At 36.8% G+C, this 72089-nt stretch overlaps 2 long non-coding RNA genes across 4 annotated transcripts; both read left to right on the top strand.

Moving 5' to 3' along the window:
* Positions 1–5121: 5121 nt before the first annotated feature.
* Positions 5122–12287, top strand: LOC140697824 (uncharacterized). 2 transcript variants are annotated; one of them, XR_012075180.1, is made up of 3 exons: positions 5122–5404; positions 6068–6257; positions 12120–12287. It is a non-coding gene; the product is annotated as an uncharacterized lncRNA (long non-coding RNA). The 2 variants fall into 2 exon arrangements; XR_012075179.1 differs by lacking the exon at positions 12120–12287 and having other exon boundaries at positions 6068–6292.
* Positions 12288–34276: 21989 nt separating this feature from the next.
* On the top strand, positions 34277–69282 carry LOC140697826 (uncharacterized). 2 transcript variants are annotated; one of them, XR_012075183.1, is made up of 3 exons: positions 34277–34458; positions 53331–53409; positions 69036–69282. It is a non-coding gene; the product is annotated as an uncharacterized lncRNA (long non-coding RNA). The 2 variants fall into 2 exon arrangements; XR_012075184.1 differs by lacking the exon at positions 34277–34458 and adding an exon at positions 53088–53174.
* Positions 69283–72089: the final 2807 nt, after the last annotated feature.

The raw sequence follows: 72089 nt of genomic DNA, 5'->3' as shown, positions 1-72089 counted from the left end.
GAAAGTGCCGAATCATTGACCCGGTTTGGAGCGGAGAAGTTGCAACAAAGGGATAGATGCTTGCATGTGGTTTAACTTTGGGACTGGTTAATTGGGAATAATGTTTTAAAAAGCAAGAAGAATAATTTCAGATTTTAAATTATCAGGCCATCATTTGTCTACTTTCACCTATGCTTCTGAGGATGGAATCAGTCCATCAGTGCACCTTCTTTCTGACTTGTGTGAGCTCATCTAGGTGATGTTCAGTTGAGTCCTTTTTCACTGACACACACTTCAAGGAGACATTTTTCTCCTCTCGCTAATTCCAATAAATATTTTCTTATAATTGGCAGATTTTTACTGTAAAAATTAAATAAAGCAAAAAGTTATTGTAAAACAAACGTTTTAAATTTACTTTATTTGTGGTTTCACATGGTGAACATGAATCCTCTCTTCGTTTGTCCTTTCTGCCTTTTGAAATTTGGATACAATTTGTTTCCAACAAAAAGAAAAACATGTTTTCCCTAATTGTGTCACCCAACCCCTCAACCATGGTATCACATTGATTAAATCCCTGGAGCACAGACATTCCTGACTTTATTTTTGAAGCAACAGGCATCAGCAGGACCATCATTGCTCTAAGGAGATGAGCCTGGGGCATAAGCCTCAGGCGTAGTCACTGGTTTCCTGGAGACTCATCACCTGCTGGCTCAGAACTGAATGTGCTCTTTCTTTTTTGGTCTAATAAGATCCTGGGTAGGCTTTTATTATCACACTGGCAGTATTTTTACTTTTTTTTCACACTTGTTTGAATGTGTGTCTTTCTCTACTATGCTATTAACTTTCCAAGCAAAAGAACACAGAGCCAGCACCTGGCACACAGCCTAGCACACGGGATTCCATACCTGTTGCACTCAAGAGTGCACAAACACTTCAAGGAAGAAAACCCCAATTTTTTTTTTTAATTTTGTTTATTTGTTTGTTTTGGAGGTGATTAGATTTATTATTTATTAATTAATTTATTTTAATGGAGGTACTGGGGATTGAACCCTGGACCTCCTGCATGCTAAACACACACTCTACCACTGAGCTATCCCCTCCTGCCAGATATTTTTTCTTCATTGCTCTTCCCAGGTATCACTTCCATTGGACTTCATTTAATATATTTTCAGGCTTTTGATTAAGGTCATCTGGCTAAACACAATTCTACTTAAGTATTAATTATTATTATTATTATTATTAATTATTTCATAGTCTATTCAGTATCCCATTCTTAATCTAATGATTTTATTACTATTTCGAGGAAAATAAATAAATGGGCATCTGGGCCAGAAAAATACAAAATATTAATAAAAAAAAGAAGGTGCTTTTTATTTACTTTTTAATACATAAAAAATTGAAACTGATCACTAAGAAGTTTTGAGTGAAAATGTTTATAAAACAATATTTTTTTACCCAGAGATTATGTTTTTTATTTTTAATTTTTGAAAAGAAGGATAAGCATTTTCATATATATAAGGATTAAGAAAGGTGGACCTAAGTTGAAAATATTTCTCAAAGATGTACTGAACATGAAAGTCACTTAATTATGGAATTAAAACTAAGTAATTTCTGTGAATATAATTATAAAATTATTCAAATGTTTTTAAAAATTGTGAGTAGACATAAATTGCAAAATTCAATAATTTAATTAAAAACTTCATTTCAAATATGAGATTACATTAACAAGAACAGGAAAAACAGATGAGAAATACAAGGACGATAACATCCTCAAATTATAAATGAAATAAAAATCCGATAAGTGAAAGATTAGTGCAGTATTTTTTTCAAACATTTAAGGGTAGCAAAGAGTAGAAACAAAACATTTATTTCATTTACGTTACTAACGGGAAACTTTAAAAGAGAAAGAAAGAAAAACCCAGCTCATAAAAGACACAAAACACAGGGAACACAAAAGAAGTACAGAAATCATGCATAAGTTGATTTCAGGAAAAACTGATTAATCTTTTAACACAATGTATACAGATCTTTTAATCCCTCTATCAAAAGATAAGGACTCTTAAAATGAGCACCACCCCTCCGCCCCCAGAGAAAAATCTAACCATATGTTTTTTAAAACAGACAACCTAAAATAAGTCCCTTGGAAAGTTTAAAAGTAAAAGATTATGAAAATACATATGACAAACATACACAATCAAATAAAACAGAAATCTCAAAAGGAATAGCTGGTAAAGTAGGATTCAGATGAAATAGGGAAAGGTGAGATTTTTTAATATTATTTTATATAAAATCTACAAACACATCTACATGAGTGATCAACTTTTATGGATAATATAGCATTAAAATTGAACAAAAAACAAAATGTTTTAGAAATACAAGAAATACCAATAAAAATGAAATAGCAATACACAGAAGAAGTAGGTAAAAATAAATTAGAATATAGAAGACTAGCTTCTCGAAAAATTAAATTTTAAAGAATAAGGAAATTGTGCATAAAGAACTTTTGGAGGAAATAAGAAATTATGCAGCAATTATAGGATTTTTAGATTTAGAACAGAATATATGGTCAAAGATTTTTCTTAAAATCAAATTCATAACCTTAAATGTTTTGTTATTAAAAATGCTAGGAGATAGATAATATATAAAAGCTAGATAATGTATCTAAGGTGTGTATATATATACACACACACATTTTATATATACACACACATATATATATATACACCAATAATAGAAAGTGTAAGGAAGAGAAGTAATAAATAGAAGGAATTGGGAAATCATTTTCCAAATAATGCATTTTGCTTAATATAGAAGTATGATCTATTAGATTTTAGAATGTCGTGTATACAAGGCAGCTCTCTCATATGCAGCCTTACCTTAATTCACCTCTCTTACTACCCTGCCCAACTTGTAAATACAAAATTTCACAGCTCTAGTAAATTTAATTATGCTGCCCAAAGCACAACTGTTCCCTTTTTACTCCTCTTCTCTTTAATTAAATTCTATTTATAGTTAAAGACATAGAAAATGAGAGCTGGAAGAGGCTTCAGAATCATTCTTATAATGTTTTATTATCATTAATCATCCCTAAACGAAAACTATGTAGTAAAACTTAATAAAGACAGGAAATAGAAATTGAATTATGCATTTTTTAAAAAAATTGAATAAAATCTTTGAAATACTTGATAACGCTGCTTTCATTTCCAAACATAAGCATGATTAACTTTTCCAGAGCGTTCTCTCAGTTTACCAGATCATGCAGCACACTGAATAAGATCTGTGATACATTGAAATGCCTATTCAACTATGAGAAAATCTGGACTCTGGAAGTTTTGTATCCAGTATTTTACCACTAGCTAGCCGACCCACGGAGATGGAATACAGAGCATAAGAAATGTGATCAATAAAGTGTGTTAACTTTGTATGGGGACAGATGGTTACTGTTACTGTTATGGTGAACATTTCATAATATATGTAAATGTTGAGGCGCTGTGTCGTACAACTCAAACTAACATAATATTGTATGTCAACTATATTTCAATGAAAATAAATAAATGCATTTTGTTCTAACCCTCTTTAAAACATCTGCCTTTGAGTTTTAATTTCTAAATTTTAATTTCATGAATGAAGAAATTGAACATCTGAATGCAGATATCCACGGATTCTTACCCTTTCCATGTTTTCCATCTATGAGGCTTTTAAGTTTCTCCAGGTTCCATAAGTAATATATAATATGTGAAGGAAGTATGCAGAAGCCAAACCTCTGTCTGCAGAGACAACTTTTTCAGGAGATGGAAATAGAAACAGAGCTTGTTCAAAGGTTTCCAGGCTTGAAAATCCAAGGAGTTGGGTTGAAATCTGACCTCTGTAGAACTGAAATGGGGCAATATTTAAAAGTGAAATGTGGGCTTTAAATAAGATTTCACATGCTGACTATAGAAAATGGAAACAACTTCTGGGTGTCCAGGACATCTGAAGTCTTTAACCAACAGTAACTCACAAATCAAGTCAGAGACGGGACCAAGAATAAAAATACAACGACACTGCATTGTTGTGGGGGAAGGGTGAGCTTTTCTTACGTCTTCAATCTCTTGGAATTCTGTTTATTTTCTTCAGTTTTGTAAACATACATACTATAAGCTTGGCATATTATTCAAGGTATTTTCTTTTCCTCCAAAGTGAGGTCTTTTTATGTTTCAAGGACATAAATAAGGGATTTCTTTTTAAAAAATCTTTTAAAACTCATGTTCCAACTAAGTACATCTTGCTGAATACAGAAATAAAGAACCATCAAGTTTTAGGGTGTGCTGTACACAAGGCCATACTCTTATATTCAGCCTTGCTTTAACTCGCCTCCCCCTTCACTCTGCCTCACTTGTAAAGACAGAATTTCACAGCTCTAGTAAATTTAATTATGCTGCCAGAAGTCCAACTGTTACCTTTTTATTTCACTCCTCTTCTCTTCTAGTAAATTCTATTTGTATTTAAAGATACAGAAAATTAGAGTCAAAATCAGCCTTAAAATCATCCCCAAAAATGTTTCTCATCCATCATCTGAAGTGCTACTAGCAGATGAACAATAGAGCAAGAGAAAAATATAATGAGTTGATTAAAAAGTGGATCAAAAATAACACTGATTTTCCTTTTGCTTTGCTCACTGGTGCTGCACATTTGTTGCAGAGTTGCTGAATCTCTGGCTCAAAGTGGGGAAGTTGAATGCAGAGTCTCAGAACTACAGTCTGCCTCCACCTTCCTGTTTGACATCTTGACTCACTGGTCATTGCCCCAAAGCAACCAATCTCAAGATTGTATGGGGCTAGCCCTGTTGGAGAAGCTGCTGCAGCCATCCTTACTGCCGTCTGCAAGACAGATGCTGCAGCTTCACCCTGAACTCTTGGCTTCCCACCAGACTTCCTCAGTGATCTGGTTTTTCTTTGTCTTAATTACAACCCTCGGGCCCTGGGACTCAGACTTATCTTAAGGAAGTGATCATGAAATGTTATGGACTGAATGCTTGTGTTCCCCTCAAATGCATGTGTTGAAGACCTAACACCCATTGTGATGACATTTGGAAATCTGGCCATTGGGAGGGAACTGGGTTAGATGAGGTCATGGGGTGGGGCTCCAAAGATGGGATTAGTGCCCTTACAAGAAGAGGAAGAGAGACCAGAGATATCCCCCCTCTCTCCATCTCTTTCCACTCTCTCTCTCTCTCCCCTCACCATAAAGGGCACTGCAAGAAGGGGCCATTTGTAAGGCAGAAAGAGAGCTCTCACCAGGAGTGGAATCCGCCAGCACCTTGATCTTGGACTTCTCAGCCTCCATAACTGTAAGAAACACATGTCTGTTGTTTGAGCCACTCAGTTTATTATATTTTCACGGCGGCCTGAACTAAGACAGAACACTCAAGCTTCCCCAGTGCCAGGTGAGAGCACTTTCCCTTAGCCAGCTTGGGCACCTTAAATGCCTCTTTCAGTCAATGCCTTGAATACTCAGGGATGACCCTCATTCCGCTGAGGACTATTAGGTGGGGCCTGGTGGTTACTCTCCACATGTCCAGTCCACCGTTGTTCTTCCTAACCAAACCCCTCTAACCAGAGATGATACACACAAGTGTATACATGATACACAAACCAAGAAAGTGAGTAAAAATCTTAAGCTGCTACTTTTATCAGCATGGAATATAACAGAATTGCGAAGCTGTAAAGCTGAGCTGTAGCTTGGAGATCCCCTCTGTTGCAACACCTTTTTTCCATCGCCAAAGAAAGTAAATCTCAGAAAGTTTGATGGCTTACCTAAATTCACATAATCAGGGTAGAAACAGGCACAGGAATAACACTCCATCAATCTGTTTTGCTCAGCTCATTTTAGGCTTTAAACAATAACTTTTACTGTAGAAAATATCAATAAAAAGGCTTAGTTCAATGTTTTGGATTGCACACCCATGCATATGCCCTCATCTGTCTTTTAAGGCTTTGGAAAAGTTGATATCACCATGTATGCTTAATATTTTGCCACACGCTACGATTATAGCATGACAAATCAAAGCCATAATAGTAACCCTAGCTTCTTGTTCTTCCAATTTCAGCTGTCATCTCCTAAACCAAAAGTCTTCCACATCAATAGAAGCAAAAATCAGACAGACATGCTTATTATGCATTTGGGGCTGGAGAGATAAACAAGACAAGTCATGCCTTCAGCAAAATACAGCCCATCTGGAGAGACTGACAGCTGTGCAAAGTCTGTCAGCAGGAAATAACGCTGGGATCATCTCTAAGGTGCTATAATCAGAAACCAAAGTCTTGCAATTGAACCAAGGATGTTGGATCATTTCTTTGGGGAAGAATGAAGGGAGATTTGATGCCAGAGGTCTCAGATGGTGATTAGAATCTAGGCAAAAAGAAACAGAGGAAGACGTGATAAAATAAGTGCTCTAAGATAGTCTCAGAGGTGGACAGTGACTGGACTTTTCCAGTGAGCAGTGGCTAGGTCAATGTCGTGAAAGGTAACAGAGAACAGTGGTAGTCAAACAAAGAATTTGGAAGGCAGTTCAGAGCCAGCCAGATCACGTAGGGCTTATGATGACATGCTAAGAATTTCATTTTAATTTTGTAGCCTGCAGAGCTAAGAAAAGTGATCCTTAGCAGAGAAATGTCTCTTAATTACAAAATTACAACAACAGAAACAAACAAGTAATAATAACAATATGTGACTTGCAGATTGTCTCCTTCCTCTGCATTTCAACATCCTGGATGTGAGTAATCCAGTGTGTCCCAAGTTGTTGGGGAAACCTTATCACCAGAGTGATCCTCTCACGGTGATCTGTTTAATCTTTTCAAAATCTGCTGATGGTTTCACTTGCTGGCTGCCAAGGTTCTGGCTCCGGCTTCAGTCCTCACTTAACAGCTCCTTGGCTGCCCTGCTCCATTCATCCATCACATGCTTAAAGTCCATCCAAAATTCTGCGGCACATCTCACTTTTTCCATTTCTTGTAGTGCTCATGTTACGCTGGCCTTTTGTACACCTGAAAATTAGATTCAAGTAATTTCTGGTTTTGATGTTTCAAGCACTTCATGCCTTTGTGCTTACAGAGTACCCTTCAAGGCTCTGGTTGCACTCTTGTTGAGACTGGATTCAGAGTTTTCCCTGTTAAGGTTCAGCCTGATCAAGAAGAACAAGGATCATCCTGGACTTATCTGCCTAGCTGAGCTAAAGACTATCAGGGTGTTGATTAATCTGCTGTATTATTCCTAAAACTGACCTCTGTATATCACCTGCCTTCTGTCCCCAGAAACATTTTTCATAAATTTTAAGCCACCTTCTCTGATTATTTAGTGTTCTGATGGTAGCTTCTGAAAATAGTAAAATGTTTTTAATTTCACGAAGAAAAAATCATTTAAGTGAAAAGTGCCAATCCCTGTTTTGATGGAGAAATTCCTTTTGAAACTCATCCGTTACTTCTCTCTTTTTCTCTCTCTCTTTCTGTCTTTGTCTCTCTCTACCCATTTACTTCCCTTCCTTAATTTTTATCTCTAAGAATTTATCCCAAATTGCTCCCTTAGCAATTCTACATTCAATAGTTTTAAAGATCAGAAGACATTCCTTAGAGAAATATGCCCATTATAGAGATGAAAATACTGAGACACAGGTAAGATGCCTTTTAGGTCTGTTTGTGAAGGTAGTTACAAACCTACTATAGAAACTCAAAGCTCTCAGTCCTTAGTCCACTGAAAAAGTAATAGCTCTGATATATAAATTAGTTTGAACGAGATCATGAGTCTTTCTCCTGACTTGGAAGTAATCTTGGCTTCTGGCTAAGAAATCAATTACATCATATCAATTAACTCAGGGACAGAAAAGCCTAAGACTTGGCTGGCCCAGAACTTAGAAAAAAATCCAGCTTTGGCTCAAGGAATCTCTTATGGAAATGAACTGGCCTCAGTGGCCACTGAAGAATCTTATCATTTGCTTAAATCATCTTGCTCTAAATTCTTGATTTAGTAAATGCTACTTTAGACATGACATTTATTAGTTTTCTGTACTGAGAGAAAGATTCTCATTCAGCTTAGAAAGTAATAGAATTCTATTACATGTAAATTAATTTTTCCTCTGTAATTTATCTTCATTTTTACCTAGATTTTTTCAGTACTTTTTCTTATAAATTTTGCTTTAATTTCTAAACATTACAAAAATAACTCTCAAGAATATTGTTACATCTGCATTAAAATCATCTCAGTCATTCCTTTTTATGGAAATTGCCATTTTTTTGGCATTACCTTTACTGATAAAAATTGTGTGAATAGTCATGCACAAGAATAATAAAAATATTTATTATTTATCAAGTAAACTGGAGATAAGTTGTTTTATGGAAAGAGGGCTGACTTTGGAACAAGACAGACTGAAGCCTGGCCATCTGTTATTTCTAGGGTTTAAGCAAGTTACTTCACATTTCTTTATGTGTAACATGGGCTACTGATTACGGCAATGTTGTAAGAACATAATGTTCTGGGTGTAACAGAACAGCTCAGGGGTGGTTCACATTACGTGCTCAAAAGTATTAGTCCTCTATCTTCTTTCCCAGAAGGTAAGAATGTTGCACCATTGTAGTGATGCTTTTCATTTGAGCCTTATGATTTTACTAGATGCGACCATCCTTAGTTTCCATCATTAAAAAAGGTGTTAACAAATTAATGATGGAAGAATGAGTTCATTTACTTCTTTCTAATTGCAAGAGCATTTTGCTAACAAGAGGTTTAAAAAAGAGAAATATTTTAAATTATATTATATTTTCTTCAGCCAACTAGTGCAGCATTTTATGAGGATGTTATCCTCAACATTTTACTTTACTTAAAACAAAAACTCCGGGTTGTTTTTCTCATTAAGCCAGAAGAAGCTGTTGCCTGGCTACGTGTCCAGCATGTATTTGAATGAACATTAATGAACTCATCTTTTTTTGATGTGTTTTATGTCATGTTTCAAATCTATCTCACAGACTCATCAAAAAGGAAGATTTAATGTTAAACCTAAAGCCAAACATCAAGGTAACTTAACTAAAGAAAGACAAATTACAAAGGAGGTGAAAAGGGGGAAATAAGAGAGAAAAACAGACTGGGGAGATCAAGGGAAAAGTGAAATGAGTCAGAGGAAAATTAGTTAAATATTGAATGTCTAACTATCTTACAAAATTAGAGGCAGAGGTTGATCCAAGTTCTGAATATACTAATGTAAATATACCTATGACAGCACTCCAGGCTGATTCAGAATGCCATTTTAAGAACTTAATATAAACCTATAAAAGAAAGCCACACGAACAAGAAAAATCTGTGGGTTTTTTTAATTTTTCATATTCAGACATATCTTGAGATAAATTCTAAACATCAAGGAACTCCTTTACCTAAAAATCACTCAAAGCAATAGAAGATTCAGTGGAGACAGGAAGGTCTAACATATTGAGAATGTATTAGATATGTTCTTTAAAAAATACATACCTGCAACATGTAATCAGATCTAAATTTTGGATGTAAATTCCAAGTCAGTTGCTTATGACCTCAACACATTTTATCCCAGTTCTGTGAAACTGTTTCCTCATGACAGTAATTCCTCCCCACGTACCTGTTAACCAGAGCACTAGATGGACGTTGTACAAGTGGTAGAGATGAAATCATTGAGTAGAAGCTACACAGAGGTGGTTCAGGGTTCAATAAAATTAGAAAAATGTGTCTAATCATTAAAGCTCACCATGATGAAAATGAGACCAGTGTTATGGGCTGAATTCTGTCCTCCCAAAATTCATATGTTGAAGTTCTTACCCCAATACCTCAGAATGTGACTATATTTAGAGATCGGCTCTTTAAAGAAATAACATGAGGTCATTAGGGTGAGCCCTAATCCAATAGGACTGGTGTCCTTATGAAAAGAGGAGATGAAGAGACAAACAGGTGGAAAGGGGAGAACATGCGAAGACACTGGAGGAAGAGGGCCATCCGAAAATCATGGAGAGAAGCCTTGGAAGAAAACCAGCCATGCTGACGCCTCAACCTCAGCTTTCTAGCCTCTAGAATAGTGAAAAAACAACTTTTTGTTGGATCAGCCACCCATCCTGTGGCACTTTGCATCCCTAGCAAGCTAAAACAACTCGATATTCCTTTGGTAAGGATGCTTTATGAGATCAGAAAATTTAAAGGATAAGATAGCTAAGTTCCCCTCCAACTCTCGGATCTTATGATCTGTTAAAAAAGAAATGGTAGGAGGTGGAAATTTGTTTCTATGCCTGTTAATGTCTCTTTCAACCCTAATCTTCTGGGACCCTGTTGACTCTCTCTCATTTCCCATTTTTTTCTATTTCCCCCAACGTTCCCCTACTTATTCTAATTTCTTGTACCCCATACGATCCTACTGTCCTCTACTCTTGGTTGATTCCCAAAATGCTATTTAGACCATACCTAAAGTAGATAAATCTCAATCTCATTTTCCAGTCAATCTACAAACTATGTCCTGTGTTATTATCTATATATAAAATTTTACTTTCTCACTAGACTGCCAACTCTTTGAGACAGAGGTCATCATATTTATTTTGCTTTTTCTGGAGAACTGACTACAGTACTTAGCATAAACTAGCTAGTTCATTTATCATTAATTAGGGAGCCAAAATTAATGTCCACTATGATCACCGTGTCATTCTCTTCTTGCAATAGCTAGAATCAGCACACTCAGAAATAACAACACGAGTGCGCCAGACAGAAAGATATTTAAGGAATACTTACTGTAGTTGTTTCATTTACAAAAGAAGAAGCCATAAACACAAATATAGAAAGTTGTAAATCTTCCAGGTAGCTAATAATCAGATGCACATTTTACTACTGAGGCCCCCTCACTCACTTTTTTACTCCACTTAGCTTTCATTTTTCTCTTCCCTTCTTCATTTGTCCATGCAGTTCCTACTTTCATACTTTTTATTTCATTATCCTTTCCTGATTTAAAGGAATAAAGACTGGAAAAAATTGGAGGAAAATAAAGCAAATAGACATGTTTTAATGCTACATTGGCTAGTATTTATACAAGCATAAAAATAAGTTTTGCTATAAACACAGAGGTTTTGTAGGTACTTTTATAATTATTCAGTGGAATTAATATGTACTTAGTCTGGACTTTGTGCAAATCAGACTTCCATTTGCAAAGCAGTGTATTACGAGCACTTTCAATGGAGTAAAGATTGAAGAAGGGAGGGCAAAATCCACTAGATGAGCCATTAAAAAAAAAAACTTGAATCCATTTCCTTAACAAACTTGCAAAAGGTTAGTTTTGCCATGACTTTGGCTATATAACAAAGTAAAAAAATGATTTGTCTCTCTGTTTACCAACGTTTGGTCTTGAACTTAAAAAAATATTCCTATTTATAAATTTACTTTCAAAATTATTACTTAGTTGTTTAGAAAATCTTGAAAATGTTGGGTGGACCAGAGGAAAGGTGAAATCAGATGCGTGTTGGACTAAAGAGCTTAAAATGTTTCCCAAACATTTTTGGTTCTATAAAATCTAAATTTATTTTCTCAGAAATCATCAAATGCTTGTTTGATGGAAAATCAAGCCATTTTCCAATCTCTTTCATTTAATTCATACTGCTTTTTAAGAACTGCTTGTTATGCCGAAAGACTGAGTTTCTTTACTGGAACTAATAAGTTGTGTTTTTTTTTTTAACACAGTAAGAAGAAATTTGAAAACCTAGTAGGTATAGGTGGTTCTTAATGTTAATTTTTACTTGATTTGAAATCTATGACATTGTTTTTTTGAAAAACAGTAGAAATCTATATAATTTCCCGAAGATCCCCTATGCCCCAAGCAAAAAGTAATTCTGGGTAAAAGTGTTATTTAAATGAATGCATCTCAAAAATGTAATGAAGAAAAAGGTACCGTTATGTAATGGCAAATGTAACATCTTCTAACGTGTTAGGTCAGTTTTATCTGTAACCAAAAGGAATCAATTTAGAGGGGAAAACAAAAGTCTTCTATACACATAAACACCTTACACTCAGAAAATTCAAGTGCAGATAGTAAAGCTAAAAATGGTTTTATGGCAATTATAAATGTTCTTTATACATATAAGAATGAATTGTAATTTATAATTACTTTATTCTTCCAGGAAATATTTATTGAAAAAGTTCTACGTGTCAAGCATCATTCTGGGCTCCAGAATCATAGTGTTGACAAGAAAGAGAGGGTTTCTGCTCTTGTGGAGTTGGCATTACAGTGGGAGAGAGCAGATCATAAATAAGGTAATTCCGGAAGAAAATAAAGTAGTTGATGGAGTAAATGATGATGGAGGGAGGAAGTACATTTAGATAAGGCAGTCAGAAAAGCTTTTCTATAACGAGGAGGTGATGGCCGAGCTGAGATTTGAAGAAATCAGCCATGGAAAATTTGGGAGGTGGAATTCCTGAAGGAAGGTGAAAGTGTGAAAGGCACCAACAGGAATGATCCTGGAGTACTCTGGTGATGAATTAAAGAAGCTGGCAAATTCTTAGATACTTTTCTACTGCAAGGTGACATCTATTTTCCTGCCCCTTGAATTCGGGCAGGCTTCCAACTGCTTTGACCAAAAAAGTGTTAGAAGTGAGGTTTTACCCATTCCAGGCTAGTCTCTCAGGCAGCTTCCACCTGGTCTCTTGGAGCCCATAGCAGACAGATAGCTCTATTAACCCTTCTGGAGAGAACAGGGAGAGGACCTGAGACTACAGACAGAGGCAGAGACCTCCAGACATGTGACACAGGCTAATTCTGACCTCCCCAGGCAAGGGGCCATTTGAATACACCATGAAGAGCAGAAGCGTCACCCAACCAGGCTCTACTGGAATCTCTAACTCACATACTTCTGAGAAATGATAAGATGGTTGCTGTTTTGTTGTTTTAAGCCACTGAAGTTTGGAGACGTCTGTTATGTAGTAAAGGGTAACTGGAACATTTCTTAGTGCAGAAAAAGACCAGTATGAAAAGTGCGTGACGAGTCAAGAAGACTGATCTGGAATGGGGCCAGACTTTTCATTCTAAGTTCCCTTGAAGGGTAAGATTGGAGAGGAAGTGTGATTTTTACCTAACATACACTTTTAAAAGTACATCTCTGCTACTTTTCAGAAAAACAGATTTTAGAGATTTAAGGGTATACGCAGGAAGAACAGTTTTCAAAAAAGTATTGTAGTCACGTGACTATCCCACTTAATTCTCCAAACTCTTGAGCTACCAACTTGTATTATCTTTATTTTACAAATGAGTAAACAGGAAAATAAAGGTCAAATAACTTGCACAGTGCTGCACAGATAATAAAATGTGGGAAGTATAACTGAAAGCCAGGCTGATTCCTCTAACCCTTGTGCTCGGTTGCCTGGCCTTAGTTATGCTGGCTGTGCGCCTTTGCAAAAGAACGCTGTCTCTAGCCTGAAATATACAGGAGAGCCCATTTTCAAGGCTCTGACCTTTAAAGGTATGAATTTTTCCATTCACATAGAGGTTTTTAAAAATTGCAGAGCAGGAAATAACAATAGTCTAGCTGGAGATTTATAGGACCATTGTGACCAGACCTACGTGGACAGCTGCAAGACTAAAGGATTCCTGTGCCAAGCCGTTTGCAACAACCACTACACCCCCTCTCTTTTTGGTATTTAAGAAGCCTGTATTCTAACTCAGGTAAGATGGTTCTTTGGAACACTAGTCCACCATCTTCTCAGTCTGCTGGCTTTCCCAATAAAGTGGATATTGGCCTGTCATGCAGTGAGCAGTATGAGCTTGGACTCAGTAACAGTACAATTTAAGTTAAGCTGGATGACTAGGGGGAGTCACCAGAGACTCAGACCCTGAAACCGAGATTTTGGAGTTTACATAGTCACTACTGATGCAGAGTTACAGGAAAGACCATGGGAGTGAGTCACTGAGGGGGGGTTGGAAAAAAAGACACCACTGGAGTGAGGAAGTTAAGTGTGGAAAGTACAAAATATCAAGCAGATCATAAAGGAGGAAGCCAACAGCAAGAATGATGACATGAGCAGTGACAGAAAGAAAATCAGAGTGCCTAGTGATAGTGTGTGTGTGTTTGTATAAATATAAAACAGATGTTTTATTTTTCCTTCTAAAATGCAAGGTTCTTGTAGGTAAGGGCCATGGTTAATTTCGGTCTTGCCTGTTGTGAAAAGTCTACAGTTTTATATTATGATATAAATAAATGTATAAATGTATAAGTACCCTGAATATCCCTCTAATGTGATTTGGATAAATGAATCCATTTCTAGAAATTTAAGAAAACTAGCCAGCAAGAAAAAGATTTAAAAGTAAATATTTATTTGAAAGCTGATGGGCATAAGAAACCACTAATTTCCTACAAACATAATTATTACATCAATCTTGTAAGAAACAACTCTGTAATTTTTTCATTTGTTCTGCCTATGACTATGCTGAAGAATCACACAAAAACACAGACACAAAAAAGCAAAATGTTAAAGAACTGCTTTTAAGAATTGCCATAGTTCCCAAAACTTGCAATAAGGTCAGGTTTCTGTAAGTTCCGTTATTTTTAGGGTAACCAAACATGTCGGTTTTTCTAATTTGTGTTTATTGCCCTGAAGTCCTATCTGATTAAGAATTTGTCCCAGATTTTTTTTTTTTTAACCAGGTATGATGTTAACAATTACATGAAAATAAGCGTTCATGGGCTTGATGCTACTCCACATGGTAGTTCTAACTTCTGCCAAGGTCTCTCTGAGTGGGAGTCACACATGTGGTACACAGAGATTTTAAAGACTATCGGAGTCTACAGTCTTTCTTTTCTCAATTATTCCCTGATGTGAGGAACTAACACCTCACCTTCCAGGACAGCTTGCAGGTGTTTACTGACAAAATCCTAGTGCTAAGGACTACTCACTCCTCATCTCAGGTAACGATGGGAGGAAAATCGAACTTGGCATGCTAGCCAGGTGTGCTGTGATTTGTCCCACAGCCTTCAAGGTGCATGAATTCCTCAGGATACCAGTTGGTAGATCAATCGGAAACCTATAGGGTAACTAGAAGGTGGATACACATAAAATCTATGCAGTGAATAAAGGCTAAGTTCTACCATAAGACACAGAATAACCTGAACACTTCCATTGTGCTGTTTGTCATTCACTGTATGATGCATTACTGTATGATGAAAATCTAAAACAAGTAATTGCTTTTATATGATTGGAAACAATTTTATTCTTGAATACACTTTTCAACAACAATGAAGTTAGCAAAAGGAAAATGCATGTTAAATGAAAGATTAAATATAGCGTTCGTTCTTCTCTAGAGGGTTTATGATGAACACGTGACATGTAAAATATTTGTTGACAGTTACTATCCTCAGTGAAGACCATGTCTATATTACTTCAGCAAACCCAAAGGTACACATATACTGAAAACTCATGAATATCTTTTTTTAAACATTAATTCCTTCTTAAAGTCCAAAAGACAATTTAATATGCACAGTTGTAAATGTTTATGTCTTTCTCTAGAAGCATGGTTTTTTCATTCAGATCAAGTGGATTATTCTTCTGAATTAATTTTGCACATTTTAGATTTCAAGCGTTTTTTATTTTACACACAGAAAAATGAAACAATTGCTATTAATGCCTCATCTCCATTAGCAGAGGGAAACCCTTCACAGACAAATAAACCATAAAAGATTTTTTTAAAAAATCAGTGTCATCACGGAGCAAAATCAATGTGTTTGGAAATTCACCTTCTGAAAGTAAAATATCTGATATTATTATTAAAAGTGCTGTGGTAAATTCATTTAAAAAGTTTCCACAGAAGATAGAATTATTTGTTTTTGCAGTAATAATACAAATATTAATTTTGTTGGTACAGAGCAAATGGTACAAATGTTCTTCTATTAAGAAGAAAAAAGAGCAGAAAGATACCTAGAATTGATTGCAGCACAAACATAATTCACAATTGTGCTCAAATAATATTCCATCAATCTAAATGGAAACTAGAGTTGTCAAAATTTACATTTCTATATATTTTTACAGAGCAACTAAACCTCAAAATTTTATTACAAAGCAGGTGTTGAATACAAAAAAAAAATTGTTCACCATGACAAAAAGCACTTTTACTTTCTGCTACTTGTCACCAATCAGCTTTTTAAATGTTTGGAACTTTGAAGAATTTTTCTGTAAGTCAACATATCCTATAATTCATATGAAACATTTTATACAGAAGTCTTTTATATTTCTATTGTATTGTGTTCAGAATTAGCGGGAAATCTCTAATCAAATTATTCAACAAATAGAGTACCAAAAAAATAGTCAAGATGTTAGTGAATTGCTTTTATTGGAAATCAAGTTTGCAATTGAGAAGACATCAGAATTTATCCCTAGAAAAGCACAGGAGGAATTGAATCGATTAAATGGTGACAGTTCAAAAGTGTACAAAATTTAATTTTGAAATTTTATCATTTTTCTTTGGAGTATCAACATGGGAGAAATCTTTTGATACAGTTTACATGTTCCCCAGGATATATTTATCTGTTTATGATTTTTGCAGCATCTAAATTTGGCAAAAAAGTCAAAAGGATTATAAAGAGACATTACGTTGATTTTCTTATAAAAATATTTGTTGAGGTACTTAAATAAAAGTAAAATAAAAATAGTATCTGTATTTGGACTGAAATAGTTTACCATATTTCAATTAAAACTTAGAAATGAGATTATCCTTTATTTGGTAAGAATTTGCTCTAAACTTTCCAGGTAACTTAGCATCTGTATAGAAAATATTTTCTCAATCAAGAAGATTATGCAGAGAAAAGTCTAAGATAAAAAAGCTTTTCAGATTTATTAACCACAAAATGTAACTTTGAGTGAGATTATATATAATTTCATGAAAAATAAATAATAAGCCTATGTTGCAATAAAAAATACCAGTGACATGGTATTAGAGATAGATATGGATTTAAAAAAAAAAACTGAAGTTCTTTAATAGACCAAGATAACTATTCTAGTTATGCTATTTTTAAAATTAAGATAAACAATATGAAAAATTGTTTTACATTGCTTTTATGTATAAAATTTTATTTTTAAAATGAATTTGGTTTTAAACATAGTTTTTGAAAAGAATATTTTATCAGTCCACAAATATGATAAAAACAATTTATATGTCAAAAAATAAATATCTCAAAAGCTTATATATTTTAAATTATTTTAGCATCTCTCTCAAAAATGTTCTGGCTTTATGATAAATGATATCATGATATCACCTAGTCATAGTATTTTTTTTTATAATTACTGTTACTCCTTTTTATTCACAATTTTTGAGCAATTTTCTGAAATTCAAATTAATGTCTATTATCAGAGTGTTGTATCAGAGACTTGGAAAATTTTAGAGCCGAGAAAGAGATTAGAGATCTTGAGGTCTGAATTCCACATTATACTGCTAAGAAAACCAAAATCTCAGGAGCTAAATATTCAACCCAAGTGCATACCTTTATTATTAGCAGAGTTGGGCCTGGGGATCCCAGTCTCCTAACAGCCAGTCAGTGTTCTTCTCAGCACACCGTGCTTCAGGTACGAGCTTTCTGCTCACATAGTCCTACAAATGAAAATGATGGTCAGTTCTAACTAAAATGAATTATGTTTTGCTATTATGTCCTTTGTTGGGTTTCATTTGCAAATTTGTAAGTCAAAATTATATGTTTCCATCAATTTATTTCTTCCTAAGAATTTTCCCATGTACTTTCCTAATAAAAATAATTGAATATGTAGTTTTCTGGGTTTGTTTTATATATATATATATTTTGATCTGGATCATTCTGAATTTTTTTCATAACTTTACAATAAACGAAAGCAACAATTTAAGGTCCTGATATTCAATTTGTGGTTTAAATGCTGACATTAGGGAATGAGTAGTTCTTATTTATCTGAAGACGGCTATTATGATGCAATCCTTTTTACAAAGCTTAGAAAAAATGACCAACTTAAGCTTTTGTTGATTTGTAGAGGATGAAATCATAATTGTATTTCAAGAGAAAAAATAACCACCAAGTTAAAAAGCAAGTTGTCTTCAGTTGTATCATATTCTCAATATTTATGGGTGGGAATTAAAAAATCAATATGTTCCCATTTTCTGCTAGAAAAATCTACCTATGATATTTCTGAATTTCTCTCTCAGGTTATGAGCAAAAACACACTGGCATGCTTTGTGCGTTTGCTAATGAGAACTGACACTTTCTGGCTGTTCTTTCACTGATTGACACTGCACTTTGGAAAAAAATGAAATGTCAATTTCCAAGTAAGGATGAAAATCTTCCCTCAGACTATGTGTTTACAACAATCATTATCAGTATTACTCTTGGAAAATGATGCAGAGAAAGTGTCAAAGCTAAAAGATCTTTCCCCAATATAGCACTAATGGAAATTGAATACAGTATCAAAAATTACGTATACACATGTGTTATACACATATAGTGTCATTCCTCATTATTCAAGAATTCCACACTTTCAAATTCACCTCCTCCTCTCTAAAATTTATCTGTAATGGCAAAATCCATTCTCCTGGATTTTGCTGTCATTCACAGACACGAGCAGAGTGACAAAAATTTTGAGTGGCCTGACATGCACGTTCCCAGTTGAAGCAGAACAAACTACTCTCTCTGCCTTCTCGCTTCAGCTCTCCTACTATAAACAAGTGTCCTTTTCACAGTCTATTGAATGGCATGTTTTTTACATCTTTGTGCTTTTTTCTGGTGATTTCATTGTTTCTAATGGACACTGGGAGTAGCACCAAAGTGCTGTCAAGTGTTCCTAAATGCAAGAAGACTGTGATTGACCTTATGGGAAAAATATGTGTGTCATACAGACTTCATTCAAAGCATGAGTTTTAATGCCGCTCAGTGTAAATGAACCAAAAATAATTGAAGCGCAGTCAGTTACAATGTGTCAGTTTCTGGTGTACAGCACAATGTCCTAGTCATACATGTACATACACACATTTGTTTTCATGTTCTTTTTCATTAAATGTTATTACAAGATATTGATAAGTCTCCTGTGTTATATAGAAGTAATTTTTTTATCTATTTTTATATATCGTGGTTAACATTTACAAATCTCAAACTCCCAAATTTATCCCTTCCCACCCTCTTTTCCCCGGTAACCATGAGGTTGTTTGCTATGTCTGTGAGGCTGTTTCTGTTTTGTGGATGAGTTCATTAGTGTCCTCTTTTTTTCTTTTTTTTTTTAGATTCCACATATGAGTGATACCATGTATATCTAATAAGGTGCCTAAACAGAAAAACACATAAAACAAGGTTATGTATTGATTGGTTGACAAAAATGTAATCAGAAGCTCATGGACTCTAACCCTGTATCTCCCCTGGGAGCAATGGTTCAGGATTCATTAATTCCATGTCCACAGTAATTCTGGAGAGCATTAACTACTAGGAATAATGAAAATCAAAAATACATATATATGTAAATGTATGTATATATATATACATACACACATGTATGAAATAAAACTAACTCAGCAGATGAAATTTAGGAGACATTATTTGTGATGTAAATCTTGTCCATCTGGTCTGACTGAACGCTCTACCTTTCGACTTCCTTCCATTCATGGCTGTTCTGAGCTTATTACTGGCAACAGGGAGCTCAATGAAGAGTCGTTCTCTTCCCTTCATCCTTTCACCTCTGGGTTCTTGAGACTCCAAGGAGAACTTTCCATAAATACAAACCCCAGGATCTAAGCCCCATCTTGTCTCTGAAGAAGGTCAGAGGATGGCCACACGAGGACCCTTCCCACCCAGGGAGGCTGCTGGGCAGAATCCTCAAGATCCAGGAAACCTGTCCACCCTCATCATAGTCATGAATGTGTAAAATCCTCTCAGTGTTTCCAAAAAGAGAATACAACTTCAGCACAGTGTGTTTTTAAGTGGAAAGCGTAACTCCCCAAATTCAGATTGTGAGGTGTCAGTTCCAACCCAATGAAAAGGAAAAAGGAAAAGTTTTGCTACAGGCAGAGTGGTTTTCTGTTGTTGCTTTTCAAGGTGAAGATATTGTCAGACTATTTGTGGAAATCAGATTACAGTCCATCTAAATGTAGTGAAATCAAATGAAAATAATGAAATAATATTTTCCTGACATTTAAAATCGTTCTACACCTCTCAAGAGCCAGTTTTAAAAAGTATTTTAGCAGGGAGGGAATAGCTCAATGGTAGAGTGCATGACTAGCATGCATGAGGTCCTGGGTTCAATCCCCAGTGCCTCCATTAAAAATAAATTCTAAAAACCTAACTACCTCCTCCCAAAAAACAACAAACTGAAAAATACTAAATAAAATTTTTAAAGCATTTTAATTCATATTCAGGTTCAGATTATAGTTTTTGAAACACCCATTTTATGACTCTGGATATTGGAGAAGGATTGATTAACAATACAATTCAATGAAAACGTGTTTATCTGGACCTGTTCCTGCCTTTATGATACTAATCTGCTTGGCAAAGATGAACTGTCTCCCACGCATCCTCACTGAGCCAACAGCACCTGCAGCCCAGTACAAGTGTGTATGGATTGTGAGGTCACTGGATCTATTACATTTCCTGCATAACTTTAGTCCCAGGGCAGGTACATATCTACCCTAAGGCTGGGATGCTCCAACATAAAAATTCTGGAACGTAGAAACCGCTTAACTTCCTATTAAAATAGTAATGTAGGTGCGCACATGCTGAAAAGCAGCAGTATTACTACAAAGTGTGATTGATTAGAAATGCCACATCTCATCACTCATTCGCATAAGTTCCCACTGCACTAGCAACAAAATCCAAATAATCTTCCATGACCCACAAGGCCCCACCTGACCTGTCTCCAATGACCTCTCCAACCATATTTCTGTCCTCTCTTCTCCTCCCTGCACACTTCAGCCACATTGTCCTTCCTTACGTTCTTTGAACAGCCGACTTTGTCTCTGCCTTGAGCGTTTGCACTTTCTCTTCATTCTCCCTGGAGTGGTGACCCCGTGGCCTCACACTGCTAATGCATTCTTGTCTTTCAGCTCTGAAGGCAAAGCACACCTCCTTATTGACTACCCATGCCAAGTTAAATCCAATATCCTTATAACCCTCTATTACAATACTCCATCTCATACTTTTCATAGCCTTAACTCTATCTAAAAATCACATTCCATTTATTGGTTCACATGTATTATGCTCGCTTTCCTCCTTGGTATGTAAATAGGAGTATTATCTATCTTACACTCCACTATATCCCTAGCTCCTAGAAAACCGCTTGGAACATAGTAGAGCTCCTCAAGTATTTGCTAGAAAGAATAAACAAACTATTCAAAGCATTTAAATGCAGAATATAAACTCACAGAGGAGATTCAATATAATCACATCTAATTGGTAGCAAAAATTGCTGTTGGAAAATCTTAAACATCCTTTCTTTTATCTGGTTACTTTGCCACTTATAATGTGTACAAGAGATTGGTTTACTTTTCTTTTTATTTTATTTTATTTTATTCCCATCAAATTTCCAGTACGAGCCAGACATGCCATAAAACTCTGCATTAACTTCTGAGGGCAGAATGAATAGCACGAGTTGCTCGAAAGTGATGGAAACATGCCTCCTTGAATCATCTGTAGCCATAGGCATGTTCAAGTGTAGGAGACCGACATCATGGAAAATGTTGTGAACTGTGGAAACACTGCAATGGATTGAACTGAAAGTAATGGCAAAAGCTCCCAACCCCCATTGTGGTCAAAGAAGCAAAGAGGATACTGTAGTAAGAGAAATTATATGTATAGAGAGAGAGAGAGAGAGAGAGAGATGAGCAGCATACTTCACCCACACTTAAATCTAGGTCTCCAGTTTAATTTCTGACCTGCACTTCAACCCGTGCCTGGAGATATCTAAAGAATAGCCTGCCTAAGATACCACGGGGCCTCTTGGGGCTCAATGCATCTACAGTTGGATTCATCTTCCTCCTCCACAAAATGATCCCCTTCACAGACTAGAAAATGGGCAGCCACCTTTCGTGTTTTCCTCTCACTGTGCCACATGTTTTCAAATGCACCGAATCCACCCAGCCTGCCCCCTTGAAATGTCTTCTGGATTTAGTCCTTATCTCTGTCCCAGAGCCCCCACCTGGTCTACCTGTAACCATGTCATTTCACATCAAGACCGTACATTCCTCCTCTTCTGAGATGGGCTGATGGCTCCAAAACTTGACTCTAAACCCCAACTGTAATATGGCCTCACCTTGTGAACTCTATCATCACATCTCCCCTTAGAAACAGGCTTTTGCAAAAATGGCTTAGGAGAGCAATCTGATTAGATGGAGGGACTACCAGACTTACTTTGAAATTCCGTGTGTAGAGCATTTTAAACAAAGTCAGGGGAAAATATTTAGTATCTAAATCAAAGAGTAGGTTGGTGGGCCGATGGTAATGATGGGAATGACAAAGAGCTAAGATCACCAAAGCTACCCCTTGTCACCACTGATACTAGGATCCAATTTGCCCCATTTCTATACATACTGACCATGCTTTCTTATTTGTGCAGAGGAAAGCATGGTGTGTTAAGAGCATATGACTTTTTAAATTTTTTTTTTAGTTCTTAACATCTTTATTGCGGTTTGGTTCCTGTACAGTAAACTACACATATTTCAGATGTACAATTTGCTGAATTTTAATAGAGGTATACACCCATGAAACCACCACCACAATCAAGATAGCTAACATTTCCATCACTCTCCAAGAGGTGCAATTTTCAAATTCCCAGATTCATCCCTTCTCACCCTCTTTACCCACTGGTAACCATAAGTTTGTTCTCTAAGTCTGTGAGTTTATTTCCATTTTCTAAATAAGTTAATTTGTGTCCTTTTTTTTTTTTCGATTTCACATGTAAGTGACGTCATATGGCATTTTTCTTTCTCTTTCTGGCTTACTTCACTTAGTATGATAATCTTTAGGTCCATTCATGTTGCTGCAAATGACATTATTTTATCCCTTTTCATGGATATAGTATTCCATTGCGTGTATATGTGTATATGCACACACCACATTTTCTTTATCCGGTCATCTGTCGATGGGCATTTGTGTTGTTTGCATGTCTTGGCTGTTGTAAATAGCGAAGACCATAGGACTTTAGATTACACGTTTAGGATAAGAGCCAGATCTCTTAACTGTAAATTCCATGTTCTTTTCACTATTCACCTGTAAACACAAAGAGACATGATGGTATGTATCTCTGTATTGTTTCTAAAATAAGACTAATGTGGTTGCTAATGAACCACCAGGTTGGCTAAATTAGGGTAAGACAATTATAATTTTAAGAAGTAATCGTTTCTACTTAATACTGACCACCAAAATAAAATTTTTAGCGAATTTTATGATAGATGAAAAAAAGATATCTATAAGATTACTCAAAAAAATAGTTCTTATTTCATTCACCGAGGAATCTTGATATTTTGAGAAAAACATTACAGCCAAATTCAAACTTACGGTTAGTTCCTCAGTGACAAACCCTGAACCTCAATGAATGCATACATTTTAAAGGAAAGTACAAGAGTGTGTTAATAGGGCTGATCAAATCATTCGTAACAATGGTCCCTGTGCTACATTCGCTCAGCTGGCAAGAGGAGAGCTGATCAGGCTGACACTCAAGTTCGCCACATGTAGGGTAGTTAGTTCCAGTCTGCTCCATGGCCACAAATTACATACCTAACTCTTGTCTACCAATTAAAGTGTATGACTGTGGTTGTAAGGACAGCCAAGTCAAAGAATGGAGCATCTTGTGATGACATCCCTACTGGAAAAAACAACCTTAAATTCTGTGCCTTCCTGATGATGAATCAATAATAGTGTCATTGATGCAGAAATGGAGACAGCAGTTTCATGTTCCCTCTGAATCTATCCTTGGCCCAATTTTATAAAAAGAAAAGACAGACATACTTTTCAGTGTTCAGAAAATATATTTGTTAAAACTCTTCATTTTGCCACTTTCCTAATGCGTCTGATTCTTTTCCAGTCACATTTACTCAGCAGCAGACTGGGATGAGACTGGTTTCTGTCAATGAGGCTACACAGAGAATGCTGCCTCTGGGCAGCACTCCTTCAGAACTGTTTTCCGGGAACACACGTCTGAAAAGCAGGCAATGTCTGCCGTCAAAGGTTTTGGACAATAACAATCAAAACCATAGACAACTAAGAAAAAAAATAATAAGATGTTCTTTGTAACTGTATAACTAGATAGCACCCCTCTGTATTCTAATCTCCTCTGAAACACTGAAAGAACAAGAGACAGGTAACAAAGAGGGAGTTTGGCGAACCCCACATTGATATCCCTTCATACCACCTAATCTTCTCTTGGCGATTCATAGCTTAATTTTTCCTTGATTTGTCTACCAAAGTCCCTGTGTTTCACTAATATTGCCATAAAGATGTCACGTATTAGCTACTGGTAATTATGAGGCTTGCCTGACTCGTGGCACTCAGGATATTCTTCCAGGAATCCTAAGCTGACCCTGTCCACAGGCTGCGAGTTTGTCCCTGTATTTGCAGTTTCTTCCGCCACCATACTTTGTGTCCCTGCAGATTTTTAAAGCATGGTCATTGACCACCAGCTTGACACATATCTTCATTTGTGTTCAAATAAATCAGTGTCCACGTTAATTGATACATGAACATTTTACTTAATATTAAGAACAAGTATGAGGAGGGATGTGGTATACAGGGACGTACACCGGGTGGATGTTCTAGGAGGCCCTGACCCGGCTGGGATCTGGATATGATGGTCCATTCGGTATCAACAGTCATGCGCTCATAATTGTGAGGTGTAGATTTTATGAGAGCATCACTGGCTTTTACTGCTCTCTACTGGATACAAAATAGATTAGGTGTTCTCCAATGAGTGAGTACTTCAGAAGAGACTGAGTACATTATCTTTTATCCTATGTCTCTCCTCCTATGAGGGAGATAAAGATTCCATGTCTGCATTCTACTTCTTTACCCATAAGATGAGTATAAGTTATAACCCACATCCTGAATTTATGGGTATTTCAAGATGCTAGATACATGATGATATTTTTTTTAACATTTGCTTTCTCTCACATGTGTAAGTCACTTCCAGCAAGTGGCATGAATATCATAATTTCTTTCCACATATATAGTTACTCAGTGTTCAATCAACAGTATTGTCATGTTGGTGCTGTTGAAAGTCCTGTCTCCAACACACACGCACACACACATACACACACACGTTCATGAAATACTAACAATGCTTTGTCGATCTTTTTTAAGTTTTAAAACTAAAAAAAAAAAAGTAGACTTCAATTTTGAAAAAGAATCTGGAAATCAGAGCTTTGTAAAAGCAACATGGTGCCTCTCAGACATTACCATCATAAAAACAGAAAAGGTCACTCTGTTTTTCTGATTAAGAAGCCTTTTCATTCCAAACACTGATGTCATAGCTGCACTCCTGTCCAGAGATGGCTGATTAGGACACAGTGTTTACTCCATCATTTGTCAGCCTCCTGTGTGTCATTGTATCAGGAAAGAAGAAAGGCAACTAGAAAGAAATACAGTTTGGTGAGATGAAGGAATTAGCACGAGCACAAAGACAAATGAAAGCACCTCCCAGAAACCCAGAGCTGCTTCAAGGACTGTGAGCAGCACTTTGCCATCCTGCAGCCCACTTCCCCTTCAAGCTGGGCACCTTTCATGGACTCCAGCCAGGGTCCCAGACTGCAGGAAAACTTCACGTGTGGGGAGCGTTCTTCTTATTGCCCCTGGAGTACGACACCTGAAATACAAATCTGCAACACGAAAGCCCTCCAGGGCTTCCCTGTCACCACAGAGCACCATCCGGGCCCATCAGGATGGTCTGCCACGGCCCAGGATGCTACCCAAGCCCACTGTCCGCCCCTCTCTGCATTTCACAGTTCAGATGCACAGAATTGCTTCTAGTTTCCCAGATGCATGCTTCTGCTTCAGGCCTTCGTGTGGCCCGTATCCCCTACCTGTCCTTCCCTATCCCATCTCTGCACTTCCTGTTAATACTTCAGATCCAACACAGGTGCCAGTTCTCCTAAGGGCTCTTTCCTGAGCATCAGTGCCTTTCATCCCAAGCTAGAGCCAGTTTTCAATTCTGGAACCCTCTTACAAGCCTTTCCTGCTTTCATCATAACTCTGTTTTGCTTTTGATGGGTCTGTTAGGATGCTTGTTTCACATCAAGGGCGAGGACAGAGTTTGTTTCATCTTCGTCAGTTCAATTGCTAGAAGCTCATCTGGCACAGGACAACCAGCTGAACTGAACTGGGCTGTGCCCAACCAAGTCTCTGCCTTTGTCAGTGAATCACAGCTGTGGGCCTAGGCTTTAGAAGATTGCTGGGTGTCTTCCAATTCAAAAATGCTACAATTTAAAGCATTCATGCCCCACATTTAGAAAAAATTCCAGATCTGTCAACTCAATCAGACCATGCCTTGCATCATTCAAAGCACTTTTTTTTTAAATTTTTTAATTGAAGTACAGTCGGTTACAATGTGTCAATTTCTGGTGTACAGCATAATGTCCCAGTCATGCATCCATATGTATATATTCATTTTCATATTTGTTTTCATTGAAGGTTATTGCAAGATATTGTGTATAGTTCCCTGTGCCAAGACATGTTTTTGATCACGGGCTTTTGACAGCGACTCACTCCTGTAATTTAAAATAGCTGGGGCATTGCCCCTGGCTCTCTGCACAAACCTTTCCCGGACTTCCAGATGCTGCAACAGCATTCGGTGTCTGCATCCTACTCACCTCCTTTGAATACAATAAGGGGGAAGTCATGCCATTTCATGTTTCTCCCTGTTTTTAACCATGTTACTAGCATTCGTACAAAGTCTGCCAAATTTTCTCCTTAATAATTGTCTTTCAGGCCAATATAGTGTAGTTCACAGTCATAAACCACTAGAAGAGTAATTCCCTTACAGAAGTTCCACCTTCAGCTCCCCTCTATTCAGTTTTCTTCACGAGTCACAAAAGAAGCTCTAATGCAAGATTATTCTTCTTTACTTCAGGCTCCCTGACCCTAAGGTGTTCTGCACCCTATGGGCAGGTGATGGAATTCAACATCGTTTTTATTAAGTACATGTTAGTAAGATAGTCGTGGTAGACCAGTGGGTGATATTTGAGATGGGATCACAAAAAACCTGAATCTTGACTAGAGTACTATATATAAGGCATGGACAAATTATCCTAAAATAAGGTAATATGTGATAAATACAATAAGAGAGTTACAGCAAAACACTGTAGGAGCTAGAAAGAGAGCTCATTTCCATCAAGAATGCTTAGTAAATGACTTAGTAATTGGGGCCGTCCCTGGAGGGGCAGTAGTTCTGTGGTAGGTGGAGACAGGAGAAGGAGGAGGGCACAGATCAAAGGATGATGTGAGTACAGAGAGGCTTGGAGGCCAAAGAAGGCATCAAACTACTGAGCAGCTTGGTTTGTTTGGAACACGGGGAAGCATCTGAGCTTCAGGTGAGCAAACTCGGTTGGAGAGAGATCTTAGACTTTGGTGATTCACCCAAGGACATTTAGAGTCGATTCCAGAAAATGAGCTGTAGAGGACTGGTGAACTGAACTTTGTGAGCTACCAAAGGGGACAAGAGCCTGAAACAAAGCAGCTCTGGACTCTGAGTGTGAGGCTGGTAGGAAGGCAGATAGACACTGCGCCGTGCACTCTGGCTACATGGACTGGTGTGTTACATAAATAGCAACACACAACACACATGGCAACAAATACGTGTTCTATGTGTATTCAGGATTATGTTCCTCCCCTTCGGATGTGAAATGCATAGTGTGCAAATGACATCCTCCCAAAACAGAAGAGGGGATACTGGGGTAGTAAAGGTTAAAAGAGATTAGTCCTATAAAGCACTTAGCACAATATCTGCACGTGATAAAATTCAAATGGTCAGTAAATGTTAGCTATTAATATTATTAAAGTTTTTTAAACATAATGTGTAACTACTGGGTTTTTCTGTTGTGTTCTTGTTGCCGTACTTACTGAATTTTAAGTACTGTTCAGGTTTGTTCAGCCACCCAGCACATTGGGAGATCTGTCATCTCTCCCAACGGCCCAGTGTATAAATGATCGAGCACTACACTGTGCATATTAGTATATTCATGGGGGAAATTCTAGGAAGCAAGTACTCAAGCCTGCTAGTCTGCTAGGATTCTCCAGGAGCTGAGATAAAGGGGGCTCTCACTGTCTTGGTGAACATTTCTACGATGTTTACATTCTTTAACAATCATTCATTTCCTAAGAAGAAAATACCAATTAAAAAATAAAAGTATACAACAGAGGCAATTCGATATGATGTCTCAGTAATTATCTTCTTAGTAACAACTTATATGTCTTCCATGTATACTCAGGACTATGTTTCTTCTCAGAATCATGGTCTCTGGGTTATGCTATGTTTTAGCTAGTCTTCTGTTAAATCACAGTTCATGCCATCAGATTTAGAAATTACAGCAGAAAATGGAAGTATGAAAGACAGAAAGTTTGAAAAATGTTAATGATTTGGCAAATATCCCAGGCAGTTTTTAAGACCATATGAATTCTTACACAACTAGTCAATTATTTATCTGAAAATAAATATGAAGTACCTTTTCTCAGTTCCAGTAAATGTGTTAGCTTTTTCTAACTTTCCCAGGATAATTTTCATGCTCTCATCCAGTTGGTTAGTATTGAGAGCTAATTTGACATATTAAGATCAAACAGCTTTCTTTTCTCTTACATGCATATATGTTTATTCTAAAGGAATATTTAGTGTCTGAACTTAAACCGTCATGTTTTAACTTTAAGAAGTCCTCTGTTAATAGTGTATATAGGTCTTTTTTTGCAATGTATCATTAAGATATTTGCAAAATTGCTTCAAAAGCAATCACTTTACCAATTTTCCTGTGATTGGGTTCCCCCTTCCCCATGATTGTAACTGAAAGAGTCATTTGATGCAGGGAAAAGCTAAATGTGTATAAACATTATCGGTTTGCACATACAAATATTATTCCCTAAAAGGTTTAGAATCCCCAAAATAATATACTTAGAACTTCTTAAGCCATCTAGGCCCAGAGATTTATGTCACTATCTCTAGGACACACAGCTGGTCAGTGGACCAGGGCTGGTTAGTTAGCCAGGGCCCAGATCTCCTGACACCCTGGTCTATGTTTACACTGGTTTTTATGCCCAGAAAATGTCCCCAACCCTAATTAATCCTAATCCGATTTATTCATACCACATTTATTATTTAGCTTCTACAATGTGTGAGATATTTCCTTTAAACATGAAATCTCTTTGAAAAGTGTTCTACAAGGAGTTCTGTGATGGTTAACTCACAAGCCACTTCCTCCTAAATTTTCATCATTAAGCCTTTGTTTAATGACATGAAATTCTAAGAGTTTATTGTTGTGGTTTTAATAGATTCCAGAATGTCGCATAACCATTGGAATAAGAAGTCATACTGCTCTGTGAAGTCAGATGAGAAAGGAAGTGAAACGCCCCTTGTTTTGCCCTTGGTCTTTCTTTAAGATGTTCCACCCAGAGTCTGATCCTAGAAAACAAGGCAATTATTTCTAACTATATGCCCTGGTCAATGGGAGTTAACACTTTGTTGGTTGAGATCATTATTAGCTGTGAAGCAGAACCACTACTTCCAGGTGCCTGACACTCAGATCAGTTGCGAGGACAAGCAGAAGAATGGGAGAAGAGGCTGCTTCGGCTTTATGTGTAATCATGAGACTGTATGATGACCTTCAATTTAATTTTTTGTCTCTGACGTACACTTTATGATAGCATTCTTTTTCAATATATTCCTTTATCTTATAGTTTACAATAGAAAAGGTTTTTTTCCCCCAAAGTAAAAGCTTTTGCAATGAGTGGAGAGAAAACTCTCAAGTAAAGTAAGCTTTCAGAATCTACAGGGAAATCAAGAAAATCTCTAGCTATTTTAAACATTCCTTATGTACAGAGTTACAGGAAGACAAATTAGGTATTATTTAATTCACTGAATACAAACTTTAGAAAAAAAGTTGTTTATGACATACTACTAATTTAGTTTAGAATTTTTAAAGAAGCTCTCTAATTCACAAATAATTTATATTAAACAAAATATGGTAGAACAAACAGTAATTAAGCTAAATATTTCAAATAGCACCAGGAAGGGTATTCCTAAATACATAGCCAGTTCTACAAGGGACATTACTATAAGACACATATTCCTTATTTATTATAACATTATATTAATATGCAAACTTTAAAACTTTAAGAAATTATTAACTTAGGAGTTAAAAGTTTGAACTTGACAGAATTGTGCTACTGATGAGCAAGTTTCCCTGTAAGTAAATTATTTGGAAAGCATTTCAAAAGAAGCCAAGAAAAAGTTGTTTCTACCTACATGGATTTAGTTATGGCAATGTCTACATCGAACCACTCTTGACACACGTTCGTCAGACTTATTCTAAGAATCCTCAGGTGTGGACATTGTTAAGGGGTCTTGGAGGACATTAAGGTCAACATTCTTCGAGAATCATTTTCAAGGAAAAAGAACAATTTTCCTGAGAAGTGTCTCCTGGCAAAGGGCTTTCAGCTGCTTTATTAACCACATTTAGGAGCCGCGCTCCCCTGACATTCAGGGCAACATATTGTATGCTGCTCATGTGAAGTATTTGTGGCAAATCTAAATAAAGCTGGCCATGTGTAATGGCCAAGAATCCAATAGTTTTAATTTTCTTTTTAAACTAAGAAATAGAAGGAAGGGAAAGAAATTGCATAGCCTGTCTAATCTCTATGTTTTCTAATGTTCAGGAAGTGAAAACAATTATCAAATCTACCCAATAGTTTGATCTATACACACCATATTGCAATATCTATCATTTGCACATTGTATGATTTAAATCATACATGGTATGCTAACTATAAATACATGTTTATAAAACATTTTTTTTCTGGAAAGTAAAACATGAGGATAAACAGCCTTTGGTTTTTATTCAGCTGATATTAAAATGTGAAGTGACAAGCCTGTGGGCTTGACCTGGATGTTGGATCAGGGTCTGTGCTGGGTCTCCAAGTCCTCAGAGCCAAGGGTACCACAGCCCCACAATGTTCTATGCCCCAGTGTGGGACTGAGCAAGAATTCCTACATGGTCCTACATGCAGGCTGATGGCCTGCGTCATGGATATCAGTCATCAATGCTGTGGGGGTATAGTTTTCCTGACAGCCTGGTTTGTCATACCTACAGCCTTTACAGGGTCTCAAATCTAACCTTATGGAGTACAGATTGGCACCGCCCATCATACACGTCTATCTGCTGGTATCAGCAGGAAGACCATGAACAAAAGCAACCTGTTTGTCTCCTCTAAAGGGCAGAAGCTTTTTATCCTTTTCCATTCTTTTCCCCCCAACACAGATTTAGTCCATCATCTAAGTGCCATCTCCTTCAAATTCTTCTACGTTTTTCTTCTTATGCCTAGAAAACCTTTGGGAGATTGCTGGGTATGACCCAGTAATTTTCATTTAAACAACTACTCCAGGTGATTCAGTGACCCAAATACATATCTGCAGGATTGCTCTTTAGTAAAAGTACGAAGTTTTTCAGAATCTTACATGGAAGAATTGACAGAAATTGAAGTTATGTTCTAAAATGATCATTCTGGCTGCTCCACTGAAAACGATTCTAAGGGGCCCATAGTAACATCAGGAAGACGCAGTGGAAGGTTTTTTGCAGTAATCCAGGCAAGAGATGCTGATGGGTCTCACTTGGTGGTTACAGTGGAGGTGGTGAGATGGAGTCAAATTCTGGATACATTTTGATGATAAAGTCAATGGGAATTTCCTGACATACTGAATGCAGGGTGAGGATTAGCATTCAAATGTAATTGCACAGTTTTTGCCTGCACAACCAGAAGGATGTAGTGCTGTTAAATGAAATGAGAGAGGCTTCAGGTGAGGTAGATTCTGAGGGTAAAAAGAGATCCATTTGATTCTGGAAATTATGAGTTTGACATGATTATTGAACATTCAAGTGGAGATACTAAAAGGGCAGTCTGATATATAGGAGAGTTCTAAGCTAGAAAGTTAGAATCTTGGAAGTTGTCAGTATATAGATGGCATTTAAAACTGTATATGTAGATGAGCCAGCCTCAAGGCTTGACTTTTCCCTCTTTCCAATCTTACTTCCTTCCCTCCTTATCACAAGCGTAGATCCCAGGCTACTCCTTAATAAAAAATCCTGCAAGTTAAAGTCTGTCTCTGAGTCCACTTTCCAAAGAAACTAACTTGAGGCCTATTTTAATCAGCATTATAATTCAGTGCTTTCCTTGATTTTGCTAAAACATGTCTAAAAATAAGATCCACATACAACCCAAATTTTTTGTCTGATGCTTACCAGTAAAATTCTCAATATTTCATAGATGTTCCTTTTTAGTGTATTCAGTCTCTCTTTTATTTCTTTTGCAACTATTTACTGAGTATCTACAATGTGCTGATTACCTTCCTAGGCACTAAAAGACAAAGGACCACTTATTAGTAGGCAACTAAATGAGTTTCATCGGTTATTTATAAACTAAAACTAGAACATGACTACTAAGGCATCCCATTTGTACTATAAGGATTCTGACACATGCATCACTTAACAACTCATACTTGGCACTCATTCTCAGATAACAGGACTTTCCATAATGTCAGGGGATGGATCTTTTGTTATCTGTAAATTTTCAGCGTTTTCTTCCATTTTGGTGATTAGCAATTACCACTAGATATTTGTAGAATTACTATTCGATTTTTAAAAAAATCATTTTGCTTTGTTTTATTTTTATTGTTTCCAATTCTTTGTCCTTTTCTAATAGCAAATAAAACCATGCAGGGTAAGTAGCTAGTGGATTATTTGCTTTATTCAAGTGGGTCATAGTCAAAAAAAAGTTTGAGAACTATTGGTGAAATGCAGTTGCTGATGATCCAGGGGGCCATCAATCCAGTGTAATTTTAAAGGAATATAACTCAACATGTCTACTGTACTAGATACAAAATTACTTCTTTGGAAATGTATTGCTTCAAGTAGAACATATCTAGTAAATCCCTGTTATGTGGGAAAAAAAACTAAAAAGACAAAATCTTTATGTGTTATTATTTAGAGCAAAATTGTTTCATCATTTTGCATTCCAAAGTGCCAGCTATTTGTGAGCAAGATGACAGAAGAGATAAATGTATAGAGTTTAGGGACGAGTTACATTTAACTTGCTTGATAGTGTTTACTCTAAAGAAGTTCTGTTAAACCCTAAGAGCAGGCTTTGGGAGCCATGTTCAAAAGAGTTGCTCTGTAAGCCTATGGGATCCAGAATTTCCTTAGGTAGTGTCTTCTCATTTGCCAGATCCTGTCTCTATGGCTCTGGACCAGTTAGCATCACCCTCTTTTTATCTTCTGACTCTGGACTGTCTCCTGACTGTGGACTGCATGACCAACTCAGAAACCCCAAAGAAGTTATTCTGATTCCAGGTTCACACTCCTAGATTGAAAGTGACACCTCAGTTTTCCACTTGGTTTAGAGAAGGAAATCAGGACGTCAACATGAGTTAAGAGCAGGGAGAGCTGGGTGATGTGTCAAATGGGTAAATCACACAAGCAAAAGAGAAGAATGACATGTTGGCACAATGGAGAGCAGGAGACCAAGACAACTTTGAGTGGGAAGATGAAAAGGACAAGAGAAGGCAGTCAGGTGTAGAAGCCTCTAAGGGAGTGATGTCAGCAGAATGGCAAAGTGAGATATTTGCTTTGTCTCTTCCCTTCAACCTACAACCAGCAAAACATCCCCAACTCAACAACGGTGCCTCTTCTCAATGCATCAGGAGGCCGAAGAGTTCCATAATCTGTACATCTAAAGGTGGATGGACTGGAAGACACAGAGGAGGTGGAACCTGGGGAACAGTGGAGGCAGCTCCTGCAATCCCGGACTTCCAGCCATGGCAGCCGAGTCCATGGCTCCAGAGGACATGATAGTGGCAAGGGGCTGGCACACGACTCCGGTCTCCTGGTCACAGCAGCAACCATGACCACAGGTAACTGGTTAGCAGCAGTGAGGCCTGGGACCCCATCTTTCCAGCCACTGAGGTGCCCATGAGCCTGGGATCCTTATCCCACCCCCCACCCTCAGTGGTAGAGGCTGAAACCTCACAAAGGCATGACAGAGGTGCTAGGGCAACCCCAGCTCCCCCTTTCCTTCTCCGTCTCCCTCCCTCCAGGGTGGTGAAGCCTATGATTTAGGGGATCTTGGATGCAGCGGAGGAGCCCACCATTCCAGCTCCCCAGGTGGTAATGCCAGAGACACTGGTGGCAGCAAAGCACCAATGACCCCAGAAACACAAGAAACCACAGGGACAGGGCTCTGGCAGAGGTAGTGGAGAGTGGAAAGTGCTGGCTCTCAAATATAACCAGAGGCAGTGCAGGTAAGAGAAACCAAAAACTTGTGATATCGCGCCACCTAGAGGAAAAGCGAAGGGCATGCCTTTAATTTCTAACTTATTGAATCATTACAATCCAGTAGAAAGCTGTAGGCTACTTCGAATGCACTGGCAGTGAAACACCTCATCCAACACCATGAAGAACCGTAGTAACACTGTACTACAAAAAGAAAATGAAAAATCTCCAGAAACCAAACTTAAAGCCACTGAATATTGCTATCCAGCTAATAGAAAATTCAAAATGGCTGTCATGAAGAAACTCAATGAAAAGTCAGTGAGCTCAGGAGTAAAACTAATGAGCAGAAGGAATCAAAAAGAATGAAACTCTAAGAAAGATTCAAACAGAAATTCTGGAGCTAAAGAAGTCAATAAACAAGATGAATGCATCAGAAAGCAATGGAAATAGAGCAGACCACATGGAAGAGAGAATTAGCAAGATCAAAGATAGAGAAACAGAAATAATACAAGCAGAAGAGGAAAGAGAATCAAGACATAAAAAGTGAGGAAATTGTATGAGAGTTAGTTGACCCTTTTAGAAAGGGCAACATTTGAGTAATGGGTGTCCCAGAGAAAAAGAGAGGGAGAAGCAAAAAAAAAAAAAAAAAAGAGTATTTAAATGAATAGTATTCGAGAACTTCCCAAACCCAGAGAAGGAACTGGCTACATAATAAGTCCATTAAGCTTAAAGAACACCGAATTATATCCATGTAAAAAGATCTTCTCCAAGAACATTACATTAAAATTGTCAAAAGTCAATGACAAAAAATTTTAAACGCAGCCAGGGAAAAAAAATGATGGTAACCTATAGAGGAACTCCCATTAGGCTATCAGCAGATTTCCCAACAGAACTTCTACAGGCCAGGAGAGAATGGAATGATTTTCTCAAAATAATGAGAGAAAAACTATCACCCAAGAATACTGTATCCAACAAAGTTATCATTCAGATATGAAGGAGAAATCCTTTCCCAGGCAAACAATACATGAGAGAGTCCCTCAACGCTGGACTTGACTTACAAGAATGTTGAAAGGAGCTCTTCTGCCAGAAACAAAAAGGCAAAAGTACACAAAACTTTGATTAAGGTAATAAATTGACAGGCAGATTAAGAAAGTTGCAACTCCATGTCAGAAGAAGTTTTTAAACACTTTCTTATAGCATCAAGGTTAAAGGGGAAAAAATAAAATAGAATAAAACAACTATAGCTACTTCAATTTGATAACAAACTCAAACGTAAAATGCGTAACTTGAGACAACAAGAACACAAAAGGGGAAGAGGAAAATGATGGAATCCATACAGGTAAACAAAGATAAGATGCAATCAGCAGAAAAAGGGCTATTTTTATCTATGAGAAGTTTTTTTTACAAACTTCATGGTAATCACAAAACATAAATCTAGAGTAGAGACATGAAACAGAAAAAGAAGAAACTAAGAAAAACATCATAAAAAATGACCAAAATGACAGAAACACAAAGAAAGAAACAGTGGAGATATAGAGCAGCCAGAAAACAAGAGACAAAATGGCAGCACTAAGTCCCCATCCATCAATAATACCCCACATGTAAATAAATTTAATTCATCAATCAAAAGACACAGAGTGGCTAGATCGATTATAAAACAAGACCCAACTATGTACTGACTCTGGGAGACTCACCTCAGCTCTAAAAACAAACATAGGTTCAAAGTGAAAGGATGGAAGATGATACCCCAAGCCAATGGCAGCCAAAGGGAAGAGGGCATAGCCATACTCATACCAGACAAAATAAATTCAAGCCAGAAAGGTAATAAGAGGCAAAGATGGATGGTATATAATGATAAAGGGGTCAATTCATCAGGAAGACATAACAGCTGTTAATATATATGGACTTAACATAGGAGCACCGAAGTATATAGTTATTAACAGACCCAAAGGGAGAAATCTACAGCAACAAAATAATAGTAAGGGAATTTAATACCCCACTTACATTAATAAATAGATCATCCAGACAGAAAGTCAACAAGGAAACAATGGCCTTAAGAAAGATTAGAAGGATTTGATAGATTTGTCCAGAACATTCCATCCAAATGCAGCAGAATCCACATTCTTCTCAAGTGCACAAGGAAATCTCTCAAGGATAGATCATGTATTGGAACAAAAAACAAATCTCAATAAATTTAAAAAGATTGCAATTATATCAAGCATCTTTTCTGGTCACAACCTGGCACATTGTTTGTATGTGCCAAACCTTGACATCTTTAGAAAGCTATCCAGTATCTTATGTCCTCAGAGATCCAGTTACCAGTTCCAAAGACTTTAGCTGGCAGCCTATTAGGATCTGCAGACTGAATTAAATGTCTACTACAGTATCTCTCAACTTAACATACAACAACAACAACAACAAAATCCCTTTACCCCATGTTCCCCTCCAGTCACAATATTTTATAGAAAAACTTCTCAAGATCTAATTTCTTTCCAATTCTCTCTTGAATCCACTCCAATGAAGCTTTTGTCCCTACGACTTCACCAATTAACCTCAGGTTGCCAAACCCAATGGGCAATTCTCAGTTCTCATTTTCGTGATGTAACAACTTTTAACATGGTTGATCAACTTTCTCCTTCTAGAAAATTTATTTCATTTTCCATCTTGGACACGACTTTTCTAGATTTTCCCACTGGCCTCTTCTCAATTTCTGCGGCTGATTCCTCTCCATCTCCCTAACTCCTAAGGAATAAGATGCTCCAGGTCTCAGGCCTTGGGACTTGTTTTGACAGTTACTCCTAGAGTGAGCTCACCTAGTCATGGCAGCAACTAGTCTCTCCAGTCTCATGACTTCCACTTTTATCACTTCTGCCTGAATATTCCTCTGAATCCAAGCCTTAAATATTCAGCAGCATTTTTCACATTTCCATTAGATTTCTAATAACCATCTCAAACAACACATCTAGAATAAATATCCTGATTTCTTCCCCAAATGTGCTCCTCTAAATGCCTTCCCCACTTTAGTACTGGAAGTTGTGTTCTTCCCTCAAGGGTCAGCCTATTTGTCTCCTCCCTTCTCTCATACTTTACATCCAATCCAACCTCAAGTCAGCTGTCCCTTATAAAAGCATTCAGAATTCAACCACTTCTCACCACCTTCATTACTCTCATTCTGGTTTAGATCACCAGCATTTCTTACCTGCATTATTTCAGTAACATCCCACTGGTCTTCCCATATACTACTCTTATATGGAGACCCCTCCCTGCCAACACTCAAAATCAGATCAGATTAAATCTAGTCAAAATGGGACAATGATTTTTCCACCACATTAAAACAAGAACCAGAATTCTTGCCATTGACTTACCAGATCATATTCCGTAGCCTGTCTGACCTCGTCTCCTCTCCATTTCTCTACTGTGCTGCAGCCACACTGACACTGTGTTTTCTTCTTCAAACCCAAGAAGCACACTTCTGCCTCAAAGCCTTTGAACTCGACAGTCTTCAGTCCTTCTGCCCGGAACAGTCTTCCCACAAACACTGCTAGAGCAGGCAGAGAGCTAGATGTGAGCAGAGAAAGGGGGACACAGGCCAAATGAAAGGAACTGGGCAGAAAGGAGGGGCACAGGCCCAAATGCAGGAAACCATACATCATGTAAGCACCAGGGATCCCTGGACAGAGAAAGAAAAGCAGGAACCTTTGGGCTGATAAGTGGTCACAACTTTGGGGGTGATGAGTGGCATGGAGACCGATAAAGAAAGGTGAGAAAAGGTAGGAATTTCCAGTGTCTGAATGTAACCTTTTGCTCATTATGCCCTCATTTCAATAAAATTAGCCTTGCAGATTAGAAGTACCCATCATGCACTGATGCTATGACACTTCCAATCCAGACTAAATAAGGACAAAAACCCCTCCTCCTTTTGAGAAGGTGGAGTTGGGATGATAATCAGGGAATAGGACCCCTAACCCTTCTGTCCCCAATAAATATTCCGCCCATTCATTTTTACACCCTATGTAACTAACTTGCCAAAGAAACACAGGGCAGCTGCTCACCTGAGCCTGCCCACCCTTCCCTTGAGAGTGTACCATCCATCCTTTAATAAAGCCTCACTTTACTTTTTTAACCACTATGTCTTGTCTCTGAATTCTTTCTGGGGTGGGACAAGAACCTGGAACAGTGGTTACATCCACTGGCAACAGTACCAGCACAGCTCAATCTTTCTTCTGACATTATTCAGTTCTCACTCCTCACCTTGTTGGGAGGTCTCTTTTGAATATCGCTCTATGAAAGAGCAACCTCTTTTCTTTTTACTCTCTATTTCCTTCACCCTGCTTTAATTTCCCTGTTTAATTTCCTTCAGAAGTTTTATTATTGCTTGACATTTTATGTATGTAATTGCTGACTATCCATCCTACCCTCACTGGAATGGAAGCTTCAGGGTAAATATTTTGTCTCCATGTTTCACTGCTGTATCCACAGTGCTTCGAATAGTGCCTGCGGCTATATAGAAGACACGTAACAGATATGAGCTTAATTACTTAATTAAATAAATAAGTGTTTTGTAGAGTCTATTTAATGCCAAGTGGGATTATTTCTTCCCTCCTCGGTGCTGCAGAGAATCTCTGAGTGCTGGCTCAGATGACCATTCTAACTCCTCAGACCCCAGGGATATTTCTTCTTAGCATGGTGTAGAGGAGAAAGTAAGAAACTGACATTTACCTATTTAATCATCAAACCAGCCCAATCCCTAGGCTAGACACTAGGTATCCAAAGATGAAATTTTTAGAAAACATACTATGAACAGTTTAACTGGGTGAGAAAGACAAACCAACAATTGAAATACATTATTCAAAGCTCCATAATAGAGAATGTAAAGCATTCATAGGACTATAGAAGACAGCCCTAAACCTTACTGCGGTAACCAGGAAAGTAGGAAGCGAAGAATCGTAAAGATTATAAAGACTGCCAGCTAACAAGGGAGAAAGAATGGACACTCTAGGTATAAAACATAATTTGTGGAGAGTCTTCAAGGCATTAAGAAGACTGCAGAACAAGAAATGAGCTAAAGAAATTGACAAGAGTCAGGTCAGTAAGAATGTGAATGCCATGGTGAAAGAGTATATATTTTATCTTGAAGTTGACAGGGAGCCACTGAAGGGATTTAAGTGAAGGAATGAAATGACTAGAATTTAGTCTTTGCCCTGCTTCCCACTGACTAGGATTTAGTCAAGTTATTTGATGCGATTCCTATCCAATTGTTTTGGCCAAATAAAAGCCTTTGTTCAAACAAAGGGTATCCAGAACCAACATATAAATCAGATAAACCAGAGCACTCTGGTTGAAGACTTGCCTGTTTGGCTCTTTTATACTTTGCAGCAGTCTCTGAGGCCCTTCCCTGAAATCCTCAGAGCTCTATGGATTACAGGGTAAAAAAAAAGCCACCGACTTTACATATCTCTTTGTTTACCCGTGCCAAATTCTACAATCTCTAACTGGCTTGAAATATGTTTTTGCTATATAGTCTTACACAGTTGATTCTCCCCTAAGGGCATTCTAAAGCAATCTTTTTAGGTCATTTGATTATGCAAAGGTGTCAAAATTTTTTTTCACTTTTATGCAAAAAAGATCGGTTTACTAAAAAAAAAAAAAAAAAACATTCCAGAGAATGACTTTATACTGAAAAGAGGGATTCCAGATATAATTGTTAGATGAATTATAAGAACTTTATTGCATATTAACCAGCTATGTGTCTAAAGCATAAGCAAAAGTGTGAGGCTGTTAACTAGTCATACGACAAATCAGCAGGAACATCAACTACCAAATTTATGCTTCAAACATAAAGTTGTTTAAGTATGCTGTCAGAAAAAAACTAGATAAGATTTTGTTGACCTTCATGTTTATTCTTCTCAAATACTGCACCCCAGATGTCACCTTTTAACGAAAACATTCTTTCTCTTTATTTTTTTTTTGTTTAATACCTAACAGAAGTCTGCTTCTGTCAGTTTAGCTAACATTGTCCTGGAGAAGCACTTCAACTTCTCCTTATATAAGGTAGAGAATAGACATTTGGAGAGAAGATTAGGAGATTACAACACCAAAAAAAATTACAGTGGAGGTATCAAAAAAGTGTCCTATTGATACAACATTGTAAACCGACTATACTTCAATAAAAAAAATGTATATATAAGACATATGGGGAAAAATGTGTCCCATCCCTATTCCCATTGTACTCTATGGCTCTTCCAGCTCTAGGGTGTTCTGCATTTTCTGCCTAAAGGAAGGAAGGTCACAGCAGAAATACTAAGAAAAAATTCAAACTGAGGATTTATCATCTCAGAAATAAACAACAGGTCAAATGGGGGGAAAAGTTTTAAATTAAAAAAATTCAAAATCCTGTAGGATTCAGGGCTTGAAATTTATGTCCCTAAATTAGGTACATGTGTTAAATACAATAAAGGTCGCCCAAAGATGCCAACACCATAATCTTCAGGGGGAAAAATATGTGTTGCCTCACATGTCAAGAGGCAAATGTGACTCAGCTAAGGACTCTGAGAAGGAAAGATTATCCTGTGTCATCCTGATGCAAACAGTGTAATCCCAAGAGCCCTTGAAATTAAAGAGGCTGGAGGATTAGAGTCAGAAAAGGGGTTATGATGGAACAGAGGGTCAGAGTTAGAAAAGAATATGCTTCTGGCTTTGAAGGAGAAAGGCACCCCAGGCCAAGGAAGGCAGGCAGCCTCTGGTGGCTAGAAAAGATAAGGAGAGAGATTCTCCCCTAGAGCCTCCCGGAGGACTGTGGCCCTGCCGATGCATCTTGGATTTCCGACCTCCAGATAACCCCTGTGACATACGTGGGAGATACACAGGATTCTTGAGAAGATACATCAGCAGAAACAGTGCCAAATTAGACAGGAAAAGAGAAAAATAACATTAAAGACAGCTATAAAAATCCCAAATTCTAAAGCAGGAAACAGGCTGGTAAAACCACTTAGCAGCAAACAAATATTGCCCTTCGTGAAAAAGGAAAGATAATCTGAAGGTGGAGCTGCAGACCCAGAGGACAGAGCCCTGGGCCCAAACGATAGAGAAGTGGGCCACAGAGTGTTAGTCCCAGGTCTTAAAGCCTAATGGGGTTTTCCCAGGTGGATTTTGAGATTTCTTAAGAACATGACTCCTTTTTCTCATTCTACTCTCTTCCTTTTTTTAAATATGAATGTCTATAGCTGTTATCTTACACCTGTCTCACCATTCTACTCTGGAAGCAGATAAATTGTTTTCTTGTTTCATAGTTCTGTATTTGGACAAAAATTTTGCACCAGGGTGGGTTATACCTAGCACCTTATTTATACCTTATTTAGAGAATATAGATGATGATATTTGGTGCCTTGGACATAATGAGGCTTAGATGAGATTTTTGAACTTGAATTTATGCTGTAATGGGTTGAAACTTCTGGGGACCTAATATTTTCCAATGTGTTCTCCATGTGGGACAGATGTGAATTTTTGAGGATCATAGGACAGCCAGTTGTAGACAGAATAATAACTCCCCAAAATATATCTCAGCCCAGCAATAGGAAACATTAACTTGAAAGAATCCTTGATAAAAGAATGTTAGGTTTACCTGCCCCAAGAGAGATAAAAGTCCAATAATGAAAATTCTGCTGCTAGGTTATAAAAAATAGTTTGTGGTGGACCATCACTCACAACAGAGAACAATTAGAGCCTGGGTGAAATACAAAATTCATGTAGTTAAACTTGCCTGAGAGCTGTGGACGCACTGAAGACTAGTGAAACTGGAAATTCACAGAGGAAGCATATGCCAATTTGGAGCAAAGATGTTCTCTGAGAATTTTAATTTAACCCCTGGTAGAGCACTTTAGATAGGGAATAGAGATCCCAGGAGAACTTTTTGTGCTCCCACAGTGCCAGAGTGATGAAACTAGAGGATTAATGAATCTCCACACAAAGGCAGTTTTCCCCTTCCAAATATTTGTCAGAGTTGAAGCTGTTCAAGCTGGAAGATAAAAAGCTAAGACAGAGCTTCTGAAAATCAAAGCAGAAATTTCAGTCATCTTTTCATTTTGAGAAGACAAAGACGCTGCAGGAGGAGAGGCCTCTGTGAATAAAGAAAGAGAAATATGAAAGTCATAGGGGAATAGTGAGCTGACAAGATCATCCAGTTTTTCTCCTGGGTCACTAGCAGACCCTGGATGCAGCTAGACTCTGAGGATCTAGGCTTGGCCCCTGGAAGGACATTGCTGTGAGGCACAGGGAAACCAGCACACATTTGTGAGTCACTGGGATGGGTGTAACAAAATTGGACTAATAGAGGCTTCAAGCAGCCAACATGCACTGTTAGACGTTCAGTGAATTTTGAAGCTGCACAAGGTAGGGAGTCAAGTCAAAATTGAAAATTCGTAACACAGAGAGGGGAGTTTTCTCAAATATCTTGATATTAAGAAAACAAAGCTCAAGTAAGATCTCAGCTGAAGATCTACCACAGTATACCCCAGGAGAAGAGATGAACAAGAGGTAGAGTGAGCCTTTATAATACTGCAATCCAGTTAAAATGTGGTTTAGTCACATTATCCCACTCAGTGAACCTAACAGAGGAAATGGGATCCTCTTCATTGGACATATTATCGCCTGAACTTCTTATATACAATATGTGTACATACACACTTTGCTTAACTGAGCTTTACTTCATTGCATTTCACAGATATTGCACCTTTTACAAATTTAATGTTTCTGTGACCTTTGTGTCGATCAAGTCTATGGGTACCATTTTTCGAACAGCATTTGCTCACTTCAAGTCTCTGTGTCACATTTGGATAATTTTCAAATCTTTCAGACTTTGTCATTATTATTATATTTATGATGGTGATCTGTGATCAGTGATCTTTGATATTATTATTGTAATTGCTTTGGGGCGCCATGAACCATGTCCACATAAGACGGCAAACTTAATTGATAAATATTGTCTATGTTCTGACTGTTCCACTGACCAGCGGTTCCCCTGTCTCTCTCCCTGTCCTCAGGCCTCCCTATTCCCCAAGACACAATAATATTAAAATTAGGCTAATAAGTAATTTACAATGTCTTCTGAGTGTTCAAGTGAGGGAAAAGTTGCATGTCTTTTATTTTAAATCAAAAGCCAAAAATGATCAAGCTTAGTAAGAAACGCATGTTGAGAGCCAAGATAGGCTGAAAGTTAAGCCTCTTGGGCCAAACAGTTAGCCAAGTTGTGAATGCAAAAAGAAACATTCTTGAAGAAAATTAAAAGTGCTGCTCCAGTGAACACGTGGCTGATAAGAAAGCAACATAGCTTTATTGGTGATATGGGGAAAATTTTAGCGGTCTAGTTAGAAAACCAAATCAGCCACAACATTCTCCTAAGCTAAAGCTGAATCCAGAGCAAGACCCTAACTCTCTTCAATTCCCTGAAGGCTGACAGGGATGAAGGAGCTGCAGGAGAAAAGCTTGAAGCTAGCAGAGATTTACCCATAAAGTTTAAGGAAAGAAGCCATCTCTTTAAGATAAAAGTACAAGAAGCAGCAGCAAGTGCTGGTGTAAAAATGGAGCAAGTTATCCAGAATATCTAGCTAAGATAATTAATGAAGGTGGATACACTAATTAATGTAGATGTAATAGGCTTATCTTGGTAGAAGATGCCATCTAGAACTTTCCATAGCCAGAGAGGAGAAGTCAATCCCTGATTTCAAAGCTTCAAAGGAGTGGCTGACTCTCTTGTTAGAGACTAATGCAACTGGTGACTTTAAGTTGAAGCTGATGCTCATTTACCATTCTTAAAATCCTAGGACCCTGAAGAAATATGGTAAATCTACTCTGTTTGTACTCTGTAAATGGAATAACAAAACCTGAATGTCAGAACATTTACTTATAATATGGTTTACTGAATACTTTAAGCCCACTGTTGAGACTTACTGCTCAGAAAAAAAAAAAATCTTTCAAAATAATACTGCTCATTGACCCAGTCATTCAAGAGACCTGATGAAGATGTACAAAGAGATTAATGTTGTTTTCATGCCTGCTAACACAACATCTGTTCTGCAGTCTATGGGCCAAGGAGTTATTTTGACTTTCTTATCATTTAAGAACTACATTGCATAAAGCTAAAGTTGTCATAGCTAGTGATCCCTCTGACAGATCTAAGCAAAGTCAACTGAAAACGTTCTTTAAAGGATTCGCCATTATAGATGCCATGGAGAACATTTGTGATTCATGGGAGAGGGCAAATATCAACATACACAGGAGCTTGGAAGAAGTTGATTTTAATCTTCATGGATGACTTTGAGAGGTTCATATGCTCAGTGGGAGAAGTAACTGCAGGTGTGGTGGAAACAGTAAGAATCAGAACTGGAGCCTGAAGATGTGACTGAATTGCAATCTCATGGCAAAGCTTCAACAGATGAGGAATCACTTCTTACGGATGAACAAAGAAAGTGGTTTCTTGATATGAAATTGTGAAAACTGTTGTAATGACAACAAAGGATTTAGAGAATTACATAAACTTACTTGATAAAGCAGCAGTAGGGTTTGAGAGGTTTGACTCTAATTTGGAAAGAAGTTATACTGTGGGTAAAAAGCTATCAAACTGCATTGAATGCTAGAGAGAAACTGTTCATGAAAGGAAGAGTCCATTGATACAGGAAACTTTATTTTTGTCTTATTTTAAAAATTGCTATAGCCATTTCAGCCTTCAGCAACCACCACCCTGGTCAGTCAGCAGCCTTCTACATTTAGGTTTGACTCTCCACTAGCAAAAAAGATTAGAACTCAGTGAGGGTCAGATGATGGTTCACATTTTTTGGCAATAAGGTAATTTTAATTAAAGTATGTACTTTTTTTAGACTTAATGCTATTGCACATTTAATAGAAAACACAGAAATGTATGACTGAACATTAAAGAAAAAATACAGACAATAAAAAATGATTCATAGTCAATCAAGGTATTGGAGTTACTAGGCAAGGACTTAAAAATATTAATTTAGTTTTAAAAATTAGAGAAGATGATGGGAAAGACAAATAGAATATGAATAAATACAAACACTATTTAAATCCACACAAAGACTGAATTAAAAATTCTAGAACTGAAAATAAAATATCTGAAATTAAGAGCATAAGGTATGAGTTTAATAGCAGATTAAATATGACAAAAGCAAAGATTAATAAACTAGAAGAAAGATCAATGACATCCAAATTGCAGCACAGAGAGCTAATAAAATGGAAATGCAGAAGAGATAAATGGTCACAGTGAATGGTCTAGAGTATCTACAATTGTGATATTAGAAAGACGGACAATGAAGGCGATGTCTGAGCTGAAGCAATATTTGTAGAAACAATGGTGGGGAATTTTTTTCAAAACTGTTATCGGACATCAGAAACAGAATAGAAGTAAATCAGAGTTAAAGTTTTCTGGAGTTTTAGCACTGTTTTAGAAATAGAATGTGATCATTTGTCATAAAGCAAGAATGGATGTTCTGTAATTTGGTAACTGAAGGAAAGTAACCAAAATTAATGCTGTCAATGCTGATTCAACAACATGTTGACCCATTCAAAGATGTAGATCATGAATGATATGTTCTCTGAACACAAACAAATTTAGCTAAAGTAAAAAAGACAAAAAGATAATTAGAAAACTGCCAAAGTTTGAAAATTTAAGATATGCTATTATAAATTGTCCATAAAAATGGCTAGAAGAAATAAACACAAAATTTAAGTGGAGTTGGATTATATTAAAGGTAGAACATATCAAAAATGGTAGAATGCATCTAAAGTAGTACTTAGAAGAAAATGTAATGCTTAGAACTAAATAATAATCCTCTAAGGCACCTAGAAAAAAATAGAAAACCAAAACCAAAGAGAGTATAAAAAAAGAAATAATGGGCAGAAGATGAAAAAACAATGTATAGAGAAAAACCAACAATCAGAGTTGGTTCTTTCAAAAGATTAATAACATTGAAAAATACTTAACAAGGTTGATCAGGAAAAAGAATAAGAGTGAGAAATTATCAGGACTGTAAAAGGGTACAACTCTGTCATTTAAAAAGACAAAAAGAATATATTACAAACATTTTTATGCTAATAGAAAAAATTTAAATGAAACAAATAAAATCCTTGAAAGATATGAGTTACCAAAACAAGAAATAATAAACTGTTTCAATATTTAACACCAATTAAAGAAATAGAATTTATACTTCAATACCTTCCCACAAAGAAAGCCTTAGACCCAGATGGGATCACTGGTAAATTCTTCCAAGCACTTCTTTCATTTAAGGAAGACACAACATCAATCTTGCACAATTTCTTGCAGAGAACGGAAAAAGATACAAACACTTCCCAACGTTTTTATGAGGCTATCCCTCATTAATACCCGAACTTGAAAAAGACATCGTAAGAAAGGCAATTTGCAAGTCCATTTCTCATATGAACATAAGTACTAAAGTGCTAATATAAATATTTGCAAATTGAAAGCAGTGATATACCAAAAGAAAACACTATAACCATGAAAGAATTAGCCTAGAAATGTAAGGATGGATTAACACTCAAGAATCACTCAGTGTAACTCACTACATAAACATTTTTTTAAAAAGATGTATGATCATCTCAGTATTTACAGAATAAAAATATTTAACCAAATTCAATACCCATTCATTCTATATAAAATAAAGGAGAATTTCCTTAATCTGATAAAGACCTTCTTAAAAACAACCTACAGTAAACATATTTAATGGTGAAATATTGAAAGCTTTCCCCCTGAGATCACAAAAGAGAGACAAAAGATGCTAACATCACTCTTTTTAAATTGAAGTACAGTCAGTTACAATGAGTCAAATTCTGGTGTACAGCACAATGTCCTAGTCATGCATATACTATATATATTTCTTTTCATATTCTTTTTCATTAAAAGTTATTATAAGATATTGAATATATTTCCCTGTGCTATACAGAAGCTTGATTTTTTAAATCTATTTTTATATATAGTGGTTAATATTTTTTATATATAGTGGCTAATTTTTTTTATATATAGTGGCTAGCATTGCTAAATCACTTCTAATCAACATTTTACTAGTGTTCACTGTGGCACAATCACTGTCATCAATGTGCAATAAAGCAAAGCCATAGCTGATATTATCATTTTCCTATTCCACTATCCATTCATTGCTTCTTTTGTTCTCAAGCAGGACACACGCTAGACTGAATTATTTTCCCATTAGACGAATACAAACCTTCATTCCTGGTAGGTTTTTATTCTTAGAGCTCACTCCCCACTGTTGTTCCTTCTGATTCCTAGAGTGTTCTGTTAATTTTTACTGTTGGACATTGAAGAACTAAAAGGAACTGAGAGATGACTCTGGGTCCCAAACATAGAGAACGTGTGGTTTTGGCAACCACCCAAATTAAGAGATCTTTGACGGGAAAGGAGTGGTAGGGAGTAAGAATGAAGAATAAGATACTTGCTTAAATTCAGTGCAGACCCAGTGCGCAAGCCCAGGGTTTAAATCTGCACATCTCTGAAGCCAAAGAGTTTTTAAATTCCAGATCTAAGATTGATTGTACTCAGATGTTTTGAGTTGAAGGCCCTGCTTCCCATGAAGCATCTATTCAGAGCCCCCACCTCTGTCACCACTCTGGCTTTGTTTTGTTCAACCCTGTCATGTTTCTCTGGTGTCATTGTAATGTATGCATCTGGAGCTAATTGATGCATTCTTACTTTTTAATAATCATCAGATGGGGATAATAAGAACCAACTAGAAATAAAAGCTTTAACGGGAGAGGGTGAAGAAAGCTAACAGAGCACTGTGCAAGTGCTTTAAATATTTGTTTTTCCCTAAGAAGAAATGAACCACCCTTAACAGAAAGACCCCAGGGAAGGAACCTCAGTTTCAGAGGATTTAAGAGGAAAGGGCTCTTGTCTCCAATAGAGCCTAGAAAAATGATAAATGTAGGACGAAAAACAAACAAAAACCTAGTACTCAGCATAGTATTAAATCAACGGAGAAGAAATTGGCAAAAATTATATCTCGGAAGACGTATCTGATACCTCATACCAGACACCACCATCTGCCCGTCCAGATCCCCTCTTCTCTGTTATCTATTCTGCTCTCTTCCTACTGGCTTCCAGGGTGATTTGGCTAATGAGTCCTGCAGAAGAAAATGAGAGAAAGGAGTCATATCGGGATATTTATTCTTTGAAAGCCCTTCACTGTCTCAGGTCAGTTGCATTCCCTAAATGATCACTGCTCCTTCCTAGTTAGCCTTCACATCCTAACTGTCTCTCCTTGTAGGTTCTGGTGGCCTCTCTCTCCCTTCATTTTTAGGGTCTGCAGCAAACTCTGTGAACCTGGACCGTCCCTTGTGGTCCCTTACACTCACCACATTTTTGTAGTTGATTCCCATGTAAATAAACTCTCCCTGAAATACATGAATTTGAGTGTGCCATTTGTTTCTTGTAGGCGCCCTTATGAGTACTGAGTCTTACGGGTCTCTGTGCACCCTGCTGTGCTTCATGGAGGCAGCAAAGTTCAGTTTTCTATGTTATCTAGAGCAGTATGGATGTGGCAGTGAGCCCTATTAGCCCTGGTGGTCCTTCCTGTAAAAGAAATGGGAATAACAGTTACTGGGCAAAGATCATGTAGGAATGTTGTCTTTGCAAATGCGAGAACCAATCGATGTTGACCAAGAACCAGATCCCTCTTCGCCTAATCCCCAGCCCCTAAGCCCCTGGCACTACAAAGTCCTCCATCACTTAATAGTGACAGGAAATATAAAGTAAGTTGTTACAGAAGCAAATTTATTTTTCTTGTACATTAATTGAGTTAAGCAGACATTGTTATGTAATTAACTGTGATATCTTGAAATTTTGGACGATTTCTTCCTCTTCATCTCTTGATCAGTTAACTGACTATGTAATTTTTCTTGAAAATCTCTCTCAGATATATTTCTTCCTTTCTTTTTTTTAATTAGTTATACCTTTGATTGGGTACTTATCTCTCATTCCTGAATTATGATAGCAACTTCTTAGCATGGCTTTTGTATTAACCCAGGAAAAGCTAGAATTTTCGTTAGTCCAGTAACTTATATCACGAACACATCATGAATGTATCTGATATTGACATAGTATCCATGGGAATAAGTTTCAACCCCTGGTAGCAAAGAAAGAAAGATGTCAGTTTTCAAAACTAGGGCTAATTTTCTGCACGTAGCATGACTCTTGCTCCCAGCTTTGTTTCCCTCACCTCTAACACTTCAAAACTTATAATAAATAATATTTATCTTATTCTCTGACTGTGAGAAATTGAAAATTAAATAAGAATTTAATTAATTCAATTGTAACCTAATACTTACTGGGTGAATTGGAAAAGAAAGCAGTTTTGTTTCTTGCAGCTCTGCTCCAAGATTTGCTGTCATCTTTAGATAAAATTTGGGGCAGTATTTATAGCTTTCCTGGTCACTATAAGTCTTTTTTAAGGTAATAAAAGTTCATTCTCACATAATATCAGAATTCTAAAGTTTATTTATATTGTCTTCACATTTCCTGCTCTGGCTGGCCGACTTCCCCTTTGGAAAACTGTGTTAGGAAAAAGAGTCATGGTGTAAAGTTTTCTCTTCCACCAGCTTCCCAAATCTTTAAGTGCCATTTGAGATCTTTACAAATCATATTTAATCTTCACAAAACACTTTGAGAAGACTATCTTTATCACAGTGTTACTGATGAGAACACTGACACCCAGAGGCATTAGCAGTTGTATAAGTTGTGAATATCAGAGCCAGGATGCTGACCCCATGGATGACTGATTATAAAAATCAAATGGGTTAATATGTATAAAGCACTTAGCTGCTACATATAAACATTATTCAACAGTTTATTAGGCAAATAAAAATATGGTGGCTCCAGAAAGCTATTCCCTTATCTCTCATCTGTTATTTAAAAAAATCTGAGAGAAGTAGGCCAGAAAGAGAAAGAAACATAGCATATATCATTTGTATATGGAATCTTAAAAAAAAGACAAATGAATTTATTTACAAAACAGAAACAGACTCACAAACATAGAAAAAAAACTTACTGTTGCCAGAGTGGTAAGGGGATTGGGGGGGGATAAATTGGGAGTTCAAGATTTTCAGGTACTAACTACTACATGTAAAATAGATAAACAAGGCTCTACTGTCTAGCACAAGGAACTATATTCAATATCTTGTAGTAACTTACAGTGAAAAAGAATATGAAGACAAATATATGTATGTTCATGTATAACTGAAGCCTTATGCTGTATACCAGAAATTAACACAACATTGTAAACTGACTATACTTCAAAAAAATATATATATACCAAAATTTAAAAATACATTACATCATTTATTTCATCTTTTTAGTGTACTGTCATTACCCCCATTTCACAGACAAGAAAACTGAAGCATAGAAATTAAAATTTGCCCAACTTACAGTTGGATTTCAAACCCAAACAATCTCGACCCAGAGTTCATGCTCTCAGTTACCCTATAAGTGATGCTTAACTACACACACTTTACATTGTCAGTCTAGTTCACCTTCTTTACCCTTACCAGGTAAATTTGGACCTGGTGTGAAAGCTGTTTCTCACAGCCCACAGTAAAGCATTTATGTCTCTTTTTCCATAATGTCATCCTCCTCTCATGTCCTACCTAAAGAAATAAGATCTCCTCATTCATTCATTCATTCCACATGGAACAGAGACCAGTTACTTAAAGAATCAAAGAAATCTTCTGATTCATCTGAACACATCTTAATACATCCCATTGATCCAATTCTGAGAACTGAGAAGTCATATAGAGCTCCTTCCAAAGTCAAGATGAAGTAATGGCTTTCAACCTATTTTAAAACACCAATCCTTTGAAGGCAAACCACCATATTATAGATATTAAGCCATCAACAACATTGGTCTTTAAATTCAAGACGTAAGTTTCTCCTAGATTAATGGTGCTCAATTTTAGTATGCATTAGAAGCACTTGGAAGGCTTGTTAAAACACAGAGTTCTGGGCTCCAACCCAATAGTTTCTGATTCAGGTCTAAGGTAGCACACAAGAATTTACATTTCCAATAATTTCCAAGCTAATGCTGATGTCGCTGATCAGGAGACGAGCCTTTGAAAAACATTGACTAAGACCAAGTTTTCCCAACTAGAGCTCTATGGAACCTGGTTTCTCAGAATTGTCATGTTTTCTTTGAAAGTTGTTTTTTCGTTCAAAAAAGCTTGGGAAAGTATACAAAATTAAGGAATCACAAAATACATTAGTATATTATGAGAAGTCTTGGAAAAAGTACCCCAGGTTTAATTTAGTTAAACCTAGTTTTTCCCAAACTTATATGACCACAGTTTTTGGCAGAATACCTATTAAATCACATGGAACTGGTGTTTTGAGGGACACTGAGGAATGCTTGGCTGCCATTCAATATTAGTAGATTATGCTCATAAATTAATTTAGCCAGGTGTTTTTATTTTTCTCATTGATTCACACAATATCTCATTAATGGCTCCAGGGAATACATTTATTCCCCAGTCAAGATTTCTTTTTATGAGTGAAATATGGTAGAAACACTGCCAATCTGAGTATCGGATGTCTTAAAACGGTGATGTCAGCTGATGGTGCACAGAAGATACATAAAATTCAAAAGACTGTCAAATTGAGACCAGATATCTAAAGAATTTGCATGCACCCTGGCAGAAATAGTGTAATTGCCATGACATACCATGTTCATTTTGAAGTTTGCTAAATCAGCATCAGATGAAAAAAAAAAGTCCCTCTTGCATGTGCCAGGTAATTAAATATCATAGTTTTAACATTAAATTTGACTAAATTATTTTAGCCATTCTTATCTATGCCAACATCAGTTTGCTGCATGGCAAGAGAATAAAGGGTTTTAAGGTTTTGGACATATGGGATTTTGTTTTCTAACATACTGTCTCCTCTAGTAACATTCTAGAAGATTATACCGTAGTCACTTAAGATGGGCAGATGTTTTCCTGAGCTAAGATTAACCAAAGCTCCCAGTATGATTCTAGTGCATAGGATGTAATCAGTAATTGAAGGTTTTTCTCCTAATCATTTTTTATTAGTAGTATAGCTTTTAAAGAATGATTTCAGACTTACAGACTCACCCAGTTTTTCCCACTCTGGGCACCAGAACTTGATTCCAAAAATAGAGCCAAACCGGTGGTATTGCTAATGTATATAAAAAATAATTTTAGATATTCTTTAAACAAAAATGACTTATTGAGAATAAGCAAACTTATACATTATAATGTAAGCAATATTTTTTACCATATATTCGTACTCTACACCTGACTAGAAAGTATACACAGAGAATTCTAATTAAAACATACTTTTCATTAAAGAGATGGTGATAACAACATATCCCACTCATTCTTTATTGAGGCTCCTTTTCTTGTTTCTTATTAGTATTCACAATAAAATTTTTGGTTTTCACTTAAGTGCTTACTCAAAGTAATGTGTTAAGAACCATATTTTTATAAGGTGATTTCCATAGTGGTCTTTGCTCCTTCCCAAAAGGCTCTACAACCCTGCTGTGCAAAGCATGATTCAGAGACCAACCACACCATATCCCTTGGCACCTCACAAGAATCTCAGAATCTCACCACCTCAGAATCTTTGGAATCCCTGGATCTGAACTGGAATCTACAGTTTCATAAGATGCTGGAGGTGCTATTTATCCATGATATTAAGGTTCGAAAGCCTCATTCTAAAAAATGCTGGCTGTCTGCTTTTCTTGTGCAAGTAAATAGCATTATGATGTTACAGCTATTTCTCTCCGATGGTACTGTGTTCTTGGCAGCTGAAATCTCTGTATGAAATCAACAAGCTTCACTTCTTTGCCAACAGATGGAGTACTTTATGCCCTTTTTGGTATGAGAGAACTTTCTTCCAGAGCATGAGCTAAAGACGGGCTCCATCGTTAAAGGTAAAAATTAACTTCTAAACAGGACCATTTATTCACTCTCCTCATTTACTACAGAAATATTTGTAAACATTCTTTAAATATATGTCAGGTAAACAGAAACCTAATATAAACTTTAGATTTAAAAGCTATTTTCAAATTGTAGAAAATCTTTCATACTACAAATCTCATCATTTCACTTTCTTGCTGTAACTTACAACTGCGTTTAAAGAAATAGGTGTTAATGTAACAGGGAAGAACCAATCTGACTTCATATTAGATCTGTTCCTTTGTCTCTAGTCCTGTGCTGTTTCCTGTGCATAGTCTTGCTGGTTCTGCATCCTTTGTAAATGAATGTTGCCTGCAGCCTGAAATATACAGGCTAGCCCACTCTCAATGCGCTGACCTTTAAGGGTATAACACTTTCCCATTCATATAAAGATAAAGTTGCCGAATAGAAAATAACACTTACCTTGTTGGAGGTGAACACTCATTAATCAAATGTTATTCAAGAGCTCACACTCCATTCACAGAGCCATTCTGCCACTACAAAGTTGCCCAAAATAAAAGGTTTCTTTCTGTATTTCTGAAGTCACTAACCCAGGGATATGAATATCTCACAAATATTTAGCAATTTTCTTTCTTTTAAGTATTGCCAATAAAATCAAATGTGTTCATCTTCAGGATGTAACATAACACCTATTTTGGCTCATGTTTTTAGACAAAAACACCCCCCAAAATATCAACCAAGTAAATACAAACCTATTGTACCGCAAATGAAGAATCAATCAGCTTAATAAGAATCTAATAACTTTTCCACATAACAAGTCTTATTTTTTGTAGACACATATTTGAATATTTTCTAAAAGGTCATTTCCTTGTGTAAGTTGGCAATATAAAAGAATGCATTTGTGGTGTGGATATTACTTAGAATTTTTATTGAAATCAGTGGACTACTTGCTTTTGATTTGAAATTTTCATTCAACAATATTTTCTTAGGTAGTTCAAGCCCTCTAGATTTTCTACTATTTACAAAGTACAGATTTTCACTGACTCTGGGAATTTTCTAACTCAATGTGTTAACAGGTGGAGAAAACACCTGAATGCCAAAAACACAACAACATCAAAAAAAAAAAAAAACACACGTTCTATAGATTAAGGAGTTAGGTGAGACATATTTGTAAAATAATTAACTCATTTACATCCAACAGTTAATTTATTTTAAAAGATGTGGTTTTAAAACACATTAGAAAATCATTAAGTTTTCCCAGTTTAAGATGGCATTTAAGCACTACAGGTGAATGAAGAGTGGGATTCTCAAAGTTGCCTAAATTACCCTCTGTCTTGTTATAGAATGATTACCTGATACAATTAGACTAGAATTTGAGATCTTCTCAGATGAGAAAGCTGAAGGTATAACAAAAATTTCACTATACCTAAAACCACACTTGGACTCCAGAGTTTCTTAAAGTTCCTCAGTTTATGGAGCCCTTAGGTCTGCAGCAAATTTTTCATGATGTTCCTAGGACAAAATAAATACCTACCAGTTCTGTTTATTAAATAATTACATGTAAACAACTTAATAAATTATTTATGCTCTAGCAAGTCAGTAGACTTTTAAACAAAATCACACATGCTAATTGATTAAAAGTAGCACCTTTACTTCATTCTTAACCACAATTACTGATTATTGGGATATATGCTCCCTCTAGGCACTGAGTGATTTCTTAGACCTTAGGATCAGGCTGTATATAGCCACCTGCATTTCCTGCTCCATGATGATGCTCATGTGCTTGCTTTTTACCACAGTGATTCTTGAAACCTCGGCTTCACAAAATTAAGATGTAATTGAAGGGAATATAGTGGGACATAGTGTAAAAACTGTGAGCTATCTTGAACTAATAGTTTGTGCAATATCCAACATATGTCAGCTGTCACTGCATTTCCCTTGAAAAATATTAAAATACCTTAAGACACCCCTGTGAGTTCACCACCTGTGTCCCAGGATGCTTTGTTGCACAGATATCTAGACGAAGACAGAGATGGGTCTAGAGTTCAAAATTCCTGATCCGAAGTTCAATGTTCCTTCCACTATATTAGAAATTCTTGGGCAATATCTTTTATTTATTTTCAAAATTTTAAATGCTTTTTTCTACTTTAGCAAATGAACTTTCTTATGTAGCAGGCAGAGTATTAAAATGTTTGTTACATAACTGCAGAATTTACCTTTTTGTCTGATAAGGCACTTTCTTACTCCAAGCATGAATCATGATGTTAAGAGTTGTATGTGCAAATTCTTCTCTCACTATAGTGTGATGTTTAAGATCAGAAATCCCGGAGTTGATCACCTAGGTTCAAATGCCAGCTCTGCCACTTATTCAATCGAGTTAAATTACTTAAACTCTCTACCTTAAATTCTTCATTTGTAAGGTAGAGATGATAATATCTACTCTAGAGTGGTGGGAAGTATCAAATTAGCTGTTCCTAATAAATTACCTGAGTTGGATCAGAATACACTTCTTCCATTATTTTTCAATCCTCATCACCACACACATATCAGGTAATAATTCATGTTTATATATAACAATATTGCCTATTATTGTCACTTTATAAAATACCTTACATTTTATTAATTTATACCTATGTTGATTTTAAAATATAAAGGCCATACTAAATCTCATTTTTAAAAACATGACATTGAAATATACCTGGTACACATAAATTTTTTACATAGTAAGGTGAAATGGTACACACTATGAGCAGAAGAGGAAGGATTTACATTGACACAGCTTATAAATACTATTCTTTGGAATAGCCTTTGACACTCTATTTTTAAATAAATCCAAAAATATTCATCTTTGTGTATCATTTATACTTAAATTTCCTCTCATTGAAAGACTGGAGGGTTAGGGAGTATAATATCAGAAAAAGAATAATTTTAAAATATTTGAAAATGTCATCATATTGTGAATACCTTTTGCTTTGCCCTCCAAGGTCACATGTTTTGTCCATGAGAAAATGCAATTCTTTTAGTCGTAACTGAATTGATCTTGAGTATTGAGCTAATGGAAAGCCTAATAAGAAAATCTGAATCCAGCAAGAGCTAGTTAAATGGACAGCTCTGGGACTTGACTCTTCAGAACATCGTGTCTTGGAAATAAAAAATATTTTATTTATATTTTGAAGTGATGCATTCTTTGTGACCTGTGAGGACATACAAGTAATTAAAACCGTATTCAGTAAAAATGCTTGCTAAATGGTCTAAGAAAAACAATCACCAGCAACTGCTCTAACCACATTACATCCACCCACACAAAGCTCTCTGACTAATGTGAGTGAGTGTCAAAAGCAGACTCTAGAAATGCAGCGCTATTCAGCGATGAGTAATTCTTCAATACCCAATAGGGGTCAATGAGACATGTTTATTTTCTGAGGTTATCTGTAACATTTATGCAATTGGAATAATTTGATTCAATTTGGATGATGAATTAAAATTCATCTTAGAGCCCAAGTGAATATTCTTGACTTTAAAATCAGGTACATTTAGAATTCTTATTCGGTTATAGTACAAACTAGTATAGCAGAATGTTATTTCTCTATGGAGGCAGGCATGTGGACATGAGCAAACAAATAGATTGAGTTTCTTTATTTGCAAAATGTTTGTGTAGGTTATTCTTCCCTGATTTGGCCTCTTAGGACCTTAAGGTATGTACTTTAAAACTATCTTCCTGGAACAAAGAAAATTGTGAAGACAACTTACCTAAGCATTTAGATTGCAGAGAAACATTCAATTCAGCAATTATCCATTTAACTCATCCTAAATTTGGGCATTCAGAAGGCCAGTGGTTCAGATCAGAATGAGCTATGAAAAACTACCAGGTAGAAATACCAGTGTTTCACATCAGGCATCCTAAGTTGAAATCTCCCGGATCAAAATCTCTTAACTGGGGCCAGGCGATCTGTTTTTTGTTTGTTTGTTTGTTTGTTTTAAACACAGAGGTAACTGTGGTGCTTAGAAAGTGTTGACAAAAACCAGTGTAGTAATTTTTAAGGGACTTGATTTGATCCTAAGGAAACAGTAAATTTTTCTGTAGTTTGGAAATAAAGGGGAAATAATTCATTAAAAAGCAGTATAATTAATAATATGTGCAAAACTTGGTATTATTTACCAAATTCTATGCACATTTTTCAAAGCCTAGCTCAAATTCACCTTCATGAATACTGTTCTGAGTCCACATGTTTTGTGTTCTTGCCCTGTCAGTCCATGATCTATTTTTGGAAAAGTCCATGTCACAGGTTCACCTCCCGGCTTTTGCTCTGTCCTCTCCTTCACCCGGCCAAGAAAAAACAAACCAAGAAGAAAAACTAAAGGAAAAGTACTGAAATCTAAACACAATGTGTAAATCTGTAAATGCCTTTTCTATCACGCTTCCTGTGGACATTTCCACATATTGCAGCTGAATTCATCACTCCCACTTCTGTTCTTCTGATAGCATTTTACTCATGCCATTTTTATAGATTAATCACGTCTCGGTATAGAGTCAATTGCATAGTTGTTTTGCATAGTTGTGTTACGATTTCCTTCGGTAGAAAACTAGGTCCTTAATACTTCTTGCAACCCTGAAAAGATGGCGCAGTGTCTGGCAAGTAGATCTATGTAAATATTTGTTTCATCGTACTGAAGTTGCTCTGATATTTCATACTTCTTCAATAGCATTTACTATAAATCTCTTTTATTACCATTATGTGTGGATGTACATTTGTGCAAGCTCGGGAATGTGATGTCTGCTACTCGTCTGGAAGTTTCTTGAAAGAGAGTACTGAGCTTTATTCTAATCTGAGCCCGCCCAAGCCCTCCTGCTTATTGATTTGGGGTGGTCTAATTGTATCTGAGGCCAACTATCAGGATAATTTGTTAAAAGGAAGAGATTTTGGAAATCATTGAATATTACAACAAGAGTATTGACTCATTCAGTAAAGAACACATTCTCATTATGGTTTCTTGAACGGAAAAGAAATTGATGTATAGTAGGACAAAGAACTTTCTCTACTCCTTGCTAGTTGTGTATTTTTTGGTGAATTGTCATTACTTTTCTACATCACAATTTTATCATTTGTGGAATGAGAGAACTGGACTGTGTCAGTGGATCCCAAACTTCACTAATGATCAGAATCACCTGGGGAGATAGATTAAAAACACAGATTCCTTGTTTTCACCCAAGCTCTACTAAATTTGAATCTAGAAGTGGACCCCAGGAGTCCAGATATTTTTAAAACATTCCCAGCTGACTCTGCTGATCAGCTGAGTGTGGTCCATGGACTAGTAGCATCAGCATCTTATGGGAACTTAAAAATGTAAGTTGCTGATCTCCACCCCAGATGTATTGAATCAAAAACACTGGGTGGGGCTCAGCAATCTATGTTTTACCAATTCACCCAGGTAATCCTGATGCACAACAAATGCGAGAGCCATTGGGATACATGATGGCAAAAAGACCTGTCAGTTTTGAAATTAGGTAATTTTGTGATCAAAGGTAAGCAGGAAGACTAATCAAGAGGAGAGGGAATCTGAAGGAAAGGCGCCCAGATCTAAACAAAACCCATGTGTAAATGTGTCAGTGCCTCTTCCAGCATGGAAAAGATTAACTTGAGTTTGGACTTTAGCCATAACAAATACTCAGCCTTCAAATATCGGACTATGTCATCTTTACTTAGATGTGTGTCCTTACCTCTGTACCAGGACAACGCTAAATACCCTTGTTCTGACTCTCCCTCTATTCCAATGACATCCTCTACAAACATAGCACTTATGATGCAATATTACTATAATTTATTCTCAGCTGCTTAGGAACTAGGATTATTTCATGTTATCTTTAAGCTTATGTCTTAACATAGTTTCTGGCCTCTCGTAGACATTCCAGAATGTTTAATAACTGTGTAAAGTGACAGGTTCTAAACAGACTATCTCTCTTGACTCTTTAGTCAGATCAAGATTATCAGGTGATTTTAAAATTTCTATTTCAAATTAAAGTGCCATTTTTCAATTGATGACATGATATTTCATAATTATTTAGAAATAAATGAATCTATAATCAGAATACACCCTAAAAACGGAGCAGTCAAACACCTAGTAGTCAGTTTTGACTGAGTAACCTGTAGCCGCTAAGCCACCTCAGATTTTGGCTGGACACAATCAGTAAGCTGGAAGATTCCACTGTCATCTAAGAGACACCTGAAATGTTAAAATAATAGAAAAATAATGCAGAGACTAGATGTTTTTGTGAAGCAGTGTTGGGAAAACATTTTTCCTAAGTTGCAGATATATAAATATTTGCACATGTTTTAAAGACTGAAGTTCAAAGTTCAATATTTTAATGGCTAACAGCTGTCCTGTGGGGGAAAGATGGTTTCTTATTGTTAAATTTGAGCAGAATCTTGCTAAGAATATTAAAAAAAAAAACAGTTTTCAACTTTCCAAAACTATGACAAATAGTATGGGAAGATTTGCTTTTTACATAGGAGTAAAGATCAGCTTCATTGCTCTCTCTTTCCTTTTAAAAATGTACTGATATTAAAATAAAAATCTGATTTGTAATCTGATGGGTTTTAGCCTATCCCATAGTCTGACCTGTTTTTCTTTGTATACAGATATGTCTCACTTTCCTAGACTAATAGGAAATGGGAACTGAAACACCTATTTTCATCTAATTTAGAAACATTTATTCTGTATATACTTGAGCAAGGCACTTTTCAATCACACTTCCTTTCTCTTGATTGCATTTCTTTTGTACAGAAACAATATAAAATGGGTTTTATTATTTCAGTTTTCTAATCCTCTTTCTAATCAATTCATGATGCTAACAGTGAGCCAGGAGGGAAGGGGGCAGGGCACAACCACTGAAGGAAGGGCACAGCAGTTCAGGACAGGACAAACTAGTTAGAACCAAGATGGCAGAGGACTGGACTTCCAGTAGACCCTGGCCTCATGGCGCACCCGCAGGCGCCATGACAGTTCCTAGGCTGACCAAAAAAGGCCAAAAAGTAGGTGGAGGGGCGGTTCTGGAAATCCCCACCCCTTCCTTAAAGTAGTTGGAATAATCCTCCTACAAATTAGCATATGAAATTGCTGAGCCCATAGAAACTAACGGCTCCACATCTTGTGGTCGCTCTCTCTCTTGCCTTCTGAGAGGGACTGCACTCTATCTATAGAGTGTGTATCTACTTTTACTTTAAACTAAATACCCCCACACCTCTCAGTCTTTCTCCCTGCCACCTTTTGAGATGGCTAGCATTCTGTCTACAGGGTGCGTGTATCCCTGAATAAACTTACCTTCACTTTACTATGGTTCACATTTGAATTATTTCCTGTGCTAGACAAGAACCTATTCTTCGCCAAGGACAGTTTTGTTGCTTTTTGGTAGTTGTTATATCCAATTATAATTCATATAAGTAAGTACATCAGCTGAGGCTGATAATTAATTTGTTAATTTGAAGCTACGCATTGGCTGCCCTGCACAGCATGTTCTGAGCCTGTGCAGAAAAAAGACTTTCTCAGACTCAGTTTTGCCTCTCCTTTAAGGGCGATTTCTTCAGAGACATGAAGGGGGCAGGCTCTGGCTTGTTTCACCAGGCTCCTTAATAAAGCATTTCCAATAAATTTGACTACTCTTGGGCCCAAATTTTGCACATCTTTTTCAAGGGGCACATTTCTGACTCTGGTTAAAAGCGCTATCTTCTTTCAGCTAATTCTACCCTAAAAACTCCTATTTCTAGAGGACAGCTAGCAGCTGTGTTTCAGGTACAGAAGCCGCAAGCTGTTGCTGACAGCTGGATTTCTCAGGGGTGTCCAGTAAACTCAGAACTTCTGCTACTTTGCTGTGGTGGATCTTAGCTGTAAGACGCAAGACAGGCAGAATCCCTGGTTAAATAACAATGTCTTTCATTGTAGGTTTACCATGTCATTCAATTATTTAAGGTGTATCCTTTCAAGATAAAGATGGCACTGCTGCCTCTCCTTAGGAAAACTGTTTTGCCAGTAATTTTAAAGAATGTAGAGTGACTCACACACCCTCACTTTATTTCCCGTTGTAACCCAAAACAACTATTTTGAGAGAGTTGGCTGCAATTAGAAGTTCAACCTGTGGTCACTGAAAAAACTGATGGTAACTAGACCACAACACTGGACTTAACAGCACTTTGTCCCCCTCCCTACCTCCTCCTCTAACCTGTCTCATGAGAAAAATGAGTAGATGTTTTGGGTCAATGATTCTTTATACTGATAGTAAAAAACTAAAGTCAAGAATAAGTCTAAGTCTAACATTCACGATGACTGTAAACAAGATATTGAAGCCCATGGAGTAATCTTGATTGAAGAATATGCAAAATTCAGAGTGCTCCTATTTCATTTCCAGTCAATGTTATTTTAATCCATCATTGTCTTCCTCTTAGCAAGACAAACACCAGATAATCCTGTCTTCTTAATTCTAAGTTTATTATAAAGATTGGGATGAGATTCAAAAAGCTGTGTCTGAAGAAACAGCATGCTTTAGAAAAATTTGGGTATACTTGCTTCTTGAGAAGTTGACCTTTAAGAGAAATAAATCAAGAATCACTTACAAAGAAGCACTAAACCAAAGACAATGATAGCAAAAAAGAGCATTTGTTTTACTTTTTAAAAATAAACACATAAATACAAAAAGGATTACCTTAAGATTATTTTTTTCTAAGGATTTTAAAGACATAAGTATGGAAACTATTAAAGAATTTTGTGAAAAAATTAAAGATTCAAAAGAAACCAAAAGGTTTTCTAAAAGAAAAAAAAATTAAGGAACTATTTAAAAATTTCATAGAAAAAACTTTTAGCAATCCAACATGTTAATATTTTTATCTTGGTGAGATTTTGATTGAACAGTGTCTTCTTTTTCTTATCTTGTATCTTCTAAATAAATGTAATAAATGCATATTACTTTGAAAACCAGAGCACATAAATTCCACTACACAGTCTTAGAAATCTTAATGATAATTTCTTGCAAAATATTCAGTAGTTTTCAGTTTTTTGGATGGCAGAAGTGACTCATCCTTTGTTCCTCATCTTACTCTTATTCCCAAGGAGCCAGAATCAAGACACTTGCATTTGAGTTCCTCGGACATGACTTTACAAGACTCTTCACATGATCTGTTTTTATTTTTAAAAAAAGAAAGAAAGAAAAAGAATCACAATGGATTTTGAGGTGGTAAAGAAAAATGCCTGAAAAAGTAAAGAAAAATTACCTTGCTCAACACAAAACAAAACAAAACAAAAAAACCCCACAAACAAACAAAAAAACCTGCCTCAAAAAGTATTCACCTAAAGATTTCTCAATCAGTCAAAAAGGGAAACCAAAAAAAAAAAAAAAAAAAAAAAAAAAAAAAAAAAAAAAAAAACCATTTTTCACTAAGCCCACACTCCAAACAGACTCAGGGTGAAATTGGGAGCAAGAATTCTGACCAAAGATTACACTTGGGACAAACAAAACAGAGAGAGAGACAGAAAGAGAGAACATTCTGTTGCCTCTGTTCCAGAACCCATTAACACAAACCCTGACTACTGTAGACCATTTTCCACGGACTCCTAGCAGAGGATTTATTACACCCAAGAATCAGATAACTCTGGAAAATGTCCTTGTTAAAACATTTTATTGCTAACAAAGTCTTGGAAATTTCCATTCTAGCCTTCTCTGTTATTCTTACCCCCAGAGGTTTATTGCAGTGGTTCCACTAAGCTGAGGAAAATGGGCACTTTCCCTCAGGTTTGAAGTGGAAGACCCCATCCCGTGTATAGTGACCTCACTAAAACATTGTCCCACAAATCTCAGCAGGTACAAACTTCAGTGAACGTGGATAAGAAATAATTTCCAATTTCAAGGACATGAATGTCAAGGATCAGATTTGAGAGGCCATAACCCGACAGGAGGAAATGAAAAAAGCAGTAAGAGCTGCCTAACATATCCTTAGGAAATAAGTTAATATTCTTCAAAATAATATTTCTTCCCATAGAATTATTTTTCTTAGAAAAAAAGAAGAGATCTTATTGTATTTGACTTTATAATCTTCTGAGGAAATATATAAAATGTAAAATATGAGGAAATATATAAAAATGTGTAAAATCAGAAATCAAAAGCAAATAATCTTTTTTTAATTTTTAAAATATTTTCATTTGTTTTTTTGGGAGGGAGGCAACTAGGTTTATTCTTATTCATTCATTTATTTTTAATGGAGGTACTGGGGATCCAGCTCAGGACCCTGTGCACGCTAGGCACACACTCTAACACTGAACTGTATCCTCCCCACTAAAGACTAATAATATCCTTAACATTTTTGTTAGTTATCTATTTAGATCTGATAATTCACATTTAGGAATGCATCCATCCTTTTATGGTTTAAGGTTAGATTTGCCACCTCAGAAGTATTTTAGATGTGATGATGGATTTTAGTGTTTTAATTTCTGTATATTAAAAAAACTGGTTATTCCATTTTAAGAAAATTAGTTTATTTCACAGCATTATATTACCTAAAAGTTTATATTAAAATGTGTGAACATTTAATTAATACAAAATTATTGAATATACAGTGAAAAGGGCACCTAATTGTCAGGATATTTCCAAATACTAGGATGATTAGAGTGAATTTTTCTATCATTATCTGGAAATCTGGCATTATGAAGATGCTGTCTGTATCTGCATTGTAGGTATTGACAAGTCATTCAACTCATGAAAAAATTCCCCAAACTGTCATTTGGCAGGATAAGGACTGCTTCTCCTCAACTACTCAGATTGGAAAAATAGCCATCATCAGTCATGTTATTTTGTCAAAACAACACCCAACCACAGAATGAATTTTTTTTCACTGAATTTACTATTTTCTTTGGCATCTTATGCATGCAGTTTGAAAGACAGGGGAATTGACTGAGAAAATCTGGGAATATAAACAAAAATATTAAGTCGCTTGGAAATTATTTAGATATGAAAAATGGATTAGTAGCTTCCTCCTATCAGGCCAGATTAGAGATATAAAAACCCTACACTGATCATGTTACTGAGAAACGAATAAGTTCAACATTAGGGAATGAATATAGGTAACCTCCACTTTTTGAAAGTTGCTTTATGCCACCTCATTTTAATGAATGACCTGCACTGGCACCTGTTTTCACTAAACAAAAGAAATCTGAGGACGGTTTTCACTTTTACGGAAAAAGGTGAAAATGGAAAGCAGTGTTCAGCGTTTGCTTTGCAGTGAGCTGTTATAAAGGTTGCACGCACTCCGGAAGCCAGAGCAGCACCGCCAAGCTCCTTCCCCGGGAACTGCACTCAGCATGGAGCCGCCGTATCTTTGAACTGTGTCTGTGAGCGTCTGTGTTTCATCTCGATTTATTTTGTGCATTGTTAGCAGGATGTGTCCCAAGGTAATTGCTTCTTCACTTTATGCCTTTTCAGCTTCCAAAAGGTTTTTATAGGAACACTCTGCTTTTGAATAGCAGGGGAATCAGGTACATCTTTCTTGTTCTTCCTCCAAGGATACCAAATTGAACTTGATAAATAACAAAGCTTTGCAGGAAATACTAACCTTCCACATTTCTCTTCTCATTTCACTAAATAGCCAGTTCTGCTTTCACAATTTGTTTTTTATTCATCCCATTCACATCATTACAGAAAGGTGATACTTTTTTAACATTTTCCAAACGTCAGGGTTTATACAGGTTTCACCATTCTTTCCATTAATGTCCAAGTTTTGTTCCAGTATCCAATCCAGGATTCCACAATACATTTATTTGTCATGTCTCTGATTAGGCTTCTCTGGTCTCTAACAGTTCCTCGCACTTTGTTTTTCATGACCTTGACATTTTTGAGGAGTTCTGTCAGATATTTTATAAAATATCATCCAATTTGAGTCTGTCTAATGTTTTTCTTATAATTAGGTTGAGGTTACAAGGTTTTGGAAAGATTACATCAAACGTAAAGTGCTTTCTCACCAAAATATATCAGGGACAGGTACATGATATGAAATGACTTAACACCAGTGAGGCTAACCTTGATCACTGGGTAAGAGGGATGTTTGCCAAGTTTCTTCACTGTAAAGTTACTATTTTTCCCTTTTCATACACTGTTTTTTGGAAGCAAGCCACTAAATCTGTCCTCAAATCGGGGAAGGGTAGTAAACTCAATTTTCTGGAGAGAGGATTATGCATATATATTATTTGGAATTTTTCTGTAAGGAAGATTTACTTTTGTCTCAATTTATTTATTCAATAATAGATAATTTAACATGGACTCGTGGATAGTTATATTATATTTTATATTATAGTCTAACACTAGTTCTGTTGCTCAAATTGTTCTGGCTTTAGCCATTGGGAGTTCTTTCAGACTGACTCCTGGTGCCCCTTGAACATGCCCTCATTCTTTTGTTTCTGGTTTTGGTTTTTTTTCTTATTGTTGTTGTTGTTTCTCACACTACTTTCTGGCAGTGTGCAATGGCCCAGACAGATCTTGTATTTCTTTCTGCCCTTTCTCTAGGATCAGTGATATCTCTGAGGACACCTGGTCCATTTTACCGGAGAAACAGTATTAAGGAATCAACAGCTGGACAGTGGGTAGAGCTAGATTTGTCACGGAATTAAGATCAATTGTCTTGAGAGGCCAAGAAATAGGTGCTTTCCTATTTATTTACATAAGCACAAACCTGTCAGAGCTTAGCTTATTCACTATTTCTTAAGAAAAAATTAGTTATTACTTATTTTCAGTATAATTTTAAGCCTTCTTATGTTACTCAGAAGGCATTCAATGTTTTTAAAGGAAATCCATCAGTTAATTTTCACAGTGTCACATCTTTCTAAAAGTCATGTCTTAACGATGATTCTCTATTAGCCATATGGTCGTGGGCAAATTACTTGACTTCTCTGTTCTCTACCTCTCAGGAGTCTATTAAGAATCAGGTGAGACTGCAGCCTTGGAAGTGCTTCATAAATTATAAGGTACTAACTAAATATACACAATGTCTCAGAATAACACAGATGTGAATTTTTATTAACAAATACATTTATTGAGAGTAAAACAATTGACTGTTAAAACATGCTACTGTATTCCTTTTCAGATCGATTATTTCCCATTACAGAGACAAATAAGTACATAATTTTATATAGCGCAGGGAACCCAAGCCCTCTTAAAACTCATACTCCCCCCACTCCGTAAATTACTCCCCAGACTGATATTCAGCTAGAAGGCACCTGTAAGCTCTAACAATCATTTCTGATTGGTGTTCTTTTGGTGATTGGTAGTTCATTTCTGTCCTAATTTGTGATGCATCAGTTCAGACTGTAGGTAGCCAGGCCACAGGGGTTGATGGATATTTTATATGTCACCTTAACCACACATATTTATCTTGGACAGACAGAGTACACACAAATCACTATCTCTTTCCTGACATTCCCACCTCAATCTTAGTCCATTCCCTGTTTCCTTTTGGCCTGACATCCTCATGGCTCTGCCTTTCGCTGCACAAGGCCCTTGTGTTGCTTCAAGATTGTGCTCAAGTGTCTCAGCAGAAGACAGTTATGTGGCCCTAACTCCAGCCAAGAAGGGGACAGAGACAGACAAAGGGATTCTGTGTGTCATTAAACGTAAGAACAGCGAGTCTCTCTTGGGTGTATGGAGTCATTGGCAGCACTGATTCTGAAAGACACCAGCTTTCCTAACTGACTCTTTTCAAGGAGAGCAGAATAAATTGGTTGTATGAATTTCTGTGAGTTTAAAGAAAGTTTACATTTATTATTCATGCTTAGTAATAAAAACTACAAAGTACTAAAATTTTCTCAGAAAAAAATACACTCTAAGTACTGTTAAAATCCAGAAATGTTATACAATAGGAAGAAACTGCAATCAAGGCAACAACACTTAAGATTTGTGAAAGGATGACTATGAGGACTAAAACCTTGTTATAACCTGTTAACATAGTGTTGGACAAAAAAGTCCCAGAATAAATGTTTGTTTCTTTACTACTGAATTTACAATATAAATGCTGTTCTTTGTTGAAACTGTGAATCACATTAAATTTGCTCTAATATGGCCATAAAGTTGCCGAATAGCATGTGGCTGCATCTCAGGAATTAGCATTTTCCACTAATAAAAAGAGGTAGCAATAAAGTACAAAATTACAGCACAAGCGCTGCCCTTGAGTGTATGGAGGAACTGTTCACACCAAACATGAATGTTCTCTCTGATTCAAATCTGTGAACTCTATCAGCAGAAACTCTTGAGAAAACTCATCTTTATCCAAGAAAAATGTTATACCAAAGTCCCACAATCATTTAAAATAGACTTTTATAAATATACGATTCATTTATTTCATAAATCTTCACTGAGTCTTTACAGCACACAGGCAAAATCTTGATAACACAGTTTCTACTCTCAAGCAGCTTACAATCTGAATGAAGTTTCTCCCAACTCATCCTCTGCAATATCTCCTTTCCCAACGTATTACCCATTTCACAAATCTAGAAGTCATCTTTGAAATCTCCCTCTCTCTCATCTCCTACAGCCAGTCAAAATCCAAGCCCTGAAATTTCTACCTTGTGAATAACTCCATCAAAATGTCTCCACCCCTCTTTGCCCAACCTTAGTTCAGACTACCATCATGTCTTCTCAGGGTCCCTCTGGCTGAGACGGCAAGCTCCCACAGCACTCGTGGTCCTTCTTACTCCTGGTGTGGCAGCTACTGCTTCTTGATTTTTAAGTCCTTGCATAAGCAGTTTCCTGTGTGGGGATGTTCTCTTTTCTGCTCCTCACCTTCCTCCCCGTATCAATCTTTCAGTTTCAGATTTAATATCACTTCCTCAGAGAATCTCCAGACATACATAAATTTTCCCCAATTAGATTGCCTAATAGCATTCTACAATTTTCCTTCATAGCACTTATCAGATTAGTAAATGCATTAAAAAAGGGACCAATTGATTCTTTACTGTCTTTCTCCCCACTTCTAAATATAAATTTGAATAACACAGAATGCTCTGAGGGGACAGAAGGAGTTGGTGAATTTCTTCTGAAAGATCACCATTTATCCACTATGGCCATGGAGACAGTGATGGTTAATTTTATGTGTTAACTTGACTGGAGTAAAAGATGCTCAGACAGCTGTTATAACATTATTTTGGGGTATGTCTGTGAGGGCATTTCTGGAAGAGATTAGCATTTGAAGCAGTAGACTGAGTGAAGAAGATAGCCCTCACCAAAGTGGCCTGCATCCATCCAATCTGTTGAGGGCCTGGATAGAACAAAAAGACAGAAAAAGAGCAAATTCACTCTCTCTCCTTGAGCTGAGATATCCGTCTTGTGCCCTCAGATATCAAAGCTTCTGGCTTTCAGCCTTTGGACTCAGACTGGGACTTATACCGTTGATTGCTCTGGTACCAATGTTAGGCAGTTAGATAGAAATGAGCACAGGGCAAGGGGAGAGGAAAGGGGAGGGAGCCACCCAGAAAATTACAGTACAGCTGAGGGCCAGCAAAGAAGCTGGCTGGAATCAAATGCTGTGACTGCACAGTAGAGAGAAGGATCTGGTTTAACTTGACCCAGTGCTCATTATAATGTAATTAACATTGCAGTTTGTGCCTCTTCCGGTAGGTTTCTCCGTGTGCATCATGGGTAAGAACATGCGCAAAAGAAACGGGCGTGCCTGAGCACAAGGAACCTGAGCTGTCAATCAGTTAATCAATCACTAAAATGTTGCCTAAGCCAGGATATAAGACAGGAGAAACAAAGGAACGGTGCCATTTCGTCCTCCCTTGGGTTGGCCTGCCCCCAATTCTCAGGAGTGCACTGTATTTTACTATCTTTTTACTTTACTAATAAAATCTTTTTGTTTATATTACGCTTTCTGTTTCTCATTAAAAATTCTTTTGGGGAGGGTGACAAAGCACCGAGGTATCTTTTTTTGCCCTCCTCCCAGTAACACCAACAGATCTTATTGGTTCTGTTTTTCTGAAGAAGCCTGACTAATGCAGAGATTGACTTTTTGAGTAAGCAAAGTCCTTCAGAGACTTGAGGCAAGTATGTGAATTAATCCAGTTTTATCCTTTACTTTTGAGTTCATGTGGAGACACAGCCCAGAGGACTTTGGTATTAAGACAACAATAAAAATCAAGATTAACTTGCAAGCAGTAATAAAAACAAGTTATAGGTACTAAAGTAACAGGAAATCTGTTTTGGAACGTCAAAGCCTTTTAAGAATAACATTATTCCCATTCTGTTTTCTCTCAGGATTCTATAACCTTTTTTTTTTCAACAACACAGGAACAACTAGTTAGAACCAAGTTTTAAATCTATGTGTTACTTACAGGACACTTTATTCATTTAATTTATTTGGTTTTCTCTTAAAATGCTTGTTTTTTAAAAAAGACAACGTGTTCTCATTTGCACACCACAAATGGGCTTTGCATTTCTAAGGTCTAGGAATTGTTCTGGAATTGACTGTGGCTAGGATTTCCTTTAACACTTAACTGTGTCTCTTGAAAGACTCTTTTAAATTATGCAACAAAAGGAGATCACTCTTTCTGGTATTGATTTATTTATAATCATGAAGCCTTGCAGAATCTTCAGAAAAAAAAAAATCAAAAACTGTTCTTGTATAAGAAGGGCTGTCGTTTCTGAGCCCTCCTCCTTTGCAATATAGTGACGATGGAATACCAAGAAACAGAAGGAACAAAATGTGCAGCTCAATCTAGATGCATTTACGTCAAAGAACAGAGGGAATGAAAGAAATTTACTCCGCCTTCAACGTGCTTCTCCTAGGGATTGCACAGCACAGTGAAGAGCAATTCTCTGGGAAGCAGAGTGTGTGCTTTAAGTGTTACATGTGTCTCTGGGTACCTTTGCGTGTTTTTACTTTGACTGATTTACAAGCATTAAGAAGTCTTTTGTTGGCTTTCACACTAACACAGAGTAAATGTGCACAACCACATCACACCTACGCTGTGGTAAAATCCATGTTTTTCCCCCTCTTTTCCAGCTGCCAAAGTACTTTCATCATATTATTCTACAATTCAAAAATCTCCGCTAGCTCCCCATCACCTATGGGAACAAGTAAACTCCATACCTGTGATGGTATTGCATCGTTCTCCTTGTGCAAATGTCTCTCCATTCCCTCCACAGGGATCCTCTCCTCCATCTAGACCTGGTTCTCATTGGCCCACAAGTGCTCCTGCTCCTTCTCAGCCTTCCTTTATGCTTCCTAACCTCTTTCCTTAATTCATCTGGTATCCATCCCTCAAGGTCCACTCGAGCCTACGTGGACTTCCTGCTTTAGTGAACTACTGTGCATTTGTTCTGTCTATGGTCAGTCTTGGCACTTGTTCATATACAGCTTTGTATCATTGCCTGGCTGATTCATATGCAGATATCAGCCTCCCTGTTAGAGTATAACCTCACTGAGACAAGAATTCTCATTTCCTGTCCATTACACCCATCATAACCATCATCCCTATTACACCACTATACCTGTTACCGTATATATACTACACCTGTTACAGCCATTATACCTACAAACATAATGCTATGCACATACTATCAGGTTTTTTTTAAGTACCTGCTCGAGTAAAGTTAAATATATATATTACATGGGAGGTTTGAAATGCTGCATTTTCCCCTCTATTTCTGAAGAAAGATTTTTTTTTCAATATTTCTGTTTTTTTTAATTGAAGTACAGTCAGTTACAATGTGTCCATTTCTGGTCCCAGTCATGCACATACATATATATATATTCGTTTTCATATTTTTTCATTAAAAGTTATTACAAGATATTGAACATAGTTCCCTGTGCTATACAGAAGAAACTTTTTTTAAATCTGTTTTTATATATATTGGCTAACATTTGTAAATCTCAAACTCCCAAATTTACCCCCTCCCACACCCTTTCCCTGGTAACCATAAGATTGTTTGTGAAGTCTGTGAGTTCAGAATTTCTTAAAGAAGGCTGACAGGTGACCCTGAGTGAGATAAACAAATGCGAGAACCAGGATGTACCACTGAATACATGCCTAAGGCCCATGCTATTTCCCCCACAAATAAGGAAAAGAAACAATATGGGGTTGGTTTCTAACTCTTCCCAGACATACTCTCTGTGACTTGCAAGATAAATTGGTATTCTCTGTAGCCATTCCTCACTGCAAGGCATGGGGTCTGGAAGGCAAAGGTAAAATATGATGCCCATTATGTTAGATGGCTTCCTCCCAGGTCTGTGTCTTGCTGGGTAAGATCAAAATGAAAGCTAGTCTGAATACTCAGGCCCCAGGGTCCTCAGAGTTTAATGTAGCACTGGGAATGAAAGCTCACAGAGCTAGCGCAGGCAAAGCTCTTCTTCCAGCGACTCTCTTCAGAGAACCCAGGAATCACTTTGGCGACCTGCTGTCGTGCTGGCTCAGCAATTCCATGTGAAGCTGGCGTGGGATTTTCTCAAGGACAGCAAAGGGCAGGGGTTCACTTCTTAACACTAGGAGCCTGCACTTGGAGAGTAAGAGGTTGGCAAAAAGGCTGAGAAGTCTTGAGGGGCGTGTCTACGTGGGAGGTTTTCCACAGTCTTCGCTGTGGAAACTGTAGGCTAGAAGAGTCACCTACCAGGTGGAGACACCAGGCAAAATACGGGACCTTTTGAATTTCCCAGTTAAATGTGAATTTCAGATA

The sequence above is a fragment of the Vicugna pacos genome, chromosome 8 (assembly GCF_048564905.1).
Source record: "Vicugna pacos chromosome 8, VicPac4, whole genome shotgun sequence".
Lineage (NCBI taxonomy): Eukaryota > Metazoa > Chordata > Mammalia > Artiodactyla > Camelidae > Vicugna > Vicugna pacos.
Note: the sequence above shows the minus strand (reverse complement) of the source record. Positions and strands in the feature narration are given on the sequence as shown.